The sequence below is a fragment of the Callospermophilus lateralis genome (assembly GCF_048772815.1).
Source record: "Callospermophilus lateralis isolate mCalLat2 chromosome 17 unlocalized genomic scaffold, mCalLat2.hap1 SUPER_17_unloc_3, whole genome shotgun sequence".
NCBI lineage: Eukaryota > Metazoa > Chordata > Mammalia > Rodentia > Sciuridae > Callospermophilus > Callospermophilus lateralis.
In genome coordinates, this window is record NW_027510161.1 from 1,540,648 (window position 1) to 1,608,271 (window position 67,624).

At 34.1% G+C, this 67,624-nt stretch overlaps 2 protein-coding genes and 1 pseudogene across 2 annotated transcripts; 1 reads left to right on the forward strand and 2 right to left on the reverse strand.

Annotated features, from left to right (window-relative positions):
* The first annotated feature begins 13,338 nt into the window (after positions 1-13,338).
* LOC143386088 (C-type lectin domain family 4 member D-like) lies at positions 13,339-21,818 on the forward strand. Its single transcript, XM_076841422.1, has 6 exons — positions 13,339-13,366; positions 15,076-15,168; positions 18,140-18,250; positions 18,955-19,106; positions 20,557-20,672; positions 21,671-21,818. Exons 1-6 carry the CDS (start codon positions 13,339-13,341, stop codon positions 21,816-21,818), a joined length of 648 nt encoding a protein of 215 aa, XP_076697537.1.
* Positions 21,819-28,283: 6,465 nt separating this feature from the next.
* On the reverse strand, positions 28,284-33,062 carry LOC143386089 (C-type lectin domain family 4 member E-like). Its single transcript, XM_076841423.1, has 6 exons — positions 33,018-33,062; positions 32,039-32,131; positions 31,317-31,406; positions 30,208-30,359; positions 29,466-29,581; positions 28,284-28,440 (listed from the first exon to the last, which is right to left on the reverse strand). Exons 1-6 carry the CDS (start codon positions 33,052-33,054, stop codon positions 28,284-28,286), a joined length of 645 nt encoding a protein of 214 aa, XP_076697538.1. The 5' UTR covers positions 33,055-33,062.
* Positions 33,063-58,614: 25,552 nt separating this feature from the next.
* Positions 58,615-60,340, reverse strand: LOC143386073 (V-type proton ATPase 116 kDa subunit a 2 pseudogene; annotated as a pseudogene).
* Between the last annotated feature and the right edge of the window lie 7,284 nt (positions 60,341-67,624).

A 67,624-nucleotide genomic window follows, 5' to 3' on the forward strand; every position in this document is an offset into this window, starting at 1 on the left:
ATGGAAATTAAAGAAGGACAATATAAAAATGGGAAAAAATATTGTGTAAAGAAATAATGACTAAAAACTTCTACAATCTGGAGAAGGAAATGAACATCCATATTCATGAAGCCCAGGGGATCTGAAATAAGTTGAACATAAGAGGTCTATACCAAGGCACATAATTATACTGGCAAAAGTACAAGAACGAGCATTATAAAAGCAGAAAGTGACATTGTACAAAAAATCTTTAATTGACTATTAAGTTTTGTTTTGGGTAGAAAATTTGCAAATCAGAAAAGAGTTGGATGATATTTCAAATGTGAAGAGGAACCTGCCAACCATGAGCACTATATCCTCCAAATTATCCTATCAGAATTAAGGAGAGATAAAAACTTTCTTAAGCAAACAAAAACTGAAGATCATTTCCATTAGACTTACTTCAAAAAAGTGCTAATGGGTGTTCTTCAAGTTGAAATGGAAGGACAGTGATCATCCATCATGAAAGATTATAAAAACATAAGTCTTACTGGGAAAGGTAAATGTATAGAGAAATACAGAATGAAGTAATTCCCTAGGAGTGGTATATAATATGCTACTAAAAATAATAGCAGTGTTAAAAGACAAAATCAGAATAATACTAATCACAAAAATTGGCTAATGGGTGAAGAAAATAAAAATAGACTTTAACATCAGTAAAGTGTGTGTTTTTTGGGGTTGAAATAAAGGCATAAAAAGTTTTTGTACACACTTGAAATTAAATTTTTAACTCAAACAATTTTTATTATAAATAACTATAAGAATTTTTAGATATGCCCGTGGAAACGCAAACAAAGAAACAAATACACAACCACAACCATAAGAAATCAGCCAACCAAACAAACTAAAGTAACAACCCCAAAAAGAAACAGGGAAAAGACGTATTTCACTACCAAAAATTTTTCAATCACCAAGGAAGATAACAAGGGAGGCAGAGAAAACAAACAAACAAACAAACAAACATATAGGAATCATTGAACAACATAGTGATAATAAGTCCTTATCTAATGTTATGGTTTGGATAGGAGCTCTCCCCCCTAGGCTTCTGTTAGTACAGGAATATTCAGAGGTAAAGGATTGCATTTTAAGAGCTATATCTTATTCATTCCATGCTACTTTGAACGGATTGATAGGGTGGTAACTATAGGCAGATGGGGCATTGCTAGAGGATGTGGGTTCTTGGGGGAGTGCCCTGGAAGGGTGAATTGTCCTCCCCTCTTCTTCCTCTCTCTCTCTTCTTCCATAAGCTGAGCAGCTTTCTTCTGGTGGGCCCTTCCTCAACAATATGCTCCCTTATCTTGGGCCCAGAGTAACAAAGTTGGCCATTAATAGACTGAGATCTCTAAAACCACGAGCTTCAGATAAACATTTTCTCCTTTAATTTGTTCTTGTCAGGTGTTTGGTCACAATGACACAAAAGTTTATTAAAATAGATATAAATAATTGGGTTAAATGTAAATGAATTAAAAAATATATTCTTCAAAATATATAGATAACTAGATGAAAACAAGATTCAGATATATTCTGTCTGTAGTAGATTGCACATTAAAATTAAGGATACAGAAACTAAAATTGAAGAAATGGAATATATATTGCATGTAACTTGTGACCAAAAGAGAGCAGTTTTGTCTACACTTACATCAGAAAAAGTAGACATTAAGTAAAAAACTACCATAGGAAACACAGAACATTACTATATTAATGATAAAAAATCAACAGGAAGATAATAGCAATTACAAATATGTATGTACTCAACACAAAGTGTTGGAATATAACACAATTAAAGATCTGTAAGGAGAAGGAATTATAAGCAAGAGACTTTAATACCCTATTTGTATTTGTCTTTCCATTAGAAAATTAGATAATAGCAGTCTTGAACACTACATCAAGTGGATCTAAAAGACATGTAGAGAACTTGATACCGAAGAATAGTAGAATAATCATTTTTTTCAAATTCACAAAAAACATTCTCTCAGATAAATTTCAAACTAGTTTACAAAACAATTTGTAGCAACCTGAAGGATATTAAAATCATTCCAAATACTTTTTCCATATGGTAATTAAACTCAAGATGCTTTACCACTGAGCTACATCCCCCTCATATTTTATTTTTTTTTATTTTGAGACAGGGCTGCATGGAGTTGCCTAGGGTCTCACTAAGTTGCTGAGGCTTACCTTAAATATATGAAGCTTCTGTCTCAGCCACCCAAGTGCTGGGATCATAGGCATGCACCACTGCACTCAGCTCCAAGTAACTTCTTGGAGCATTAGAAAGAAACTACAAATCACTAATCTTATAAAAAATTAAAATACATTGAAAATGAGGTCCCCCTTCACCACTTATTTTACTCTACCTTCTATATATGTACTGAAAACATCAGAACTTTGACCTTTTGAGTTTGGCTTATTTCACTTAGAATTATGTTCTTAAGTTCCATCCATTTATCAGCAAATGCCATCATTTTGTTCTTCTTTATGGCTGAAACTCCATTGTGTATATATGCCGTATTTTCTTTATCCATTCATTGATTGATGGGCACACGACTGGTTCCATAACTTAACTATTGTGAATAAATATTGATGGGCTTGTATCACTATAATATGTGCTTTTAGTTCTTTTTGATAAATTACAAGGAGTAGACAGCTGGGTTATATGGTGGTTCCATTCCTAGTTTTATGAGGTAAGTTTACCTTTTCATTAGCAATATTTAGCCAGCTTATTTCTTTTATCTGTGAATAAAAAGATAACATAATACATAGGCTATCTTGATAACTAGAAGTTAAAGAAAGAAAAACAAAGAAGGATTTGAATGGAATAAAAAATGATAGTGGTTTGGGGCAACTGTTGTAACCTTGAAAGGAGAGCTAAGCATGCCGTGGCCAAAAAAGAAATATAGATATAAATATCTAATTTCTGTTTCCTAAGGGTTTTGTCTTCCATATAAAGAGACAGTCAGTAGCCTTAACATATGGATACAGGCTCACTACTTTAAGAAAGTAATATGATTTATGTCCTTTATTATAGCCTGGCATGTAGGATGTATTAACACACTTTGGAAAAGAAAAGTAAATCTTTACTACTAGACATATTCACTTGCAAACATTTTTAGTTTATTCTGGCCTCTGATCTCCGGGAAGCTTATTGTCCCAGAACAGTGCTTTTTTTTAACTTCTCTCCCCAAGAGGAAGCTGTGGGTTATCACTGAATCACTGAGTCATTGTTATGGATTCGATTCTGTTGCTGCAAGTTTCACCATTATAGTAGCCGGTATATTTGTGTTCCTTTCTCTGCCTCCTTGTATCACTGGACCAGTGGGTCTTTTAACTCATGCAGGATAGAAATAAAACATAGCTAACAGAACATTAGAAAGAATTATTTATTATACTGATTTGCATAGCAAGGTGGTTACCCCACAGATAGAGGAGTCAGGCAGCAAACTGGACCAACCCATAGACAGATTGGCCAAGAAGAAAAGGGGTGAACAACATATGCATGAGATTGTTTGGGGGATAGAAATTAAAATATTTATAGGCTTCAAGGAATCCTCTTACTGTGCTTGAATCAATTTTTGAAGTGTCCAAAATATGCTCCCCAGTCATATCTTTTAACATGTAAATGTATTTAAATGAGGGTCTCAGTTACTTTTGGTTCAATAGTTGTGGGATCTGTTTTCACCAGTTGATGCTTTCTTGTTGTCTGTCTTCAACAATGAATATAATTGGAACAAAATTTATGACATTTATCTTAAGTATAAAGCAGTAAGTTTTAAAAACTGTCTCCAACTTAAACTTTCACCTTATACTCCTGTTCTTGCCATTTATCTTAAGCATGGTGAATGCAGTGCTTTGTTTTCAAAGCTGTCACCATCTTAAACTTGAACCCCATACTCATAGTCTATGCCTCATTTGTACAGACTCCTTTCTAGTTAGTCTGGCCATGATTTATAATATTTGAGCACTAGATGTTTTTCATTCCCTGTTACTCTATGTTTTCAATTTATCTGTCAGTGATGTTTAATTTGATAAAAGATTGTTTTCTCACAGGACTATAGTGATTGGCAATGTGGGTTTGAATCCTATGTTATCTAAATCTGAATTTCAGTTCTAGCATACTCTGGCAGTGTTCAGGAACTTGGGCAAGTTTTTAACCTCTGAAAGCCTTAAGTATGCTATTTGTAAAAGAGGAATAATAATAGCACTTCATTTGGTGCAGATTAAAAATGTTAATCTCCATTCAGCGTTTAGCACAGTACCTGCACATCAACATTAGTTAATTTGTTGCTTTAGCATTTTCCATAATGATCAATGGCTGTAACTGACATCAGCTAATACTCCATATTCTTAAGGTATATTACTTAGTATTATTTAAGTTTTTCGACCAAGGGATTTCTTTTTTATTCTTCACAATTTCTTTGTGGAAATCCTCCATATTTATTTATTTATTTTTCCTTACTAGATGCTGAACCTGCTGGCATCTAGTTCTTCCAAGCTTACATAACTATAAAATTTTTTTCCCCTCAAAATTATTTTTTAGTATAATTTTACAAAATAATTTTTCACTGTGACATTTCCAATATGTGTATATCATACATCAGTCATGTTCATCTTTCCTTCTATTCTTTACTCCTCTCCCGTCTCTCTGCTCTGCCCTCTCCTTTCCCAGTTCCTAAAAGTTCCTCTTCTATTTTTAGGTCATTTTTAATTTTAATTTTTTTTTAGTTTTCATATATGAGAGAAAACATTTGATACTTGTCTGCCTGTGTCAGATTTTTCTCATTCAGTATGTATGATCCCCTCCAGTTCCATCCATTTTCCTGTAAAATGATAGGATGTCATTCCTCTTTATAAAACCTTGATATTTATTTATTTTTCAGCATATTTTTATTGATGAATTATAATTATATACAATAGTAGAATTTATTATGCCATATTTGAACAAGCATATATTATAAATTTTCAATTATAGCACATAGCATATTCCCTTCCTGTCACCTCTTCTTTCACATGACCTACTTGCTCTACTTTACTGATCTCCATTTATCATCATCATTATTATTATATTATGTAATTGTTATAATTACATGCCACACCAAGATGTATGGTATAATTATACATGGACATAGAATAATTTGAGAGATTTTATTACCTACTATTTTACCTCACCCTGTCCTCTCTCCACCTCAGTCCTCTTTATCTACTCTATTGGTTTCCTTCTATCTTCATGAGATACCCCCCCACCTTCTTAATTCTTTATTCCCATCTCTGTTTATCTTCCACATATGAAAGAGAACACTGACCCTTAACTTTATGGGTCTGAATTCTTTAACTTAGCATGATGTTCTTCAGTTTTATCCATTTACCAGCAAATTGTGCATATATACATTTTATTTATCCTTTTAGTTATTGAAAGTCACCTAGGTTGGCTCCATATCTTGGCTGTTTTGAAATGTGCTGCTATAAACATTGGTATGCATACATAATATACTGATTTTAGTTATTTGGGATAAATGGCAAGGACTGGGATAGTTGGATTACATGGTAGACTCATTTCTAGTCTTTTGAGGAATTTCTATACTACTTTATAAAGTAATTGTACTAATTTGCAGTCCCACCAGCTATATAAGTGAAGCTTTTTACCCATATTTTTAGCGGTAGGTTTTTTTTATTTGTGTTCTTGAGGATTACCATTCTAAGTGAAGTGAGTTAAAATCTCAGTGCAGATTTGGTTGGCATTTCTCTGACTGCTAAGGATGTTGAACATTATTTTCATAATTTTTGAACACATTTATTCCTTTGAGAAATGTCTATTTATGTCCTTTGCCTTTTTATAAACTGTTTGTTTGATTTTTTGATAGGACTGAAATTATTTTTTCTCCTTATAATCCTAAAATTTGCAGTGTGAGGCACTTATATTTTCTGTAAATTTTGAAATTCCTTTCCCCATTCTCATATCACATCTTCCCAGCACATTCATTTGGCTCCCTTTAATATGATTGGATTTCTCTATCAGTTTCTTCATTACTGATTTCTTGATGAATTTTTGGACTCTGCGCTGCAAACTGCTAATCAACATCCAATTCTATCTTTTTTTTTTAATCTGTCCTTTACCTTTTCCTTGTACCTTTAATGATCTTTTGTCAATGCTTTCAGTGCTATTCCTTGTCTTATTTCAATAGTGACCTTCGTCTTGAATTGCAGCTGAGTAGGATTCACTCAGAAACTGACACTATGTTCAACCACAGCTGAGTTAGATACACTTTCTGGACATTGTGTGATAGACTTTCCATTCTTATTCCTGAGCTGTAACAATCTAGGGGGATTATGCTACCATTGCCATACTCTAATCATTGTGCTGGTTTACAATCTTACCCCTACCCCCATGTTTGGGCACAATGGAACAATAAAAAGATTGCAAACTCTGGCATCATACAGGCCTATATAAGATTAAACAAAATTAAAACCAAAATAAGATATGTACAAGATAGTACTTTAAAAATTTACAAAGTGTTGATTATGAAAAGCAATAGTCTTTTCTTATCCTACTGTGCATATACAAGTTCTTTCAGTGTTTTTTTAAGTTTTAATAATTTCTTCCACGATTCTAAATATATATATTTTTTTTTCTGAAAATTACAATTCAGTACTCCCTTAATTTCATCTAAATTCTGCTCTCCAATTTTCTATCTTTGTCTTTTCTTATTTCAAATTTTGACAATTATGTGATGATTATCACTTTTAGTGAATTTATTGGTTACTTTTATAATTCTAAAAAATATTATTGGCTGTCTATTTATTTGTTACATTTTGCTAAAATAAGAATGATTGTTCCTACAATTCCTTCATGTTTATTTACCCTTTTACTTTCTTTGGGGGGGGGCGGTGGTACTGTAGATGGAACATAGCGCCTACACTGCAGCTGAGCCCAAGCCTCAGCCCTTTACTTCTTAAGTCAGTCACACTTTTAATTTTAAATTGTTAGAGTCATTGACACATTTCTGATTCATTTAGAGGAGACAGCTTCTATTACGCAACATGAATTGACTCCATTTGCTTGAATTGAATTAATCATTTCAACATAATCTAAATTTTAATTTGATTCCTACTTAAACCCTAACTTTCTCATATGACTTATATTATTTTCTAATATTGCTTGTTACCTTACCTTAAAAAATCTGTATTTGTTATAGCCTTGTCCTTTCAATTGTTCTATTACATGGTATTTTGTTTAATCTGGTCTTCTCAGAACCCTTCTGTTTGGTCCATACCTAGTTTGTTATTCTTTAGGCTTTTCCACAGTTGTCATACATAGACTTCCTCTCCCAACTCTTGTGTTTCTGATCTACTGTTTCTTGTATACTGTGCCTTTCTCTTTATCCTATTGGATGTAACTCTTAGTCTACAAGCTTGGATATGCTAAAAGCAGTATATGTTTTAATTAAAAAGAAGCCTGATTCTAAGCCCCTATTATACCAGCCAAGTAAGAAGTTCAATCTATTACTCTGGGGCTGCTTTTCCTTAATTGCAATTGATGTGATGAGAATCCAGGACACTTATGTAATATCCAGAAAAACAAGAAAGACTTTTAATATTCAGTGCACCAGGGTCTCACTGATTGTGCCATGTTCACTTTTGGGAGCCTGGCAGGATATGTGATACAAGTTCTAAGGCTGCTGGAATGGGGCAACTTTTGTTCTTATGAAAATCTTTAGAAATCTCCCCTCTTCCTCTTTATAGGATCTTTACCCAAGCACTCCAATACCTCCATTTTCTGGAAAACAAAAGAAAAATGGTTATCATTTGTTTTAAGTAAGTTTTTCTTTTTTTGTGACTGCCTGACAAACCTTCCTTGAGGTGAAGAAACACAAGGCCTAGGGACCTGTGAATATGTAATTCATGTACTTTCAGTACTCAGTTATGTTGATAATCAAACATCAGTTTTTTAGCATGACATGATAGGGAACAGCATCATGCAGAGGTTGAGCCCCTGAAAGACTGGTGTCTGCATCCTCATCATTGAAATCACATTGTCTCCACATTAACACCCAGTGGCTTATTTGTACACAAAAGCTCCCATGTAGCTTGTCTTCATAGTTACAGGAATCAGTAGGTATGCCAACATTTTCTTTCCTAACTTGATCCACTGAAATTACTTTAAAAATTTGTATGTTTTTTGTTCTTATTAAACTCATCAGATCCTTGTAAAAGGTTTAAAAAAGTTTTTTTTTAATGTGTGTGTCTATGACAACATAAATAAATTCCCTAAAAACAGGCAATTCTTTGTGAAAAGAGAGATTCAGCTTTTAAAACTGGAATTCTGTTCTTCTACCTCCTAGTCCCATTCCTTTATTGATATTCCTTTGATTTTCAAAAGATCCCTACATCCAATTTCCTTTTCCTTTTTCCTCTATAATTTATGCATATGAGAGAAAACATAAGATCCTTGACCTGCTGAGTTTGATTTATTTCACTTACCATAATGGTCTCTAGTTCCATCTGGCAAATGACATAATTTCATTTTTCTTTATGGTTGAATTAAAACTCCATTGTGTATATACACCATATTTTCTTTAGCCACTCTTCCATGGATGGAAACCTAGGCTTATTTCCATAGTTCAGCTAATGTGAATTGTGCTGGTATAAACATGGGTATGGATGTATCACTGTAGTATGATGACTTTAATTCTTCAATATAAATATTGAGAAGTGATATAGTTGGGTCTCATGGTCCTTCCATGCCTCGCTTTTTGAGGAATCTCTATACTGATTTTCATAGTGGTTGTATTAATTTAGAATGACAACAATATTATAAAAGTTTTTCTTTGTTCCCACATCTTCTTCAGTATTTATTATTGTCTGTATTCTTGATGATTATCATTCTTGATCCTACATTTTCTTCTAGGAGTTGCATAGTTTCTGGTCTAATTCCTAGGCCTTTGATATATTTTGAATTGGTTTTTGTGCAGGGTGAGAGATAAAAGTCTAGTTTCATTGTTCTACATATAAATAACCAGTTGCCCCAGCACCATTTCTTAAAAAGGCTGTTGTTTCTTCAGTGTTTGTTTTTGTTATTTTGTCAAGGCTTGGATGATTGTAGATATGTGGGCTTGTCTCTGTGTCTTCTAGACTATACCATTGGTCTATGAGCCTGTTTTAATGTCAGTACCATGCAGTTTTTATTAATATAGCTATGTAGTATAGTTTGAAGTCTAGTGTTGTGGTGCCTTCAGCCTTGCTTCTTTGGCTTAGAATTGTTTTGGCTCTTCTAGCTGTTTCATTATTCCAAATGAATTTTAGGACTATTTTTCTAGTTCTGTGAAATATGTCACTGGTATATTTATGGAGATTGCATTGAATCTGTATATTTCTCTTGAGAGTATGGCCATTTTAACAATAGCAATCTGTCTATCATGAACATGGGATGTCTTTCCATCTTCTGAGGTCTTCTTCAATTTCTTTCTTTAATGTTTTATAGTTTTCACTGTAGAGGTATTTCACCTTTTTGGTTATATTTATTCCTAGATTATTTATTTATTTATTTTTCGAGGCTGTTGGGAATGGAATTATTTATGAAAAATGAAGGAATCTTTTCCACTGAGGTGGTTAGAATAGTTGACAAGAAGGATGGTCACTCTTTCTTTCTTTCTTTCTTTCTTCTTTAGCTAAGTATTGAGAGTGAGAGCAAGAACTAGAAATTATGAATTCCTTTCTATTTTTTTATTGCTCTCTGAACTGCCAGTTTGTATGTCTGTCCTAAGACTGAAGATGGTTGAAATAAATCTCAACTTCCCCTTTCACCAGTATGAGGTAGGATGGAATGGGAAGTACTGTCAGTTGGAGTTTTGTCTGCACAGACCAACTAGGATGGGGCTGATGAACTAATTCTCTTCTAGGTCTAATTTGGCCTCAGGTGCTTTGTTGAGTGGTGCATGTTCTGGCCTGGCAGTTGCTAATTTCTGTGGGAAGTCTGGATCTCAGGAGTATCCCAAGAATTCTTCTTGTGGGGACATGGAAGCCAAACCACACACTCTACTGCCCATAAACACAATCTTCCCAGGGTTACTCCTGAGTGTATTCACACCTGTCTGTTCAGATTCCCAACTTGCTTCAGTTGGCCCATGAGCTGCCAGACTCAGAGGAATAAAGAGTTGGACTCCCCTTTGCGTTTCTGATCCCTCTGGCTGGAATCTTCTCTGTGCTTGTTTCACTCATATTCTACTAGACCACAAGGTAGATGCTTGCTGAAATAGTGTGGCAATGTTTGCTATGAGTTCCCAGCTCCCACAGCAGTAGTTGTAGCATGGCTGCCTCAATGTGATTTCTGCTTCAGCTATCTGTAGCCAGCACCAACGGCACAGAGCAGCCTCTGCATCAGTCAAGTTCAGGCTGCTTTTCTGGTTTTCTGTACCAAATCTGTGTTTCTCTCTATGTTCTCCTGACCTCTTTGGTGAACCAGCACTGTTTCTGTGGCTGCTACCACATCTATCTTGGTTCCAATGTACTCTTTCTTCTTTGTTTAGTATACCCAAATTTCTGAATCTCTAAGATGCTCTGACTGATCCATATTGAATTTTAGTGAAGTCCCTCTTTCACCCAGCTTGCTGAGAAACAATACTACCTCTGCTTGAATCCTAATCCACAGAGCAATTAGGAATGCAGCCTTCCTGTGATGTATTCTCTTGCATCTCCTTGAGGTATTACCTGATGTACTTTTTTAAAAAATTGATCTACTGTTTGAATAAATAAATGTGAAATGGCTAAGTGTTAAAACAAACATTTGAAAAAAATTGAGGTAAAATAAAATATTACCTCACAGAATGGATATTTGGTATATCATAATAAATAAATGTGAGTTTATCAAAATTATTTCAGCTAAATTTTTAGTCATTAAGTCACAAGAGCTTGATCACATAGTATATCAATAATTTCATAAGACTCAATTTCTGGATTGCAATAAACCACTTATTTTCAAAGAGATTTCTGAAGAACCAATGTATCTTTGGGGTACTGCAGTTTCCTCTAACACTGTCTTCTTTTATCAATACAATTTAACTTTCATTATGTTTAGATTAGACAATTTATTATAAGCCTTGTGCATTTTTTCCCTCTTGAAATGTGATGGTGTGCTGTATTCTTCTTCTTCTTCTTCTTTTTTTTTTTTAACTTGGTGTGCTGTATTCTTAAAAGCTGTGAAGAACTTACAAAGTAGGAATTTTCTGTAGTGAAACATGCTTACTAAATAAAATTTATAACTATTATTATAAATTCTAGTTTACCATGGAATTCTGCAACTAATAAAATTATGATGTAGTTTAATTTCTGTCTTTCTACCTTTGCTATTTAAATCTTTTGCAAAAAGGAGGTCATCCTGCTCTACTTTTGATATTTAAAACTTTTGCAAAAAGAAGGTCATGCTGTTCTTAAATACCACACTGTCTTAATATTTATGTTTACTGGTATTTTATTTCCTTATTTAAATATTGAAAGTAAAAATTTACTATGAAGTCAACAATTCTCACAATCATTATTTCTAGGAGCCATTTATTCTGGTCAAAATCAATGTACATTTTACTTGACTCACAGAATTCAACATATAAACATACAATAGAATCTTCATTAAAATTACATTTAGAATAACTAAGAATAGTTTAAAATAAAATATTAATGTGTTAATAATAAATTTGAATGAAAAGTTGTTCTTATAGTACTAACATTGTTTTTCCTACGTGATCATATGATCATTGATCATACAAATTCAGGAATATTAGGAAGAAGTTCAAATCAACATTCAACTATTTGATGGTGTTCCATAAACTGGAGTAAAACAGCAGATATTAAAAACATTCCTAAGTAGAAACTGAACTTTTCAGTGCATTCATAGTGGAAGCTATAATGCATATTTTCATATCTTACTATATTTTAGTCATATTATTTTATTCCTGATGTTTGGCCTCACCTTGGGTCTAGACTATGGTGACTATATTCATCTATAGACTGAAACCTCTGAAACCGTGAGCTCAAACAAACTTTTCTTCCTCTATGTTTTCCTTATCAGGTCTTTTGGTCACAGTAAAGCAAGAACTTACTAAAAAACAGGGCTATATTCTGGAAACTGGACTTTAAGAAAGCTCTCTAAAGTGCTAGGCACTTGCATTAGTCACCGTGAGCCACTAAAATAAAGTATCAGAGATTGGATGTGGAGCAAACACTCAACCTCACAGTTATGAAGGTGGAAGTATGAGATCAGGGTGCCAATGTAGGCAGGTTCGGGTGAGGGCCCTCTTCAGGTTTTCAGATGGTTGGTTTCGTTCTGTAACCTTACATGGAGAGAATGAGGAGATGGGTAGTGGCAGGGAGAGAGAGAGATCAAGATATATCAAGTGCAAACTCTCTGAGTACTTTTTAAAAGGGCACTGATTCCAGAATCAGTGTGGAAGCCAAACCACACACTCTGCTGCCCATAAACATAATCCTCATGATTTTATCTAATCCTAATTGTTGCTCAAATGTCCTATATCTAGATATTATATGGGGGTTAGGGTTTTAACCTAACAAATAGTCACTCTCCACTGTAAGTGAAGTCAGGGGCTCTGTTGGTGTCTATCACAGAATCTTCCATTTTCTTTTTCTTTGCCTTAAAAATTCTATTTTTTTCTCACCTAAGAAGATCCTGGAATTTAATGAACAATTTTTACCACCTTTCCCTCAATTCCCAAACAAAGACTTCTGTGTTTTCACATCAACAGACATACAAAATGTACATTAAAAGCTTTTGTTCATTGCTTATTTGTCTTTTCCACCTAGAAGAGAATATCTCACTTGGTTCAAGGAAATTTATAAGGGCAGAGTTTACCCCATGCATATAACTGCCTTTGAAAAGACAATATCCAGGAAAAGAAAAAGATGAGGGGATGAGTATTTCGTTTTTATCTGGCATATTGGTTATTTCCTTTAGGGCATTAATAATGTTTTGTCTAGATGAACAAAAACAAATTGTGAAATCTTACATGACACACCAAGGATCTCATATACTTATGGAAGTGTCTACCAACTCTTTTGGGGCATTGCTTTCTCAATTTCCTTTTTCACTTTGCCCCATCTGCCTGAATGAATCAAGGGAAACCCCAATTTTTGAAAAGACTTCTTCTTTTGAGTCAACTGTTACACTGGGAAATTTCTGACCTCACCAGAAGCTAAGATTGGTGTTCAATCTCAAGTATTTATGAACATATTTCTCTATCCACAGGAATATATACCCTGAAAAAAAAAAAGGATGAGATTCCTTGTCCTCTTGACCACTGGTCAACATAGAGTAAACACACAATGAGGCTTGAAGAAACTCAGAGTAAACGTGAGTACTTTTTTCAATTTTAAAGAGGCAGAGGAAATGATAACTAAGAGTTAACAATGTGAATTGATGATAATTGCAAAGATAAAAGATAGTGATGAGAAGGAGCAGTGGGAGGAAATGAGAATAACCTTGGTGAAGAGACAGATGAGTTGGGTAGCAGAAAGTTCTTTACAAGATGTAGGTTGTACCAAGAGAGAAATAATAAAAATATAAAAGAGAAGTAAGGTGAAAAGAAAGAGAGTAATTTGGGAAGATTCTTTTAAAAATGCTTTTATTAGTGCATTGCAGTTATATACAAATGGGGTTTCATTTTGACACAAACATACACGTGTGGAAAAGCATTTGCTTCATTTTAGTCCTCAGTATTTCCTCTTTCCCTCCTCTCCTCTCTCCTTCTGTTTCTCTTTCTCTATTTTACTTGTCATTCTTCTATTTATTTATTATTTTTAATTGGTGTTGTATAGACATACATAAAGGTGAAATTCAGTGTAATTCATATTTGTAAGTAGCATAACTTGGATAACTTCATTCTGCTTGAATGGATTCTTTTAAGGAGGAGAGAGAAGGAAAGTGTAGAAATACACTGCCTCAGGATCATGGTATATCATAGGCTCTGACTCTGATTTTGTTTGACTTAAAGGACACCAAAATATTTGTATTGCAAGAATGTTAAATAATAGTTTTGAGAAATATAGAGAATCGATGAAAAATTATTTAAATTTAAAATTAAAGTTTTGCTTAATCTCATCAACCCTCCAAGGTGAACTTTAGTAGGATCACATTGTACAGTGGTCCTGAAAAATGCCTTTTCATGTAACAACATGTCTTGAGAATTTTTATGCTAATACATAATGATATGAATAATTATTTAGTTGTTACATAGAATTTCATTATATACACTGATTGTAATTTAGAATATGTGATATTGATAACACATATGTAAGTATTAGGTCCTTTTTTTCACAACTATTTGATGGTGTTCCATAAATAAAATAGCAGCTATTAAAAACTGCAATGCACATTCTTTTATTTGTAGAAAATTAATGAGTTTAAAAATGGATAAAATCTATTGAATTGATATTTCTGAAAGATTTTTTTTTTAAATTTACAGTCTCAGCAGCATTTGTTTTCTCACTGTGGGTACTTATTTCCTCACATCCTTGCCAACACTGCAATTTTTACTTTTCTTCTACAAATCGATATGAAAAATCACACTACAATATTATAGTTCATGTTTCCTGATTGAGCATACCTTGATAACCATTTATAATTTCAGCAAATTATAATTTTGGCATATTTTCTGCTCGAAGCTTTGCTCAGTTTTCTAATTGATTTTGAAATTCTTTATATAATATGGATTGTAATATTGAGACAAGACTTTTCTTTCATGTATTCCTTATTGTTTTAGGTTGTTTTTTTACATAGAAGTTTTAATTTTTATGTACTCAAATTCTCAACTTTTTATGGGTGTCAGGTTTTATGTCTTGCTTATAGAAATGTTTCCTATTCCAAAATTATAAAAATGTTCACATTTATTTATTTACCAGTAAGCTCTAAAATCAATATATTCACAAGAAATATTTAAGCTGTCCTCTAGATACTAAAATGTTTTGGATGTTCTTACATTTAGCTTGCTCCTTGGTAGAACTGCCTTTCTTACACTTTTTGGCCAAGTTATCTAACCAGTTTCTTTTTGTTTTGTTTTTTAGGACAAAGAGGCCGGCATTCCCAGCTGGTCACTTGGGTCTTTGCAATTCTTTGCATTTCTCTTCTCAGTGCCTGTTTTATTGCAAATTGTTTTGGTAAGTTATTAGCTAAGGTGGAACTCTTATTGAATTATTTCTTGAAAACTTCTTTCATAAGGTTAATCCTAGCCTTTTACTGTCTTGATTTTCCCCAACGTATAAATGTATAATACATTCAGTGCCTTTGATTTAAAATTTAGACTTACCTAGTTGCCTTTTATTGTTTGATGGTGCTATCTTGTGTCACAGAATGAAAGATTATTTTAGGTACTTGTAAAAACTGGTAAAATTAGTAAAGTTTTGAAGTGGAATTACAAGGGGCTGCATCTTATGAGTAGGGAGTAGGCAGAAAAAAAACAACTTTCTAATGTATTCACTTTGAAAGGGAGAGCAAGGTTGGATGTTCCCCTCCATTCCCTTCTCTGCCTCCTTCTTTCTTTCCCTCCCTCCTCCCCTCCCTCCCTTTCCTTCTTTTTTCCTCCCTCCCTCTCTCCCTCCCTCTCTCTCTTTCTTTCCCTCCCTCCCTCCTTCTCTCCTTTCTTTAAAAAAAAAACACATTATTGAGAAATGATTGACATATAAAAAACTGTAAATACTTAACAGACACATATGAAGTTTGAGGATAAGTATATATTTATGGGACCATAAGTATCATCACAACCATAGGAAAACTTGTTTTTTTATGATATCAAGACCCAAAATAAAATTATTAAAATAAAAGTAATATTACACAAGTACAAAAACAAACAGACTAGAGGAAATAATAGAGATCTTAATTACATATCCTGCATACATAAACTTTTTATATAAAAACAGAAGGGAATATTGCATAGTTATGAGAAGAGGATAATTTTGCTAAATTAATATTTAAACCCATTAATTTATCTATATTTAATAAATGAAACTAGGCTCATGCATCACACTAAGTACAAACATCCATCCAAATTGGATTATTGACCAAAATGTGAAGAGTGAATTAATTAAATCTTAAAAAGATAAATGGAGAATATCTTTATGATCTTGATAGGGCAATGATTTCTTAAATCAGAAAATGCACATATAAAATAAATACAGCTTTGACAAATTATAATACATTGAAATAAGAGTTTCCGTATAACAAGATAGCACAGTGGAAACAGAAAACCCTAAAAGAAAACATTTGTAGTCTATACAACTAATATATGTGATATCTACACTACAAAATCTTTTCAATTCAATAGAAAAGAATATCTACAACATAATAGCAAAATTTTAAATAGTACATTATAAGAAAAATGATAGTCAAATAAACACAGGAAAGTCAACTTCATTATTCAGGAGAAACGCAACTGCAACTCACAATGAGATACCATGCAAACATTCCAGGACGGTAATGATTAAAAAATCTGGCACTTCCCAATATTGTTGATGCTATGGAAAATTGGACCCGAACTGCTAAAGACTTGGTGCTTGTGTGAGTGTGAAGCAGACAACCTCTTTGGAAAAGTGTACCATGATTATAGTTTATAACACGTTTATGCTATCGTCATCAATTGCACTTCTAGGGATTTACCTTACAGAAATACATGCTCATGTGCTTTAGAATGGTGGTGAATATTGCTCAGAGAAGCCTATTCACAACAGCCAAACACTGTACATAATACAAATGTCTACTAGAAGTAGAATAGATAAATATGTTTTATACATTACTATAGCAAAGAAAAGGTTGAGTTATTGTGCATGCATTAGCATGGATAAATTCCAGAAACAATACTGAGCAGAAGATTAAAACCAAAGAAATACATTCCATGATTCCATATGGTCTTGGATTACATTACTAAAGTGGTAAAATTGTGAAGCAAAGCACTTTAAAAGTCATGAAATGGTTACCTTACAGGATAAGTGGAATGCATTTGGGTTCTGAAGGCCACTGGCAATATTCTATTTCTTGAGTAGGACAAAATACCTCGAGTTTAACATATTATTATTACATGTTACAATAGTTTTCTAAACTGTACATTTATGTTTTCCACTTTCTTTAAAGCATTTGGCCATATTTCAGAGAAAAATTACTAATAAATATTAATATCAAATATAATTTTCAACAATTGCTTTTTAAAAAATATTTAATTGATTTTTATTTTTAAAATACATGATAGTGGAATGCATTACAATTCTTATTACATATACAGAGCACAATTTTTCATATCTCTGTATATAAAGTATGTTCACACCAATTCATGTCTTCATACATTTACTTTGGATAATGATGTCTATCACATTCCACCATCATTCCTAACCCCCACCCCCTCCCTTCTCCTCCCACCCCTCTGCCCTATCTAGAGTTTGTCTGTTCCTCCCATGCTCCCCTCCCTACCCCATTATGGGTCAGTCACCTTATATCAGAAAACATTTGGCATTTGGGTTTTTTTTGGGGGGGGGGATTGGCTAACTTCACTTAGCATTGTTTTCTTCAATGCCAACCATTTACCTGCAAATGCCATAATTTTATTCTTTTTTATTGCTGAGTAATATTCCATTGTGTATATATGCTACATTTTTTTTAATCCATTCATCTACAGAGGGGCATCTAGGTTAGTTTCACAGTTTAGCTATTGTGAATTGTGCTGCTATAAACATTGATATGGCTGTGTCCCTATAGTATGCTGTTTTTTTTTTAATATTTATTTATTTATTTTTAGTTTTCAGCAGACACAACATCTTTGTTTGTATGTGATGCTGAGGATTGAACCCGGGCCGCACGCATGCCAGGCGGGCGCGCTACCGCTTGAGCCACATCCCCAGCCCTAGAATGCTGTTTTTAAGTCCTTTGGGTATAGACCGAGGAGGAACAGCTGGGTCAAATGGTGGTTCCATTCCTAGTTGCTTTCAACCAATTCACTTGTTGCTGGCACAAGGAAACTGCATAGGAAGAAAAGACAATGTGTAGGCTTTAACTATTAGAGTAAGAGAAAATTTAGACTGCTTTAATTTTTCTATTAAAGTTGGTTATGTAAAGAAAGGAAACTAAACTTTTCTTTCTTGACAGTGACATATAACAATTTTTTATGTAAGAGAGGAATGCAAAGGTTCAAGTTACCAGAGTATCATTTGAAGCTAACGTGCATCAGAGAAGAATCAGGACTAAAAGTTATAGATAGCAGAGAGCATAAATGAATGTCTTCTTATTTTCATTTCTATTCAAATTCATAATTTGATTTAAAGAATATAAGCAGTAAGCCAAGGAGGAGTAAAATAACATAATGAAGAATCTAGCATAGAGGTGAATATATAAGTAAACTGGGAAAAATATTTCTCCTGACTACACTCAGTGGAATAACTGGAAAAAATATAATAACACATTAATGGGCTATTTTCGACATCCAAAATATAACATGAATTTAATTCCAATTTATTATATGGACAGATTCTTCTTAGACTATATAGCTCAGCTGTGGTATCTTTTTATCTTTTATTTGCAGTCTCATTTAAGAGAATGGAGAAATGTTTGAGTTTTAACAGATTTTCTTTTGACTCCTTCTGATAAGATGTCTTGCGAAAGACTTTAAGGAAACACTTTATATTTGAAAGTAAATAGATAGATATAGGGACATTGTTTTTGAAGAGAATACTAAGCAATTTTCTCATCGACATTATGTGGTTTCAGGTACTATTATTTAGAAGATATTTAGAATTTAGTTTTTTGAAATTTTGCTAGGGGGGTGGGAAATGGGAGATAATGATTGTGGTAATCCTGGTATTACTTACACAAATGTTAAATGGATATTAAGTCATAGAATAGTTATGCAATTTGTCACAGATGAAAAAAAATTTATCTAATTTCCATTTCAATTTTCACCTGAGGAGATACCTGGAATTGCTGTCCTATTGGCTGGAAAGGCTTCCAGTCCAACTGCTATCTTCCTTTTAATGACAACAAAACATGGGCTGAGAGTGAAAGGAACTGTTCAGAGATGGGAGCCCATCTGGCGACAATCAGCACAGAAGCTGAGCAGGTTTGTCAGGAACTCTACCACAGTTTCTCTACTGCTTTTAATTTCTTTTCAGGGAAAGAATTTTTGTGCTCTTCTAGGCCTCTGGATCTTTTCTTCATCTATTCCATATGCTTGGTGGGCCTTTTCTTCTTCTCTTATTTTTTTTCTTCTCTCCTTCCCTCCCTCCTTCCTTCTTCTCCTTCTCCTTCTTTCTTCTTTTTTGGGAGTACTGGGGATTGAACTGAACTCAGGAGCACTCAACCACTGAGCCACATCCCCAGCCCTATACTGTATTTTATTTAGAGACAGGGGTCTCACTGAGTTGCTTAGCATCTTACTTTTGTTAAGGCTGGCTTTGAATTTGTGATCCTCCTGCCTCAGTCTCCTGAGCCGCTTTGGTTACAGGCATGGGCCACTACACCCAGGTAAACTGTGGTTTTAATAGTAAAGCCCACCATATGTTACAGTATACTTTACCATTTCTCTGATAATAGAAATGTTACATAGATCTGGAATTATATAGTAACATATACATCTATCTATGAAACATTTTTACATGTTAGAAAATTAGCTATTTTTCTTTATATTGTCAACTTCTCATCTTTCTGGGTTTTATTCAAGCATTATCTCTTCTAGAAAATGACACTGATGACCTTCCCTACTCCACAATCCTGATTCTAAGTTGTAGGTACAATTGTAAATCATTTGCAAGTGAGGTCGTAGCATTTACTCTAGTGTACTAAAATGTCTGTTTGCTACACCATCTCTTCCATTGACTCCCACTTGGGAGAGGGCTGGAGCCTTAATATACTCATCTTTGCATTTCTAGTGTTCTGTGCAGAGCCAGGTAGGCACACTGGATAAGACTTATTAAATGTTTGGTGAGTATGTGGGTAAACGAGTGATTAATCAGGATTGATTATAGCTTCTCAAGATAAATTACAGACAAAAAAATTGAGATGTATAGTTCTAATTCCAAATAAAGAAATATTTGGGTAAGTTCAGTTTTTCAAAGATGAAACTTATTTCCTCATATATTTATGACTCAGATTCTATTTTTTTCTTAATCAATAGTTTCCTTGAGTATTCTATCTCTAAGCCTTTTCCATCTATAGGATTGCTGCTGTTCAAATAAATGCAATTTAAAGAAACAATTTTAAAAGGCAATTTTAGAAACAAAAGCCTCTACAAATAAAATGCTATTAAGCAGGTATTAAGAGGGCTTCAAGTATAGCTCATTTAATCTACACAGTAACTCTATGAAGTAGTAAGTTGTTCTTTTTGGAGATAAGAAAACTGGGGATTAAGTAAGACAAAAGTATTTACTAAAATCATTAGAAGCAGGATTTGAAAACAGACCTGATATCAAATCTTTGTACTAAACCAGTAATCTATTTGACTTCTCTTTCTCAACAAAACAGCTATGGCTTAAGTTCAAATATATCTATAAAAATCTATATTTTGTGTGCAGAACTTTATGACTAAATTTATGGATAGACGATTTTCATATTTCCTGGGACTTACAGACGAGGATATGGAAGGTCAATGGCATTGGGTGGACCAGACACCATTTAATCCACACATGGCGTGAGTATATTTGTTGGGGCTAAGGGCATTTATAGGCAATGTGAGAAGATGTAGCAATAAGAATTAATTGTAGAGTGGAATACACCAATGTAAAATATTTACTCAGAATAGAGCAGTGTGGATCAAGTAGCCTCTGTAGTCCACACCCAGTTGCAGAATAATCCTGACTTTAGCAAAATTTTTGGTATTTTTATTTATTCATTATTGATGGAAGAATGGATAGCTTAACAGTTATTTGAGAAAATAGTCCTTAAACTTGACATTTGTATAAACAACATAATGTGATATATATGTCTTCACTATCAGCTAAGAGTTTACTACTGTATATGTATGTATGTGTGTGTGTGATTCAATTCCAGTATGGGGATTGAATCCAAGTACATTATACTACTGAGATATACTCCCAGTCCTTTATTTTTCATATTGAGACAGGGTATTATTAAGTTTCCAAGGCTGACCTTGAACATAATTGTGATCTTCTTGAGTCTTTGACATTACATGTGTGCCACTATGTCCTGCTGATAAAAATTATTATTGAGAATTATAACCTGTTTTTCTTCTGTGAAACCAATATTGTCTAATATAAACAAAATCACAAAGTATATAATTACAATGTTTTAGCAATCACAAGAATAAAGCAAAAAGAAATAGTAAAATTTATTTTAATAATGCTTTAATTATCATGAATAATATATTTAACTCAATAATCCAAATCTTGTTTCAATGTGTGATTAATAGAAAACTATTAGTAAGATGTTTAAACCCTTTCTTTCTGTACTGTTTTCAAAGTAAGGTGTGCACATAACAAACATCTCATATGGAGAGATCACATTTCAAGTGCTCAATAGGTTTTCAAGAGTCACATCAAATAGCGACTCTTGCATTGCGCAGTGCAGCTCTGAAATGTTCAATAGGGACATTTTCTCTGACATGGTCCCCTGATAACTATATCTGTAATCCATATCGTCTATCTCTCTCTCTGTTTCTTCTTCTTTCAGATTCTGGCATGAGGATGAACCTAACAACTTTCAGGAAGAAGACTGTGTTGTCATTGTTAATGTCCAAGATAAATGGGCCTGGAATGATTTTCCTTGTAACTTTGAGACAAGTAGAATTTGTAAGATACCTGGAACAGGATTCAACTAGAAACCTACAAAGTGATGCTTGTGATGAAAAAGAACAACCAAGTCAAGCAGGGCAGAATGTAAAGCATCATTCAAACAGAGAAAACATGGAGTCATAGAGCATTTTTCAGTCAGAATGCCCTTATTTATTTTTGTTCAATTCATGCAAGATTGTGTGTGTGTGTGTGTGTGTGTGTGTGTACAAGATAATGTGATTTTGTGTGGTGTTTTCATGGAAAGAATCATCTATTCCATGAGAACCAATTTCATTATCTTTGCTTTCTTGATATTATCTCAAGGTAATTACTTTTGTTTGGTATGCATTGAATAAATATCTAACAGAATCACTTGAATAATGCAATCTTTTTTGTCATTTTTCTTTTTTTTTAATTCTTATCTCTTAGAATTCTTAACTGGTAGTGGTGAATCATTTTTTTTACCCAAGTATCACAGACTTTGAAGTATTTATGTCATATTTTTTATTGTTTGATGTTTCATTTTCAGACTTTGAAGTAATGTCATTAAACTGACATTTGTGAGTGAAAATTTTCCAGAACCATAGTATAAAACAGTTCTAAATTATGGTACTGCACAGGTAGAAAAACAATGAATAACCTTCTTACTCCACTCTAAATAATTTTGAAAGCAGAATGTATCAAACTGACAATATCATTTTTAGTGGAAAATCCCATTATTGGCCACTTGAACCAAACACCTTCAATTCTATAGGATTGAAGAAAAAAGATCCTTGGGAAGATAAAAAACTCACCTTTGTATTGCTTGCTCCTGATAATCATTACTAAGGCTTAGATCTATCCTTTAGTAGAGATGAAATGTATTCCCTTTGGAATTATAGGAAAGTTACTGGGGATAATTTGGCTCTTAGCTAACAGTTAAAATTTATTTATTTATTTATTTATTTTATTGTTGGTTGTTCAAAACATTACATAGTTCTTGATATATCATATTTCACACTTTGATTCAAGTGGGTTATGAACTCCCATTCTTACCCTGAATGCAGATTGCAGAATCACATCAGTTACACTTCCATTGATTTATATATTGCCATAATAGTGTCTGTTGTATTCTGCTGCCTTTCCTATCCTTTACTATGCCCCCTCCCCTCTCCTCCCCTCTTCTCTCTCTACCCCCTCTACTGTAATTCATTAATTATTTGGAGTTCCACTATATTGGTAACTTCATTTTCACATGAAGGAAAGAGTCACATTTTAACCCATTAATTTATATTGTTAAAATATTTTCAAGCTATAAAGCTATAGTTCAAACTAGAAAGGAAGTCATTGTTTTAACCTCTTAAAATTGTTATGTATGTAGTACCACTTATGAGGCAGTCCCATTCAACTTTAATAAAATACAGTGCTTTCTTAAAAATTTTAATCAGCTAATGTTTCCTGGCTCTCACCTGAAAAATTTTAAGTAATAATTTTTTAAATGATTTTCTATGCCACTCTTTTAAAAACAGTATTTATTTTGTAAACTGTTATTGATTTTTCTGATTTTGGAGTGTTGGTGTATGATTATATGTGGGGATTGGGTGCATTGTGTGTGTGTGTGTGAGAGTATGTGTGTGTGTGGTGTGTGTGTGTTATGTGTCTACATCTCAAACTGATGCTTTTAATTGGAATGATACAAAATAGTTTTAATCCTATCTACCATATACACTAAATTACATAGCACAAAGCCTGTTATAATAATTTTATGTAGATGCTACTAGGCTTTGTTCAGTTAATTCTTCAATTATTAATTCATGTAAACCTGTATATAGGTAGAGATTCAGGTGTCAATAAAATGTGATAATTTATTCAGTTATGTCTATCTCTGTATAATGTGTTTCTCCAAATGTCAATCATCTTTCATCACCTCCAATGCCATCACTACACCCTAAGCCTCATGGCCTTTGAATCTATCTCTCTGTTACCAACCTTAGCCATTTTCAGTCTGTTTTCAATTCTCATAGCACATCTCCTATTCACAATTTTTTGAAACATAACTGACAGTAATTTAATAAAAATAAACTCTAAATTTTAGTACTTCATAATATTCTAGAAGCTTGAAACACTCAAAAGATTTTAAGCAGTGTTTTCATTTTTATTTTTTTAAATATACAAGTGTATTAAAGAGGAAAAACAAGAAACACATAAATAAAAGTATGAAATAAATCTTCAGTCCCCCAATGCCCCTTCAGAGGAAATATGATTATTGGTTTCTTATATATATATTTCCATATGTTTACATAATATATAACTATATATTCTACAAATGAAGGGTTAAATATGTATACTGTATAAGCTAGCTATGTACTATATGAAATATAGACATATGCATACTATATGAACATATTAATATGTAGTCCACAATATTTTATACTGATATAATCAATATTTACATATTCCTAAACATCTTTTTTAAACATAATAATGGTTTGGAAATTGTTTTTACCTTGTTTTTTATAAGTGAATAGTATTTCATTGTATGGTTGTATCATAATTGGAAGTAATCTTAAAATTATAAATTATTTCCTTTATATAATAAAAAATCAACAAGATGATACCTCTAAAACAAACCACAAAGCAGTCCCAGTTCAGAGCTGGAAATGGGGAAAATATTTCATGGATTTTCCACCTACAAATATATGGGGCTTACAGAACAAATTTGAATGCATTGAGAGGTGATGTGCAGTTCTGGAGAGTTAAGAGATGGATTATATGTGTACATAGAAAACTAAATAAATATGAAAAATAATGACAATACTAACCACAGTGAAAATCAGAATGCTTTAAGAGTACATGATAATATTAGATGTATATAATACATACTAGTACATGATTCAGCTGTGAATAATATTTTCAAATTCACAACAATGTAAATGTTGAATACTTAACATTTAAGTACAAACTTAAAAATAAGTGATCACATAGTGATAAAAGAATAGACATTGTACATATGTGAAACAGAAAGAGAAGGGAGATAGTCTTGTTCACTAGTGTGCAGTTAATAGAAACTAATCAAAAATTTAAAAAGAAACCAAAGAGTTGTAATACAAACTATATTTAGAAGCTATTGAGAGTAGAAACCTGGAACTCATTAGATAAAGAAACATCTAAAGAGTTGAATGTAGTTGCTCCTCTGATTTAGGAATCAGAAGTTAGAAGAAGACAGCTACTTTTAATTACAACCCTTGCAGAAGAATTTGTTTTTTAAAACACATGTGTGGTGTTTTCATGGAAAGAATCATCTATTTCATGAGAACCAGTTTCATTATCTTTGCATTATCTAGTGTGCAGTTAATAGAAATTAATAAAAAATATTTATGTGGATAATTTGAAAATCTGATAATGTAATTAGTCACATCAGTATTTATTATTTATTTTGTGGTTCTTGAGATTAACCCCACAGCTTTATGCATGCTAGGCAAACGCTGTTCCATAGCTCCACCTCCAGTCCTTGCAACTATTTTGGAAAAGAGGTGCTTGAGCATTGTCATAGTCCATTTTCGGTTGCTCTACCAAAATACAAGAGGCTTGGAAATGTATAAAGAAAAGAGGTTAATTCCGCTCATAGTTTGGATGCTGATGAGTCAGCTAACCCTATCAGTTTACTTTTTGGTGGAAGCATTCAGGCTAAATCACAATACAGAGGGTGGCATCATGGTGGGAGGGCATGTGAGAGGGAAACAGCAGTCACATCAAGAGACAGGAAGCAAGAAGGATACAGGGGCTATTCCCACCCTTTCTATAACAACCTACTCTCAGAGGAGCTCACTTGGGTTTCATGAAAACTACATTAGTCCCTTCCAAGGGCAGTGCTCTCAACTGGCCTAATTACTTTCCCTCAGGCCCCACTTATTAAAGGTTCCACCACTTCTTACATGCCACTCTGGAGGCAAGTTTGCAGCACATGCAACTTCAGAGGACATGGTCAAGCCATATTTAAAAGATAGCAAGTATCATCTAATAAAATCAATAAACCACTTAGTTCCAACTTTTTAACAAATGAGGAATAAAAGGAATATTCTAAAGGGTGCCTACACTAAATCTGTAGCAAATGTTCTACTCAATGTTAACCATTAGAAGCTTTCTTTGTAAAATATAATAAATATTATTATATTTAAAATATATAAAATATTAATATATTATATCAGAGAAAACAAGAGCAAAGTAAAGTGCTCACAATAGCAGCTTTTATGCAATAAAGTGTTCGTTATCTTAGCTAGCTTAATATAAAAATAAAACTCTAGGCAAAAAGTAAAATTCTCATTATTACTATACCAAAACTGTCTATTATGAATTGTTATTATGAATTGTGCTGCTGTAAACATTCATGTGGTTGTGTCCCTGTAGTATGCTTCTTTTAGGTCCTTTGGGTATAGTCTGAGAAGAGGAATAGCTGGGTCAAATGGTGGTTCCATTCCCAGATTTCCAAGGAATCTCCATACTGCTTTCCAAATTGGCTGAACCAATTTGCAGTCCCACCAGCAGTGTATGACTGTACCTTTTTCCCCACATCCTTGCCAACACTTGTTGTTGTCTTCATAATAGCTCCCATTCTGACTGGAGTGAGATGGTATCTTAGAGTACTTTTCATTTTCATTTCTCTGACTGTTAGAGATGATGAGCATTTTTTCATATATTGGTTGATTGATTGTATATCCTCTTCTGAGAAGTGTCTGTTTAGGTCCTTGGCCCATTTATTGATTGGATTATTTGTTTTTATTTTATTTTGGTGCTTAGCTTGTTGAGTTATTTATATACCCTAGAGATTAGAGCTCTATCTGATGTGTGAGGGGTAAAAATCTGCTTTCAGGATGTAGGCTCTCTGTTCACCTCACAGATTGTTTCTTTTCCTGAGGAAAAACTTTTTAGTTTAAATCCATCCCATTTATTGATTCTTGGTTTTAATTCTTATGCTATAGGTATCTTATTAAGGAAGTTGGGGCCTAGCCCATGTGCTAAAGATTAGGGTCTACTTTTTCTTCTAGTAGATGCAGAGTCTCTGGTTTAATTCCTAGATCCTCAATCCATTTTGCATTAACTTTTGTGCATGGTGAGAGATAGGGATTTAATCTCATTTTGTTGCATATGGATTTCTAGTTTTCCCAGCACCATTTCTTGAAGACGCTAACTTTTCTCCAGTTCACGCTTTTGGCACCTTTGTTTAATATAAGATAGTTGTAATTTTGTGGGTTAGCCTCTGTATCCTCTATTCTATACCATTGCTCTACCAGTCTGTTTTAGTGCCAATACCATGCTGTTTTTGTTACGATTGCTCTGTAGTATAGTTTAAGGTCTGGTATAGATATACCACATGTTTCACTCTTCCTGCTTAGAATTGCTTTATTCTGGGTCTCTTATTTTTCCAGATGAATTTCATGATTGTGGAGAAAATTTTAAACTTGATTGCAAGACTTGTACTCATAAATACATATATAAAAAATCTTGCTCCACGTATTGAATGATTATCAGACTGCATCATCAAGAAAGGGAAAGGGACTGGAAAGAGGAAATACAAGAGTAAGAACACTTTACATGATTCTTTATAATTTTTCTTTACTTCGGAGCAACTTATTTTTATAAGTTGCCACCCAGGCCTTGTACATGCTAGGCAAGAGCTCTTCTTCTGAGCTGCACCCCTAGTCCAGACTGAGCAACATTTTAGGAAAAAGTTTTATATGGTAATCTATAAAACACACAATTTTTGAAGTTCTAAAACCTTTAGATTTTTAATTTTTCACTTAATAAAAATAAAATTAAATTTAATACTGAAAAAGTATTATGTTGTATGATTTCTTTGTATAGGAGCAAAATGAATACTTTTCCCCTTATGAATCACAACATTCATGGCTGATGTCCTAATTCAGAAGATAAATTAATAAAATGAAACCATATAGATTTATTTAATAAAAGTTTTACAAGACATAGGAGTCATCAGAAATGTTTAGTCAGAGGAACATAGAAATCAACATATATTTTATCTCATGACTTGAAGATGCATCTTCGTTATTATACAGGAAAACATAGAGAAGATGTATGTTTGAACAGGAGATGAAAAACAACATGAGAAAAGACAGGCTTTTTAGGAGCTAGAAAGGGACAACCAGGCAATCATTCAAAGGAATTTCCAAAATCTTCTATGTTTTACTCTGTACTTGCTCTATGTTCCTGTACTTTCATATAAATACCAATGAGGTGAGTGTATCAAAAGGAGAGTTCCTTGCTTCTCATGACTAGTGGATTGCTTTGAAAATTCTGAGAGGAGGAACTAACATGGAGGAGAATGTACTTCAGTCAGCATCATAAATTATAACATTGAAAAACACTTGTTTTATTTATATCTGAGTAATGAATACTTATGAAGTCCTAATGGTTTGCAATGAATATTTTCTCTTGTTGGGCTATGGATATGTTCATGTTCTTGTTCCTTATCATTTATATATTTAAGTCATGCAAATAGTTCTTAAAGATTTGTCTTAGTTTGCAGCATTTATTTCTGGCATTTCACAAATCCGAAACATGTTGTAGAAACAGGGTATATCATTCCGATTTTGCCTTGCATTTGAAGAGTCCCTGATGGTGGCACAGTCCTCCAGTGTAATTAAATTGTTAGGCTCTCCTGCATCCCAGAAGCTGAAAAAGACCAACATGGGAGATTTTAAATCCCAGCAAGAGGAAATAAAGTTACCTAATACATAAGGCAAACCACATTTGTGTTATTTACAATAATTTTGTGATGTAGAAATTATTATCTTTATTTTGTCAGGGAAGAAAAGGAATCTCAGAAAAGCAAGACCATTTGTCCAATTTGTGGGTTTTAAAACTGAACTGGATTCTTTAGACTTTCTATTCTGTCATGCCTCTTCATGGTTTTAGACCCCTAAGGAGAAGTTATGTGGAGGTTTGATTATCTAATGGATTTATTTCCTTTGCATTCTTACCTTATGTTAAAGTTGGTTCTCTTTATTCTACTCAGAGTATGTGTTAACTTAGGTACACCCTTAAATATTACAGTGCTGTAATGAAGCAACTTCTCTAGAGAATCCGAGCCTCTGGGTTGTATTCTTAAAACTGCAGTTTATTAGCTGAGTAAGACATTTAATCCTTTGACATTTAGCTTCCCCAAATTCTAGATGAAGACTAAGTACATTGATGTCTCTCAGAAAGGGGTAATTTAGGTAAAATGAAATAACAAATGAGAGAAAAACTTGAGTGCTGTGTTCTATAATTCAATACAGAAAAGGGACATTTTCAAAGGGTTCCCACTTTCACATTATAAGTGGGAAACCATTTTTAAAAAGTTTTACATGCTTTCTCAAAACACTATTTTTTTTTCATTTATCTAGTTTGGGGGCATAAAACTGTATTCTATTCTTTCTTTTGCAACTTCAATGAGCACATATTTCATTCTAATCTTCTTCATATTTTCATTGATCATTTCTCCTTGATTCTTGAGACAGTACCAGGAAATGGGAGAAGTAAGAGATTGTGCCTCTTTTCTCTCTTCTAAACGAGTTTTTCCTCTTTCAGAATCTAATACAACCTGAATGTTCTTCATGTATCAACAATAACAAAAAAGTTTTGAGAATGACCCTCAACAGTGGTCTAACTTTAGGACTGTGGGTAATGTGGTTATTTTCCTACAGGAAGGTACTTACCTCAGTGACTCTGTGAAAGGTGTGCCATCCACCCATTGCCACTCACCCTCAACCGCTTGGTCTGTCAGTCCAATAAAAAACTCTCTCTTTTTAGGTTTTGCATGGTAAGGGAATTCCTATGGAAGATATAAAATCAAAAAAGAGAAAATAAGCTATTTCACTTCAGAAGAGATGTTGCAAGTAATTGCAATTGAAAGAGGTAAAGTAGGGTCAAGACAAGAAATGATAGATCAATGAATCTGAAATAATAATGTCATCAAGGATTACCTTCTAATTTTTTATTGTAGTAAAATACACATTAAAATGAAACTTAAAAGGTAATAATCAACAGGAGAATTTCAATGATTAATTCAAAGTTTATCTACTTTTATAGATAGTCAAATCTCTTGTCTATCTATAGCACAAAACATTTGTAATCATAATTTAAAAATAATGGACAGTAGTTGCCTTTCTTCTCTCATATGATATGTTCATAAACAAAAGGGTTATTCTAAAATTAATTCCCAATTTTCTTTCCCCTAAATAATAGTGTAACTCCACAAGGAAATCACCTTTTTGTTAGGTTAATCTAGTAATGAAGATAAATTAAAACAAATATTAGAAGTATTAGAAGCAGCATGCATTGAATTATGTTTATTTAATAAATTGTAGTTTGGGTCAAACACTGGCCCATGTATGGGAAAAGGGATGGATTATGTAGAGAATACTACATCAACACTGGAGGAGCCTGTACTATAATTACCTGTTCCTCCTGTGTGTTGATAACCACCAGGTGAGCTCCCATGCCTGAGCAGTTCCTTGAACTTGATAACCAGGACATGGTGTTTGTAGAAAAGAAATAGCAGCTAGATTGAAAATGTTTCCAGTTCAATGGACAGCAATTCTTAACTGATCCTAGGAGAAGAGAAATTTCAGTTAGTGCCTCAAATGAACTGAGTAAGAAAACATAACATTTCTTCTGATCCTATGAAGTCCAGCATTGATAATAGAAGCCTCAGAAATCCTTGTTAATTCCCCACATCTTACTAAGACTTTAGACAGTTCCAATATTAGTAAATATTTAAACAACATTTTTCTTGTCTTTTGAACATATCTTCATTTTCTAAATGTCAGTGCTAGTAAATACAAGAATACATGCCATCTATTTAAGTTATACAATTGATACAGAACTCTTTCGTTTGTTCTTAGATTATTAAGGGCAGAAAATGCAAGCTATGTATTTTTTTTTCTGGGTGACTCCTAAGCAAGTGTCTCTTTTGCTACCTAAAAATGTATTCTCAACCAAGGCATAAAGACGGGCAAAATTTCTAAGAATAATACAATTTTAGCCTTTGAAGTTTCTTTAAAAAATCCCCACCAAAATCTCTCAATTTAATGGTGAGAAAATTATAACTCAAAGAAGAAAGTCCATTTCCCAGTATCATGTAGCATTTTTCTAAGACTTGTAGCAAGACAAGATATACAGGCGTTTGCAATTTATTTCTGAGGTACTACCAAATTCTCTACTCTGTACTCTTTTTTTTTCTTTTACCTTATTTTGGATACAGGTGAAAGAAAAAGAAAATGTTATATACTTTCTGTTTACAGATTTACTGTTCAGACACATCCTCTAATTTATTCTAAACTTTTCTCAAATGTCCCTGAAATTTTCTGCCTCAATGCTAATTACATTTCCAAAGTTTTTATCCCGACCATTTCCTGAACATTCTTTTATAGTGAAGACAGGATTTCACATTTTGTTTTAAAAAACAGGATCTTATCCAAAGATAATTTTCTTATTCCAAAATCAGTCTAGAAGCCATAAAGTGTAGATTTATAAATTTTGATATTCAACAGTGGGGCCTGTTATACCTGAACCATCATTATTGCAGGAGAGCTCCCGTAAATTCTCATGTGGTCGGGACTTTTTCTCATCACTAACTTGAAAGCTGTGATATGTCACTGTAAGAAAAAGGGCCCAGTTAATGTTCATTTTTTTTTTTTGTTATTTATAATTTTTCTCAGTTTAGTGTTCATAACAAAAGTGGCATTAATTATTATGATGTTTATATCCTATTTACTTTTCATTCCATCTACAGAGGCAAGGGGATTCACTTCCTAAAAAGGAGAAGACAGTTTCATATTTCATAGTTTTCCTGACTTTTGAAGATGAGTACACTTTATTTCAGACCCAAAGATCTAGAAAAACCAAACATGTTTGCATTTCCTCTTATTCCAAGTTTAACTTCTCAACCCTTTCTTACAAAAAAGTAATTTGTTTTTACATCTGTTCCTGACCAGTGAATCCAAGTTCCAGGTTATTGTCTCACAGAGAAGAGTACATTAATGATAAGGGTACAATGGGAAGGGCTCTAGCAACAGGGAGGTGAAAACTGTGCCAGAGATCACTGAAATCTGGTAATGGTCCTCTAGTAGTTTGGGGTTTCTGGCTTGAAGTATAGCCCGGAGATTAAGAGGGAAAAAAACAAAATAGAATACATGTTTCAGGAGAAGAAAAGCCAGAGACAGCAAGGAAGAGTTTACTCTTAATATTATTGTGGAGAATTGGATTAAACTTGACCTTCAGAACCCACCGATACATCTGGTGATAAAACAGGCACTGAGAAGCAGGATGGAGGCACTGGCCACAGTCCATAAGAATGCCTGGGAAGAGAAGAATCTTCTCTCTGTAGAAAGACAGACTCAAACACAGTCAATCTTCCTGGGACAAGATAACAACAGAGATTTAAGAGAGTCTTATTTTTTCTTGTTTCTTTCCACTCGCATTGTTTGTATTGTGTAATTCTCAAGTGTCAGCATGCAGCAAAATCACCTGCTGGGCTTGCTGAAACAGATAGCTGAACCTTACCCCCAGAGTTAGCAATTTGGAGGAGCTCATTTGGAACCAACAAGTTTTCAGGGGTTGCAGATGCTGCTGGTATGAGGACCCCACTTTAAGAGTAATCCATCACAAATATTAAGACTTTGACTCATGAACTCAGTTATACAATTTTTTTTCCTTCTAGTTCTTCCAGTTAAAAAAGTATTTTCATATTTATAAGGCTCTTTTTGTTTCTCTTCCTTTTATCCCTTCTGCTTTTCTTGTCTCTCCTTTCTCTTCAGTGTCTCATTTATCAAGTTTGCTGTAAGTTAATCAGATAAAGCATTGACAATCCTGTATTAGCTTCCCCCCTCTTCCTAATATACATTTTAAGGACAAGGAAAGTGAGTTCCACAGAAGTGAAGTGACTCAAGGCATCAAAGAAAAGGAGAAATAGCAGTCTGGTAGCTCTCCTTGCATTCAAGTCAACAAGCTTCCAGTATGACATATAGTCTTCTAATCAGTCTCAATCTCAATCTCTCTCTCTCTCTCTCTCTCTCTCTCTCTCTCTCACTCTCTCTCTCTCTCTCTTCTCTCTCTCTGTCTGTCTTATTAAACCTCCTTTTTTCCTCTTCTCATTCCTATTTTTTCTTAATAGGAATGAGTACTTTTCTATTGTCCTTCCCCTCACCATATTTATCTCCTTTTCCAATAAAATATCTAAGGAAGAAATGAAAGAGTTACAGGTTTACCTGTGCATTGTAGTGCAGATGATTTGGATGAATTCATTCTCTTTCTTTCTCTCTCCCTTCTCAGTTTGTGTATCCAGGAGTGTTCGGTTTGTAAGATTCCAGGGAAAATGAATCATGAATGATCAACACTTTATTTCCTTTTAGATAGTTCAGCACTAGTAGATATAGATTAGCTTGTTTGGTGACTGTGCATTTAACTCAGGATTTCCCTTCTTGCATAAGGTTAAGGGAGTTTACTGTACAACTCCTCTATTTTCCTCACTCCAGGAAATAACAAGATGAGGAAATGACAAAGCACTAAGCCGCAACACATGTAGGCTGACTGACATAAAATGCAAAAAACCTAAAAAAGTTTTTTCTTTAGGTGGAAAAAGTCTCATTTTTTCAACACCTAACTCATTCCCAATTTTCTCTTGACACTGTGGTGTCCATCTTTGCATTCAAAATTTCAATTTTCATCTGTATCACCCATACATTTGATAACTGAAAAAGAAGGCTTGGACTCCAAATCTCACAGATTTAGCAGAGAGCTGGGCATATAGTGGGTGTATTTATCACTTAGCAACAAGAATATTTTTCCATCTTTTATCATTTTACTTCCTTCCTCTTGAGATGGTAGTGCTGAGTATTTGCATCCCTTTTATCCAATGTCAACAATGGTTTATTTCACAGACCCACCTTAGCTGATCAACCTCATGCAACATGGACATGATTCCTTTGAAATTCAGCTCAATTTGTTACAATATGAAACAAAACCTGAGTCCTCAGAGAGAGCAAGTATTTTAATTCTATTGCTCTGATACACTTGGAAATTTTATTTACTTATTGTAACCTACATTATGAGAGATAGATTTACATGTCTGAAGAAGCAATTTTATTGGATGTTAGAATGTAATGCTTCGCCAGAATGTTAGTTTGATAGGTTCCATTTCCTTTCTTAAAGATAGGAGAATAAGAACATGAGCACATTGGTCTCCATTGTCTTAAAATTTCCCAAGTGCAAAGAAGCAGAAGTATGATACACATGAGTTGGTAATCCCCACATTTGATGATGCAGATGTTCCATGTATTAGAAAATGACTTTTGTCCCACAGGGACTTTGTATTATTTCAATAGTTTAGAAAATTTGCTGTATATTCTTCCTTTTATAGTATGTATATATATATATATATATATATATATATATATATATATCCTAAAGGGAATAGTGGCACATCTTGGAATAATATGTCATTCTCACCTGAGATCCAAACCATGTATGTGGCTGTACAATGTTGAACTTGAACCTGCAGAACCATGCCCAAATAACCCTGTCTTTACTTGATGAGTGATGTGTATCAGGCATTTTGTTATAGTGATGTAAAGGTAATATATATATGTGTGTGTGTATTATCTATATATATATATACATACATATATATATATAATATATATGTATATATATATGTATATATATATAGATAATACACACACACATATACACATACATATTTAACTAACATATATATACATATTTATGTTATACTATATAACTAACCTACATAGTTTGATACACACACACACACACACACACACACATATGTATATATAAAATGTTTAACATCATATGGGTATTAAATATGTTTATATTTTATTATATATGGTAAAGAAAATATATCTACCATATGTATATACTATATGTCTTCTTTCAGAATTTTTCTTTACCTTTGATTTTCTGTGGTTAGAATATGTTATGCTTATGTGTACAAGTGTGTATGAGTGTGTGTGCACATCTATTTTCATTGGTCTGCTTGCTTGGTTTTCCCTGAATGTCCTGGGTCTGTACTTTGGTGTGTCTGACATTAATTTGGGGGAATTTCTCAGTCATTATTATTTCAAATATTTATTGTCTCTCTTTCTATAATAGTTATTCAACTCTTGTAGTTGACTCACAGACTAGAATATTATCTTTTTTCTTTTCTTTTCTTTCTGTTTGTTTTTCAGTTTTGAAGTTTTATATTGAGATATTCTTAAGCTCAGGGTTTCTTTCTTCAAAAATGTGAAGGTTACTAATAAGCCCATCAAAGGCATTATGACTTTTCTTATAGAGATTTTTATCTCTAGCATTTTTGGGGGGGTTCCTAATAAGAAAGTTCATAATTCTACTTAAATTGTCCATTTGTTCTTGCATGCTGCCTGTTCATTAGGTCCCCTAGTATATTAATCATAGTTGTCTTAAGTTTTCTGTCTGAGGTCCCCTAGCATATTAATCATAGATATTTTAAGTTCCCTATCTGATTAGCCAACATCCCTGCTATATCTGACTGGTTCTGATGCTGTTCTGTCTCTTAAATCCATGTTTTCTGCCTTTTTCTGTTTTATAATTTTTTTGATAGCTAGACATGATGTATGATGTAAAAGAAGGTTCTAAACATATGTGTCTCTAGTAATGTAGTGGTAAGATGTGGGGAAGATGAAAAATTCTACAGGTGTGTGATTGGATCTGTCTTTGGTGATCCTGTGCATCTGGACTGGACCATTGCTGCTACATTTCCATTTTCTTCCTCTTGGTGGGAAACTGAGGCTAGAAGAAGTTTCTGCTAGAAGAAGATATAATTCTCTGTATTTGTCTGTAGGTCTCTGAAATATTGTGAACAAGGGTTTGCCCTCTGACTTGCTTCTCCATTGGATTTAAGAAGCTTGCTGATTTCTCTGTTCAGTTTAAACCTGTTAAGACAAAGTAATAATTTCAAATTTCCTTACATGCCAAAGCACAAATGAAAAGTTATTTTACTGAAAAACAACTTCTAATGTTACTGAAAAGCTGGATATTTAGAAAATAATTAGGTGTTTCAGTGTGATGTAAAATAATATTTCACTAAATAAATGTATCACTCCACACATAAAGTGGAAACTGAAATAATAGAGCTACAAAGTAAAGAGGAATGAGATAAAGTATTCCAAATAAGAGTGGAATGCACACCCAACTAGACATATGAATAATATGTCTCTGTTGTTAAAAAAATTAACAACAATTTAATTTTTTGAAAAATTGTCAACAATTTGTAGAAAAATTCTTTTAAGTTGAAAGAGTAAGTCTGCAGATCATGCTGAGTTCCAATCCTAGACAGACAGCTTTTTTGAGTTACCGAAGGTGCAAGTGTCACCATCAGAAAAAAACCTGTTCGTCTCTTCTGGACTATAATCCTCTTGAACATCGATGTCTTACTTAATTCTAAATAAAACAATAAAATAATAACTTTTTGATGATTTTGCAAAGAAGTATTGTGATCCAATGAATTTATTTTTCTTTTGATTAAACTAAAAAGGAAAAAAACCTCTTTGATGTGGAAGTATTTTAAACATGATGACTACATTTGACCAAAGCTATTAAAAATTAAAATCTGAAGAAAATTAAGAACTAAATTGTTCACAACATGTAATTAATTATTAGTTACAAAAGCAATAGCATCAGGCTTGGGATATAGCTCAGTTGGTAGAGTGCTTACCTCACATGCACAAGGTCCTAGATTCAATCCCTAGCACCACCACCAACAAAAAGCATCAATCAGAAATGGTAAGATCTTTAAGTTTTATTTATTCTGTGATTTTTTAATTGTTCTTCTTTACTCACAAGTGAAGAGTGAAGCAAGGCCATACATAATTCAAAAAAAGCTTAGTTGTTTTTTATATATGTTGACAAAGATAATGAGTGATGTGATTTGGAATAAAAATTCAAAACCACTTCTAAAATTTATCCAGTGAAGATCACAAAAATTTTTGTTTTTCTACAGTAAATTGCAAAGTAATTACCCTATTTATTTGCTTCTGAAACATTTAAAATAAAATTTAGTCATGAAAAGAGTAAAATGATATAATGGTATAATCAGCAATAGCAATTGTATTTACTCTTGATATAAATTTGCAAGATCTATAAGAAATCCTCATATACATTATAAATTGTATAATCTATCTTTTAGGGGTTGACACATGCCCAATGAAAGCAAAATAAAAACACAGACATAGAATAGAGAAATGAACATGGTTCTGGAAGATCATTTGAACTGTCTTTGTGAGTGAACTTAATGAAAATATGGGTAAATTTCAGAATTTCTAAGAGAATTTGCAAAGCAGGATTTGCATTTATATTATTACCAGGTGCTGTCAATAATTTATGTGGGCTAATGCTAGGATAAGAAAGATGATCTAGCAGCAGAATTAGAGGTATATATTTGAAGTATTAGAAGGACTATTAGATAATCAAGCAATTTAGAAATTATTTCAATAACATCTAGTAAATTAAAATTTTCACAACTCGTAATTTTATCCACTAGATTTACACACATGACTACATGTATTTCATGAGCCAGAAGATACAAAATTTCTGAGAATTATTCAGAATATGGATATATATAACTTGGTGTACCATCATTCTATACATTGATAAAATGCTGTATGGTCATAATTTATGAATACCTTATCAATGTACCCCTGGCAAAACTTGGAAAAGCAGGACTTTTAGTACTGGGAATGGCAGCATTGGCAGATTCCTTTACTCAAACTTGGTTCAAAATCTGCAGCACTGTCCTTCAGAGAACACCTATCACCTGAATGAGATGGTGATCAGAAGAAGTCAAGATGGAATATGGATAAAGGCAGGTTTTTCTTAATTTTCCAAGCAATGAAATGTGTGTGTAATTTTAGAGAGGATATTACCCTCTTTTTGATAGTAAACAAAATGGGTTGGATAGGACTTGATAATATAGATCACTTTGATTGGAAGAAAATAAAAATAATATCTGATATACATTTTAGTTTGTAGTTATGAATACATGTTATTAGATCAAAGGCTATAAACAGATTCTCACACATAATAGATCTTAGCTGTAAATATTCCCTTGATTTCTTCTCTGTGGAGTAAATCAATTTGAAATAATTATGCTGCTAGGGAAAAGACTATATGAAAATTGAAAAGTTAATCATTCCATGATGCATACATATATCAAAATATTCCAAGCTGGGAACAGTGGAGCATGCCTATAAATCAGCATCTTGGGAGACTGAGGGAGGAGGTTTTCAAGTTCAAGACCAGCCTGGACATTTTAGGAAGACCCTCTCCCAAAATAAAATAATGAAAATGTCTGTGGATGTGGTTTGGTGGCAGAGGACCCTTGAGTTTTATCTAGTACCATGAACAAACATACAAAAAAATCCTGTTATACCCCATAAGTATATACAATTGAACATTTTAGACATATATAACTAAATAACTGGCTCTGTGAAATGATCAGAAATGATTTTTTCTAATGAAAATATTTTGGCTTATTTTTGTAGAGATATACATTGGGTAATTCCTTTTTTGTCCAACATTATACAAGGGTCCAATGTTATACAGTAGTCTAATGAAGCATCTGTACTTGACTGTACCCTTTCATACCCTTCTTTTTGATCTCTGTGACTTCCTACTTTGTTAATTGTTTGATAACCATAAGAGCATTATTTATATGAAGCTTCTTGACTCATGGCAACATAATTTCAGCATATAGTCTATTGTACTTACGTTGGACTTTCTAGAATCTACTGAGAATATAAAATTACTAGAAGTTTTCTGTTATTTAAAATTTGTTTTTAATTAAATGTTTTTCTTATGAGAATATGGATACCAGGTGCAAAGTTAGAAACTTTTGATCCCTTAGAGACATATAGTAACTCTAAATGGGACAAGAGATGTAGGCTGAACAAGTGAAAGATGGAATTAATCCCACAAACCAAAGGATGTTTACATATTAGCATATGAACATCAGGCTAAATCAAATCCTTTATAACCTTGCCCCACACTGATTGGAGAGGCATATGTTTTGTGCACTATTTAAGCACTCTAAGCATTGATTAGTTTTTGACAAGATTCTCAACAAAGTATATTTTTGAGGTTTATAATTCTATTAATATTTATCAATGTTAATATAAAATTACCTGTTGCTTTTTCTCTGCTGGTTGTTTTCCTCTTTGTATCTCAGGACAAAAATTCTATTGTTTCATTATTTAATGAAACCTGCTTCTCCTGGCTACTATCAAAATGGGGATTTCATTACTGGTGGACTTTTTTTTTCCTAAGAGTGACTGATGGTGACACCAGAAGCCAATTTGGCTTTGAAGATAAATTTTATATGCCAGATTATGTTCTTGTGTAAGTATTTGACTTCCATGAAGTGCATAAGAAGGTTTAAAAAGCAATCTAGAGCTGAGAATTATTTTACCTTGTTTAAAGTTATAGGACATGGTGATGAGAATTTTTTTTGACTTATATCCATTTAAATTGGTTTATTGAAAACTACTTTTGTGTATTGCCATGGGTAATTTAGTAAAATATATTTTCCAGAAATATATCACATAATCCAAGGCAGGAAAATGTGAATTCTAAATTTAATTCCATTTACTTCATCTCTGACCTTACTTGCTCTGCCTCAAGCTGCACATAAAAAAGCCCAAACTGTAAATCTGACTGTAAATCATCAGACTGTCAGGTTAATATCTTTTAGGCAGCCAATTTCTCAACATTTTCTCCAGCAAATATTTTAGTTATTTCTTAGATTGTCATGTGTTTTTTTGAATTATCTACTTTAGAAATAAAAGGAAGACTATCTCTGCATCTTTGCCTTCTAAGGATCTTACTAAGCATTATCAGCACCTGCTGGCCATGGCTTTTGCTGTAGAAAAAATCAACAAGGACCTGAATATATTGTGCAATTTGTCTCTGGAATTTCACCTCTTCAATATGGATTTCTGACTTTATTGAGATAAAGGCCATGGAGAGTTCCATGTCTTTGCTTTCAGGAGAGAGTCCTCCAGTTCCTAATTATGACTGTAGGTATGAGAAGAGAAACAAGCTGGTGGCTGTGTTAGGAGGCATTTCAACAGGAATAACAGCTCATAGATCCCAGGTACTAAGCCTCTACAATGTCCCCCAGTAAATGAAGAATTTTGTGTTTTCAATATTTAACGTAGTAATATAGTATCACAAGTCAAAATTTAATTTATACTTATGAAAAGATATGGGACTTCTTAAAAATGTACTGTTTAACTTTTATTCTCTAAAAGATATTTATTCATAGTACAAAATTTTATAATAAAGTTTCCTTTGAAAACTTAAAATGGAGAAAAGCAAATAGATAACATAATGATGAACTACCTATAATCTCACAGGCTAGAGAAAATATCCTTTTCTCTTTATTGGTGTTATCATTTACATTTTTTCTATGAAATTATGGAGCATCATATATATTTGGGAATATGGCAATTCTATTCACAGGCTTCTTTTTACTCTTTTGTAACATGCAGTACTGTGAATGTTTTTCATTTATTGTCAATTGTTTATTTGCAATATCAGTTTAAGTTACAATATAATATTTCTACAAAAGTTATTTAGTCAATTTATTATGAGCAGACATTGGATTGTTTTCAATTTTCCTTTATTATACAGTTTTTCAATTTTCCTTTATTATACAGTTTTAAAAGTTATTTTATTGATTAGTTTAATTTTTCTAGTAGAAGAATTTTGGTGTAAAATATATTCGTTTTTGCAAAGTTTATGGTAAAATTAAAAATTGTTATCTAGAATATTAGTTTGCCACAAATATTGCTGAGATTCTGTTTACTTTCCTCTTAACATATTGCTGGATTCATTTTTAAAATATTTGTCAAGTGGAAGAAGTTATTAGTGATTTTTTTCTGTTACGATTTTTATTTACTTGTGTTTAAGAGTTAATTTAATTCCTTTTTAAAATGTATTCTTAATTTAATCTTTTGGTTATGAAATGGTAGGGTCAGGATTTTATTATTTTCTTATTGGTTAAAAAACTTCCTTCTGGGCTGGGGTTGTGGCTCAGTGGCAGAGCACTTGCCTCACGTGTATGAGGCACTGAGTTAGATCCTCAGCACCACATAAAATGAGTAAAGGAGTAAATAAAGCGATCGTGTCCATCTACAACTAAAAAAAAAAATTTAAAAATATTCCTTCTTCTCATTTCCCTACTAAAAAATGCAATCTTTCAAATTATAGAAGAAAGTAACTTTTTAAAAAATGATTTCAAATACATATTCTTAAAAGTTGTTCAATAATGCTTTGGGGAGAATTTTTAAACAAAACTGAAACTAGAGACTAGTTTATTAAGCTTCTCCTCATCATCGAGCTTCAACAAATAAAAAAATTTGGTTTATTTTGTGCTTTTATTAAATATTGATTTTTTTCTTATGTTTTCTTCTTTCTTCTTAAAAACAGATGTTCATCTTTATTTTATGCTTTCATATTTTCTTTCTCTCTCTCTCTCTCTCTCTCTCTCTCTCTCTCTCTCTCTTTAATGTTTAAAGCATCCATTCATTCATCCAGCTATATGACAAGCATTTAATAGCCATTTATGTCCAAAGATCATTATTTTATTGCTGGGAGCCATCAGCCAAGTAGGTATGACAAATTCCTTGCCAGCTTACTCCCATGCTGTCTAGTGGAAGGACTTCTGAAAGGTGACCTTGCTCAAGGACCAGGGCAGGATCCGTGTTTAGGGTGTTCCCCCTTTAGAATAGGGCAGTTTAGCATAATAGGAGAGTAGGGTGTTTCCCCTTTAGAATAGGGCGTATTCTGCTGCTGAGTTCCTCTTGAGTGCTTAGGGTCAGACAGTATATTTTGGGAGACAGAAGCCCATGCGGTGTGGATTTGGGCAGAGAACGTGGATTCCCCCAGAACGTGTTTGTAGACGGCTGGTGTGAGTTCGGGAATAAAGAATTGCTGTTTGAATCTACAAGCTGGTGGAGACTCGTGATTTGTGCCCAGCCGAGAGACTGCGGCATTTGGTGGCTCGTACGCGGAACGCCTGAAGCTTGGGGGTAAGTGAAATTACTTGCCCCTGAAGGAGAGCGAAAGAATGGGTGAGCATTTCAAAAAACAATGTGTTCTTGTTCTAATTTGTTTTGTTTTTATTTCAAGTTGCCTGTTCCTAGAACTTTCTCAGGCAAACTGGGGAAAATGGTTGACTCAAGGTTTGAAGTTGTTCACCAGCAAGGAAGAGAAATTGTTAGAGAAAAAAGGCACCCCAGTAAGACCAAGAACAGCTAGGGCGTATGTTGATACAATACAAAAATGCAGCCCATGGCTTTTAAACGAGAAGTTGTTAAATATATCAATGGGACCATCATGGTATCCTGTAGAAGGATTTTTCTTCAACAAGAAAGAGATGGCTAGTTCTGTTTACTACACTTGTCTAAGATCTTGGTTTTTACAGATATCTGATTAATTTACAAAGCTAAAGTGTTAAAATATCAACCACTAAATATAAAATCAAGTACTCTTTACTTATTAAGTTCCATAAGGTAATATATTTAATCATTATGTGTATTTTCATAAATTAACCACTAAATATGAAATCAAGTACTCTTTACTTATTAAGTTCCATAAGGTAATATATTTAAACATTATGTGTGTTTTCATAAATTGATAAATGAAAAAAAAATGTTTAATATTGCTTTGGTCTATGTCTTTGCTGAAACAAGGTTACTAAGTGTTAAGATTCTATCATGTGTAATTTACATACAAAGAGTATAAGAAGTTTCAGTTGAGTTTCAATTACAGTATTATAGTACCATAAAAAAACATGAAAGTATTTCATCTTATTTAAGTGGAGTAATTTGTCTAGATCAGAAATTTTATAAGGGTTATTTCAGAATGTAAATTTATAAAAAGGGTTAACGGCTTAAAAAGAGATATAAAAAGATTCAAGATGTGAAAATATATTTTAATATGGAAGGTTAAAAGAAAAAGAAATGTTTCTAGATGAGATAATCTCTGTGTGGTAAAGTAAAAAGTTGTAAAATGCCATTTAAAAAGATTTTGAGGAAACCAGACTTACTTCAAAAGCTTGAGAAAGAAAGAAAGAAAGAAGAAAAAAGTATTTGTACATGGCAGATTGAGACAAAGCTTCTTAATGGAGTAAAAAAGGCCTTTGGTTGAAGGGCAGCCATGTAAACTAATATTAAGCGATTTAAACAGAGTCTAAGCCTCGTTTAAAACAGTGAAGCTGTAAGTGGTGAAAAAGTACATTTAAAAGTACAGTATAGATGATAATTGTAAGACTTTAAAAGGTTAATTTGAAGGTGGTTAAGATGCCTTCATGACGGAGGAAAGATTGCGTCATTCGAAGCCTAGTTAATCTTATAAATTGGAAAGGGGTATATATCCCCCAAAGATAAACTTAAAATAACCCTTTTTACTCTAAACTTTTTAAATTTGGATTCATCAGGACTTAGTGCTACAGAAAGACATATGTATCCAAAAAATGTGCATAAGACTAAAGTACTTTGGAAAGATATTCTAACAGGACAATGGAAAGGTCCAGACACAGTGATTGTCTGGAGTCGGGGCTCTGTTTGCGTGTTTCCACAGGGAGAACACCAGCCAATTTGGATTCCAGAAAGAGTAACCAAAACAATTTCTACAGATCAAAAAGAAGATAATTTGACTCAAATCCATAACAGCTGATATCCAGAACTCCAGCTTGGCCATTCTTACATCTGCGACTGTGATTAACCAGGATGCTTTTTTCAATATCTATTTTATTATTGCATTTTTCCACATCATAAGGTTCTATTTTTATTTTTTGAGCTCATACAAACCTAGGTTAATGTTTTTCTGATCAGTTTTATTTTTTTGACTGTGGAGTTTTTAAACATTGCAATGGAGATTTCACCTAGGTAAAGCTACAAGGCCTTTATTATTATCTTATGTGTTGTACGTTTGTTTGCACATTTGTGTTTTGTGTTATATGTCTGTGTGTGCGTATGTCCATATTTCATATATGAGGAGCGCTCATGAGAAAATGGATCCGAATTATTTACTTTTTATTCACATGATTTAAATGGCTTAATTTAAATTAAGTAAACAGCTGTTAAGGATTCTTTTTAAAGGTGGTTAACAGATCTGCTTGTTTACTAATTTAAATCAGGTAAACAGCTGTTAAGGATTGTTTTTTTAAGTAGGTTAACAGATCTGTTTGTTTACTTTCACCTTTCCTTTTCATTATATTTAATAATTCTTTTCAGGATAATGTCTTTTTAGCATCATTGCCAGAATTCCTATCTTCATCCCAATGAATATAACTCAACAAGTATGCTCAATCAAGGAGCCAACTTACTTTGGGAGGCAACGGACTTTGGGAGGAGATGGACAGATTGATAGATTCCTCCACTTTGAACCGCTTGCAGAACTTGCCTGGACTATGTAACTACATTTAGTGCAGCTATTGTGGTAATGCTGGCATATATTTGCTGATGGTGTCACCAGTGATCTTTGCTGATGGTGTCACCAATGATGCAATTTTTCCAAAGGAACTGTCAATTGGCTTGGTGTCGTGGCATTTCTGTATCCTCCTCCCTTCTGCTAGTGATGGTCTAAATTTGGGGGCCAATGGCTATATGCTGGACCGGCAGTCAGTGACGGGTATGATCCAATTGCAATGGTATCAACCTAAGACAGGAGGCTGATGCCTAAAGGTCAGTTACCTAAAGGTCAGTTTTCCGATGACGGGTAAGAACCATATGTTGAATTGGACAACCTACCAGGCGCGGTCCTTAAGCCACATTAACCTCACTCCCCCACTGGCACCAAGGCCAAATTTGGGGGCCAACAGAGGTGAGGCAAAGAACCTCACCCCCCCACTGGTGCATAGACCTATCCACAAGTATGGCTGTATGCTGGACCGGTAGTCAGTGATGGGTATGATCCAGTTGCAATGGTATCAACCTAAGACAGGAGGCTGACACCTAAAGGTCAGTTACCTAAAGGTCAGTTTTCCGATGACGGGTAAGAGCCATATGTTGAACTGGACAACCTACCAGGCATGGTCCTTAAGCCACATTACTTGTTGTTTAATTAATCAGAAGGGGGGAGATGCTGGGAGCCATCAGCCAAGTAGGTATGACAAATTCCTTGCCAGCTTACTCCCATGCTGTCTAGTGGAAGGACTTCTGAAAGGTGACCTTGCTCAAGGACCAGGGCAGGATCCGTGTTTAGGGTGTTCCCCCTTTAGAATAGGGCAGTTTAGCATAATAGGAGAGTAGGGTGTTTCCCTTTAGAATAGGGCGGTTTAGCATAATAGGAGATTAGGGTGTTCCTCCTTTAGAATAGGGCGTATTCTGCTGCTGAGTTCCTCTTGAGTGCTTAGGGTCAGACAGTATATTTTGGGAGACAGAAGCCCATGCAGTGTGGATTTGGGCAGAGAACGTGGATTCCCCCAGAACGTGTTTGTAGACGGCCGGTGTGAGTTCGGGAATAAAGAATTGCTGTTTGAATCTACAAGCTGGTGGAGACTCGTGATTTGTGCCCAGCCAGAGACAGAAGCCCATGCGGAGTGGATTTGGGCAGAGAACGTGGATTCCCCCAGAACGTGTTTGTAGACGGCCGGTGTGAGTTCGGGAATAAAGAATTGCTGTTTGAATCTACAAGCGGTGTGGAGACTCGTGATTTGTGCCCAGCCGAGAGACTGCGGCATTTTATATTTTTATTTTTTTGGTACCTAGGATTAAACCTAAGGTTTCTTTATCTGAGTTACATCCCCATCCCTTTTGGGTTTTTATTTTGAGGCAAATTCTGACTAAATTGCTTAAGGACTCACAACTTTTAATTCTGCTGCCTCAACCTCCCAAATTTATGGGATTACAGGCATGAGCCATCATGTAGAGCATATCATGGTTTTAGAAGTGATGTGTGAGATCTCTGTTAAACATTCAAGCATAGATGCTTTGTCAGTAGTGAAATATATGTACCTATAGTTTGGATAAAATTCTATGGTAGACATATAAATTTGGGATAAATTTAGGGAATGTATGTTTGTGGAAAATGGAAAACATCCCAGTCTGAGCCATGGAGTCTTCTGATATTATCAATTTGAAGAGATGTGGAAGATTCAGTAAGGTAGATTGATAATATGTTTTAAGGTCACTCTGGAAACTGGCAAAGGAACATGTTTCAAGGAAAAAATTCTTATCTACTGTTTTACACCAATAGCAGATTCAGTAAAATGAGTTCTGTTAATTGGCAATTTGATTTAGCAAATTAGATAATTAATGACTTGGTTTTTAAAGGATGAATTGTAGTGGGGATACCCCATAGAGCAATTCTGAGAGAAAAGTCAAGCAACATATAGGATTAGAAGTCTGGACAATTCATTTGCAGAGTTTTTTAAAGAAGAAGAATAATTACGTGGGGTGAGGATAAAGAGAGATTTTATATGTAGTGATGGAAAAATAATTAGACTTTTCTCCTTCATTTTGGCATATTTGTGGTTATATACAGGTATAACAGCAAAGTATAAGGGCTCCTAGACTTCTTTCTCTAGTGAATTTTAAAATGCTTAATGCATTCTCTTTTCTCATTTAATTTGATTATGTGCTATGGCTTCAAGAAGAAAATCTTGTATTAAATTTTATTTGGTTGATAATCCAGAAAAGCCCAGTATGGAAAGATTTTTTAAATTTTTTTTGGCAGGGAGAAGGATGGGTGGGTACAGAGATTGAACTCAGGGGAACTCCACCACTGAGCCACATCCCCAGCCCTATTTTTAAATTTTATTTAGAGTCAGTCTCACTGAGTAATTTGCCTTGATTTTGCTGAGGCTGGCTTTGAATTTACAATCCTCCTGCCTCAGCCTTCTGAGCTGTTGGGCTTACAGGTGTGCACCATCATGCCCAACTGAAAATTTTTTTTATTGGTACATTATAGCTATACATAATAGTGCAATCAATATTGACAATCACATATGCAAGGAATATAATTTGTTCCATTTCGGTTCTTAGTAACTTCTCCTTCAGCTTCTTCTCCCATCCCTCTACTTCACTGGCCTTTCCTGACCTGATTTTTTATATAAATTGATACTTAAAAATAAACAGTGAAATTCACTATAGTATATTCACACAGATATACAGCATGATTTGGTCGACCTCATTCTGCTATTCCTCCCCTTTTCCATCCCTTCCCAATCACTCAACCTCCTTCCTCAATTCCATTTTCTTCCCCAATTTTCATGGTGTTGCAACTCTTGTACTTTGCCCCCATTATTTTGCTCTAGCTTCTGCATATGAGAGACAACACTCAACTCTGGACTTTCTGAGTCTGGCTTATTTCATAAGTTTCATCTATGCACTGGAAAATACCATAATTTTATTCTTTATAGCTGAGGAAAACTCCATCATGCATATATACACCACATTCTCTTTATGCGTTCACCTGAGCATCTGAACTGGTTGCATTATTCGGCTATTGTAAATTATGCTGCTATAGTTATTAATGTGCCTATATCACTACCATATCCTGATTTTATTTCTTTTGGATAAATACCAAGAGATGGTACATTAAGCATTTATATTTATATTAAAAAACAAATACTCTAATGTTATACCTCAAGGCCCTAAAACAAATAGAAGTGTGGAAATAATTAAGATGAGAGCTTAAATTAATGAAGACAAGAAAAATACAAAGAATCAATTGAGGGTTGGTTCATTGAAAAAAATGACATACCCTTAGCCAAACTAACCAAAAAAGACAGAAGACCCAAGTCAACAATATTGGAGTTGAAAAGGGAGATACAATAGACACTTCTGAAATCCAGGAATATTAGAAATTATTTTGAAAATTTATTCTCCAATAAACAAAAAAATCTAGAAGATATGACAAATTTCTAGACTCATATTACTGAAACAAATTGAACCATGGGCTAAAGAAACCTAAACAGATTAATACCAAGCAAAGGGATAGAAGTAGTAATTAAATGCCTATAAACAAGGAAAAGCCAAGGACCAGAAGGATTGTCAGCCAAGTTCTACCAAACTTATAAAACAAGAACTAATACCAATCTTCCTCAGTATGGAAAATTATTGATTTGCAAATAATCTTCACAAATTTATGTTACTCTAAGAGCAGAAAAGGAAAACTTCTGTGACTCTATGTATATATTTTTAAAAGAATAAAGAAAAATATGCACACACACATATATGTATACAAATAAATATGTGTGTATGTGTGTTTGCATGCACTTTTAGTCACAAATATAAATACACACACACACTACCTATAACTTAATTCCCACTTTATATGTATATATATACACATTCCACTATATATACTATTTCCATATATAACTAATTTCTCTATATATTCTAATATATACATACTCATAATTATGTGTATATATACATAATTATGTATGTATTATACATGTATATACACACATATATTTATATATATACACATAATTATGTGAATATATTTATGTGTGTGTATATATATATATATAGTGGAAATTAAGTTATAGGTGGTATATAGAAAATTGATACTTCTTTTTTCTTCTTCTTCTTTTTTATTATTAGTTGTTCAAAACATTACATAGCTCTTGACATATCATATTTCATATATTTGATTCAAGTGGGTTATGAACTCCCATTTTTACCCCATATACAGATTGGAGAATCACATCGGTTACACATCCACATTTTTACATACTGCCATACTAGTGTCTGTTGTATTCTGCTGCCTTTCCTATCCTCTACTATCCCCCCTTCCCCCTCCCCTCCCATCTTCTCTCTCTACCCCATCTACTGTAGTTCATTTCTCTCCCTTGTTTTTTCCCTTTACCCTCACATCCTCTTATATGTAATTTTGTATAATGATGGGAGTCTCCTCCCATTTCCATGAAATTTCCCTTCTCTCTCCCTTTCCCTCCCACCTCTCATCCCTGTTTAATGTTAATCTTCTTCTCATGCTCTTCCTCCCTGCTCTGTTTTTAGTTGCTCTCCTTATTTCAAAGAAGACATTTGGCATTTGTTTTTTAGGAATTGGCTAGCTTCACTTAGCATAATCTGCTCTAGAGCCCTCTATTTCTCTGTAAATGCCATGATTTTGTAAATTTTTAGTGCTGAGTAATACTCCATCATATAATAATGCCACATTTTTTAATCCATTTATCTATTGAAGGCCATCTAGGTTGGTTCCACAATCTAGCTATTGTGAATTGTGCTGCTATGAACATTGATGTAGCAGTATCCCTGTAGTACGCTCTTTTGATGTCTTTAGGGAATAGTCCAAGAAGGGGGATAGCTTGGTCAAATGGTGGTTCCAATCCCAGCTTTCCCAGGAATCTCCATTCTGCTTTCCAAATTGGCTGCACCAATTTGCAGTCCCACCAGCAATGTACAAGAGTACCCTTTTCCCCACATCCTCACCAGCACTTGTTGTTGTTTGACTTCATAATGGCCGACAATCTTACTGGAGTGAGATGGTATCTTAGTGTGGTTTTGATTTGCATTTCTGTGACTGCTAGAGATGGTGAGCATTTTTTCATGTACTTGTTGATTGATTGTATGTCCTCCTCTGAGAAGTGTCTCTTCAGGTCCTTGGCCCATTTGTTGATTGGGTTATTTGTTTTCTTATTGTTTAATTTTTTGAGTTCTTTGTATACTCTGGATATTAGGGCTCTATCTGAAGTGTGAGGAGTAAATATTTGTTCCCAGGATGTAGGCTCCCTATTTACCTCTCTTATTGTTTCTTTTGCTGAGAAAAAACTTTTTAGTTTGAGTAAGTCCCATTTGTTGATTCTAGTTATTAATTCTTGTGCTATGGGTGTCCTATTGAGGAATTTGGAGCCCGACCCACAGTATGTAGATCATAGCCAACTTTTTCATGTATCAGATGCCGTGTCTCTGATTTGATAGCAAGCTCCTTGATTCATTTTGAGTTAACTTTTGTGCATGGCGAAAGAAAGGGATTCAGTTTCATTTTGTTGCATATGGATTTCCAGTTTTCCCAGCACCATTTGTTGAAGATGCTATCCTTCCTCCATTTCTTGCTTTTAGCCCCTTTATCAGATATAAGATAGTTGTAGTTTTGTGGATTGGTCCACTATTCTGTACCATTGGTCCACCCGCCTGTTTTGGTGCCAGTACCATGCTGTTTTTATTACTATTGCTCTGTAGTATCGTTTGAGGTCTGGTATCACTATACCACCTGATTCACACTTCCTGCTTAGAGTTGTATTTGCTATTCTGGGTCTTTTATTTTTCCATATGAATTTCATGATTGCTTTATCTATTTCTACAAGAAATGCCATTGGGATTTTGATTGGCATTGCATTAAACCTATAGAGAACTTTTGGTAGTATCGCCATTTTGATGATGTTAGTTCTGCCTATACATGAACAGGGTATATTTTTTCATCTTCTAAGATCTTCTTCTATTTCTCTCTTTAGGATTCTGTAGTTTTCATTGTATAAGTCTTTCACCTCTTTTGTTAGGTTGATTCCCAAGTTTTTTTTGTTTTTTTTTTTTGAGGATATTGTGAATGAAGTGGTTGTCCTCATTTCCATTTCAGAGGATTTGTTGCTGATATACAGGGATGCCTTTGATTTATGCGTGTTGATTTTATATCCTGCCACTTTGCTGAATTCATTTATTAGCTCTAATAGTTTCTTTGTAGACCCTTTTGGGTCTGCTAGGTATAGAATCATGTCATCTGCAAATAGATATAATTTAAGCTCTTCTTTTCCTATTTTTATGCCTTTAATTTCTTTCGTCTGTCGAATTGCTCTGGCCAGTGTTTCAAGAACTATGCTGAACAGAAGTGGTGAGAGAGGGCATCCCTGTCTTGTTCCAGATTTTAGAGGAAATGCCTTCAAATTTTCTCCATTCAGAATGATGCTAGCCTGAGGCTTAGCATAGATTGCTTTTACAATATTGAAGTATGTTTCTGTTATTCCTGGTTTTTCTGGTGTTTTGAACGTAAAGGGATGCTGTACTTTGTCAAATGCTTTTTCTGCATCTATCGAGATGATCACGTGGTTCTTATCTTTAAGTCTATTGATGTGGTGAATAACATTTATTGATTTTCGTATATTGGACCAGCCTTGCATCCCAGGGATGAATCCTACTTGATCATGGTGCACAATTTTTTTGATATGTTTTTGTATGCGATTCACCAGAATTTTATTGAGGATTTTTGCATCTAGGTTCATTAGAAATATTGGTCTGTAGTTTTCTTTCTTTGAAGTGTCTTTGTCTGGTTTAGGAATCAGGGTGATGTTGGTCTCGTAGAATGAATTTGGAAGTTCTCCCTCTTTTTCTATTTCCTGAAATAGCTTGGAAAGTATTGGTATTAGTTCCTCTTTAAAGGTTTTGTAAAACTCTGCTGTATACCCATCCAGTCCTGGGCTTTTCTTAGTTGATAGTCTTTTGATGTTTTCTTATATTTCCTCAATTGATATTGGTCTGTTTAGGTTTTCTATATCCTCCTGACTCAATCTGGGCAGATCATATGACTTAAGAATTTATTGATGCCTTCAATATCTTCTATTTTATTGGAGTATAAGGATTCAAAATAATTTCTAATTATCTTCTGTATTTCTGAAGTGTCTGTTGTGATATTGCCCTTTTCATCCTGTATGCTAGTAATTTGAGTTCTCTCTCTTCTTCTCTTCATTAACATGGCTAAGGGTCTGTCGATCTTATTTATTTTTTCAAAGAACCAACTTTAGTTTTGTCAATTTTCTCAATTGATTCTTTGTTTCAATTTCATTAATTTCAGCTCTGATTTTAATTATTTCCTGCCTTCTATTTCTTTTGCTGTTGTTTTTCTCTTCTTTTTCTAGGATTTTGAGATGAAGTATGAGGTCATTTATTTGTTGATTTTTACTTTTTTTAAGGAATGAACTCCAAGCAATGAATTTTCGTCTTAGAACTGCTTTCAATGTGTCCCATAGATTCCGATATGTTATGTCTGTGTTTTCATTTATCTCTAAGAATTTTTAAATTTCCTCCTTGATGTCTTCTATAACCCATTGATCATTCAGTAACCTATTGTTCATTCTCCAAGTGATGCATGATTTTTCCTTCCTTCTTTTTTCGTTGATTTTCCGTTTCATTCCATTATGATCAGATAAGATGCATGGTATTATCTCTACTCCTTTATACTCTCTAAAAGTTGCCCTGTGTCATAATATATGATCTATTTTTGAGAAGGATCCATGTCATGCTGAGAAAAAAGTGTAACTGCTTGATGTTGGGTGGTATATTCTATATATGTCAATTAAGTCTAGGTTATTAATTGTGTTATTGAGTTCTATAGTTTCTTTATTCAATTTTTGTTTGGAAGATCTGTCCAGTGGTGAGAGAGGTGTGTTGAAGTCTCCCATAATTATTGTATGATGGTCTATTAGACTCTTGAACTTGAGAAGAGTTTGTTTGATGAACATAGCTGCACCATTGTTTGGGGCATATATATTTATGATTGTTATGTCTTGTTGGTGTATGGTTCCCTTGAGCAGTATGTAGTATCCCTCTTTATCCCTTTTGATTAACTTTGGCTTGAAATCTATTTTATTTGATATGAGTATTGACACTCCTGTTTGTTTCTGAAGTCCATATGAGTGATATGATTTTTCTCAACCTTTTGCCTTCAGTCTATGTATGTCTTTTCCTATCAAATGTGTCTCCTGTAGGCAGCATATTGTTGGGTATTTTTTTTGTGATCCATTCTACTAGCCTGTGTCTCTTAATTGGTGAGTTTAAGCCATTAACAGTTAGGGTTATTATTGAGATAGGGATTGTTCTTCCAGCCATATTTGTTTATTTATGTTACTTAACATGGTTTGTTTTTCCTCTTTTATTATTTTCCCCCCTTTACTGTACTACCTCCCACTGTTGGTTTTCATTGTTATTTTCCATTTCCTCTTCCTGTAATGTTTTGCCGAGGATGTTTTGAAGAGATGGTTTTCTAACTGCAAATTCTTTTAACTTTTGTTTATTGTGGAAGGTTTTAATTTCATCTTCCATTCTGAAGCTTAATTTCACTGGATACAGAATTCTTGGCTGGAACCCATTTTCTTTTAGCGTTTGAAATATGTTCTTCCAGGATCTTCTAGCTTTCAGAGTCTGTGTTGAGAGATCAGCTGTTATCCTGATTGGTTTACCCCTAAATGTAATCTGCTTCCTTTCTCTTGTAGCTTTTAAAATTCTCTCCTTATTCTATATGTTGGGCATATTCATTATAATGTGTCTAGGTGTGGATCTCTTATGGTTTTGCACATTCGGCATCCTGTAGGCTTCTAGGATTTGGGATTCTGTCTCATTCTTCAAGTCTGGGAAGTTTTCTTGTATTATTTCATTGAAGAGATTGCTCATTCCTTTAGTTTGGACCTCTATACCTTCCTGTATCCCAATGATTCTTAAGTTTGGTCTGTTTATGTTATCCCATATTTCTTGGATGTTCTGCTCAAGGCTTCTTAACAGTCTTGCTGAGCTGTCTATGTTCTTTTCAAGTTGAAATACTTTGTCTTCATTGTCTGATGTTCTATCTTCTAAGTGTTCTACTCTGCTGGTAGTATTCTCAATTGAGTTTTTAAGTTGGTTTATTGCTTCCTGCATTTCTAGGATTTCTGTTTGTTTGTTTTTTATATAACCTCTATCTCCCTGTATAGTTGATCTTTTGCTTTTTGGATTTCTTTATGTAATTCATTGTCGAAGTTATCTTTCATTGTCTGATTTTGCTGTCTAATGTCTTCCTTGAGACTCCAGATCATCTGAAGCATGTATATCCTGAATTCTCTATCTGACATTCCATCTGCTGCAGATATTACCTCTTCTGACATTGAGTTGACCTGAATTGCTTGTGGTCCTTTCTTTCCTTGTCTTTTCATACTGCTCGCGTTTCTTTCTGCTTGGTGAAACTGTTGTTATTGAAATTTTCCCCCTATATATTTATATTGCTCTTGTATAGTTGCAAAGTCTCCCTCACAGGCATGGGCGGCGGCTCTGCCCCTCCTCCAATTGGGGCAATGTGCCTACCACTCTGGCAGGCTGCTGGGCCTGTTCTTCCAGTCGGTAGCAGGTCCGCCTACCTTACAGGCGCGGGCATCGGCTTTGCACCTCCCCCAACCCGGGCAATGTGTCTACCATGCTGGCGGGCCACTGCTCCTGTTCTGCTGGTGCATCATAGGTCCGCCTACCTTACAGGCACAGGCCGATTTTTATGTTATTGAAAAGTCTTTGCTTACATCAAACTAGTGAAGATTACTTTTTAGTTTTCCTCTATTTTATTGCTTTATAATTTACATTTAGATGATAATACATTTGAAATTTATTTCTATATATGATGTGAGTTAGCGAATCACAAATTTTTTTCTACTGCAAAAATTCAAGTAATCCAGCACAATTTATTGAAAAAGATCTACTTTTTCAAGTGCTCTGTATTATCATCTCTAAATTAGGTATTTGGATGTATATAATTCTATTTATGGAGTCATTATTCAATATTTTTATATTTATGTATATCTTGTAGCTTATAATTTGTAGGTTTTTACAGTTTTATATGTATATAATCATTATTTGAAAACAAGAACATTTATTAGTTTCTACTTTTATGGTTATATTTCTTTTTTGTGTTATTAAATTATCTAGACTCTCTGGTAAAAGTTGTAATGAAGTGGCAATAATTGGCACACATACTATCCTTGAAAAAGAAATATTCTTTTAATTTAATTTTTATTAATGCAAGAAATTGTACTGATTGACTTATTTAAAAACATTAATCTATGGGTGATTCCTAGAATTGACATTTAATTATGTCATTAACTTTTTTCATGTTGGATTTTTTTAAAATAATATTTTTTAATGGTAGATGCACACAATACCATTATTTATCTTTATGTGGTGCTGAGGATTGAACCCAGTGTCTCACATGTGCTAGGTGAGTTCTCTACCACTGAGCCATAACCCCATCCCAAATTGGATTTAATTTTCATATAGTTACTGAGAAAAATTGATCTACAATTTTCTTTTTCCTGGTTTTATTGATATATATTTGACTAATTAAAATTGTACAAATTCAAAGGTGTACAACATGATATTTTAATATATAGATGCATTTGAAATGATTACCACAACTAAGCTAATTAACACATCCATCACTTCACATAATTATGTATCTGAGTGTTTGCATGTGTGCTTAGCATACTTAAAATTCATTCTGTTAGCAAATTACAAGTATACAATATGTAATTATCAAGTACAATCAGCTTGCTATACAGTAGGGCATCTCTATTTATTCATCATGGAATTGAAAATTTGGTTCCTTTGATCAATACCTCCCCATTTCTATAACTACACAATTTCTACCACTACATAATCTTTGATAAACACACTTCTACTATTTATTTTTTTATTTCATCCATATTATCACAAATAGCAGCATTCTCTCTTGTTAAGGGTGAATAATACTCCTTTGTATATAAACATACCATGTTTTCTTTATTTATTCCTTTGTTAGCTGATACTTAGATTGTTTACATATCTTGGTGGTTGTGATTAATGCTTCAGTGAAAATGGGAGTGATTTTGTTTCCTCTGGATATATACACAGAAGTGGGGTTGCTAAATCATAATGTAGTTCTGTTTTTAATTTCTATGAACCCTCTGTACTGTTTTCCATACTGGTTATAACTATTTGCATTTCCACCCACAATGTGTAAGGATAAACCTTTCTCCACATCCTCACCAAGATCTACTATCTTTTGAATTTTTGATGATAGCCATCCTCGAATGTATGAGGTGACATCTCATTGTGGTTTTTCGAATGTATGAGGTGACATCTCATTGTGGTTTTTATTTGTGTTTCCCTGGTGACTAAGTGATGTTGAGCACATTTTCATAGCCATTTTTCTGCCTTTCTTGGGAACACATCTCTTTTTGATGTATTTTTCATTACAATACTTTGGTTTTTGCTAATAAGTTGTGCAAATTACTACTACATTTTGGATACGAACAACTTTTTGGATATATAGTTTGCAATTATCTTTTCCCTTCCCATAGATTTCCCTTTCACTCTGTTGATTGTTTCTCTGAATAAGCTTTTTAGCTTGATGCCCTTCCACTTGTTAATTTTGCTTCCATTGTCTGTGTTTTTTATATCATATGCAATAATCTCATTACCAAGACCAATGGCATGGGATTTTCTTCTATATTGTCTTCTAGGAGTTTTATAGTTTAAAGTTGTTAATCCATTTTGAGCTTATTTTTGTATATGGTGTAAGATAAAAATCCAATTTCACTTCCTTTTACATGTAGAAAGCAGTTTTCCCCAAACACTTTTATTAAATTGATTATTTTTTGCAGTGTGTTTTTTTGGTGCCTTTGTCAAATCTAGTTGACCTCATATGTGCAGGTTTGTACTGGCCTTTCAATTTGGTTCCATTGGTCTATGTATCTATTTTTATGCCAGTTTCCATGCTGGTCTTTTTTAACTTTATTTTTTGTGGGGTTCTTTTTTACATATTTATAGGTGTATGGAGTACAATTTGCCCCATTTAAATCCTCTTTTCTCTTCTTCTCTTCCCATTTCTCTAGTTTACTGGTCATCTCTCTACTTATTGTTTTTATTTATTTATTTAAAGATATACATAAAGGTGAAGTATATTCATATATGTATGTATAATTTGACCAAATTTATTCTGCAATTCCTTCCTTTCCCCTTCTATACTTTCTGCCCCTCAGTTGCATTTTCCTACTCCACTGAGATCTCCCCATTTTTATAATTGAATCTCTCCTCCCCATTTTTTAACTTATTTTGCTCTAGCTTCTGCATGTGAGAGAAAACATTCAATCTTTGACTTTCAGAGTATGACTTATTTCGCTTAGCATGATGTTCCCTAGTTCCATCATCTATAAGAAAATGCTATAATTTCATTTTTCTCTATAGTTGAGTAAAACTCCATTGTGTGTATATACCACATCTTCTTTATCCATTCATCTACTGATAGGTATCTGGTCTGCTTAAACATCTTGGTTATTATGAATAATGTTGCTATAAACATTGGTATGCATGTATCATTAGAATATGTGACTTTAATTTATTTTGATAAATACCAAGGAAACTGGGAAAATTGGGTTGTATTGTGGTTGCTTCCTAGTTTTTTGAGGAATCTTTATTGTGATTTCCGAAGTGCTTATATTAATTTTTAGTCCACTAACAACATATGAGTGTCCTCCACATTCTTAACAGCATTTATAATTACTCATATTCTTTGCATTTGACATTTTACCTAGAGTGAGATGAAATCTGAATGTAGTTGTGATTTACTTTTCCTTGATTGGTAAAAACGTTGAACATTTTTTTGTGTGTGTATTTTTGGCCATTTGTATTTCTTCTTTTGAGAAATGTCTGTTTAGTTCTTTTGCCCATTTATTGATTGTGGGATTTCTCTTCATGTTCTTAATTGTTTTCTCTGCTGTGCAGAAGCTTTACCAATTTGACGGAATACCAACTATTGATTCTTGGTTTTATTTTTTGAGATTTTGGGAGGGGTCTTGTTAAGGAATTTGGAAGCTGAACCAATATGTTTTAGTATTGAACCTATGTTTTCTTTTAGCATTTGCAGGGATTCTGGTCTATTTCCTGGATTTTTTATTCATCTTTTTGTGCAGGGTGAGAGAGAGGGATCTAACTTCATTTATTTACATATGAATATCCAGTTTTCTTAACAACATTTGTTAAAAAGCCTATCTTCAATGTTACTTTTTGACACCTTTGTTGAATATTAGATGACTGTATCTATGTGAGTTTGTCTATGTGTATTCTATACTATTCCATTGGAATTCATGCCTATTTTGATGATTATACACACACACACACACACACACACACACACACACACACATTTAACTATCGCTCTGTAGTATAATTGATGGTGGCTTGGGACTGTGAATTGTAAAGTAACAACTTTCCTCTGCAGGGGCTTATGTGTAGTGGCTGTATCTAAGGAATTGTTGGCTATTTGCAATTGTAGGGCCTGTGAATGCAGAATCCTATATTCTGATCTATAGTACAGAAGTGTCCACCCTGGCTGGTGCATTTCCTCACAATTCTACCCATTCTCATGACTGAGATAGCAAGTCAGTGGCTTGTTTTCACCTAATCTCCTCCTGATACTATAGGGAGTACTGGTTTAGAGTTAGCAATTACCAGGAGTGATTTGCTCTTGGGTAAGCTCCACCCCACTCTCCTTTACTGTGATGATGGGGTAGGTATTGGGTAACCTTCAGCTAAAAGTAATTCTTCTATAGTTTCATTCTAGTTGAATTATTGAGACCACCTGTTTAAAAGTTATTCCTTATGGTTTCATTTTTTACTATCTGAAGGTGGAAAGAAACTATATATATTTATTTATTTATTGACATAATAAACTCTGTATCTTTTAAAATAAGGTTTAAAAGGAATAAAGTATCTAGAACCATTTTCAATTAGCCTTCCAAAATTGGCTTCTTTCCCCCAATCCTGTATTTAGAAACAAATAACTTTAGTATAATATTTGGCATGACCTTACACTTGCTTGTAATAAAAACCAAAAAATTATGTATCTGAAATTGATAAGTGTTACAAAATATTTAACATATGAAGATGAGGTATATCTTACAGAATTATTTGGCTACATCATAAGGTAATCAATGAAGACAGAACTTTTCCTATCATAAATTTGACATATGTGAAATTCTACATGATATTCTCCATAATTCTGAAAGCATTGGTTACAGCAATATGATCATGCCATGTTGTCACTGTCACTCAACTTCCATGAAATTAGACTGAATGAGAAAGGAACAAATTTGGTGCCTGCACCAACGTAGAATTTGTTCTGAAATTCTACCCAGTGGAGACATATGGTATGAAGAAATGCAGAAATCCCTTCCATGATCAAGAGGATGAAAATAGTGTCAAAACTGCAAAGAGAGCAATCACTGGGAGCAGTGCAAGACACGGTAGATGGTGTACACTTGTAGGCCCACTCGCATCAGCATGGCCCACAGGACATCAGAGAGCAGTGCATGAGTACTGAGTGCCCAGAGCCACAGGTAGGGTGCAGTGTTGGACATGAAGCTAAGAGAGTACTCAATGGAGTGAATTACTTGTGTTAATAGTATTTCTCCAAAATGAAACTCTTTGCATGGCATTTCTCTGCATCCATCTTCCATTTGGTTATTTCTCTCTTCTATATCCTGGTTTCTCAGCAGAGAAACAACTTCCTCACTATTTTTCCTTACAAGTGTGTAACCAACTCTGCACATTGTGTAGCCACAACAAGAAAACTGGTTTTCCCAAGAAGACAGTACTGTGACAAGCAGCAGAACTTTCTGGACCTGCTCCTGCCCTGGGTAAAGGCCACTTGATCCACTTGCTGGGAATATGAACAAGTTGATGAACTCAATCAGAATGCTGGGAGCTTCCTTGTAAGTTACTGCCAGAAACATGAGCCACTTATAGACAGTCATAAAGATGAGGTATCACAGACATTTTCATTTTGAAAGAATTTAGGAAAGTGAGGTGATTGTTTACTATGTTCCAAATTGGGTCAATCCCCAAAGGATAAGAGTGTCAGAAAACTCCAGGAATGGCTCAGTCCAACTGCAGCACCCTATTGTGCCTCAGGACACCATCGTTCCAGAGAGCCATCTTCTCAGGCTCCTGCTGAGTGTTACTGGATCTGCACATGGCAGACACATTCCACTGAGAGCCAAAGATGTTCAGTGACTTGGAGAAGCAGTCATTGTAGATGAGGCCTGTGTACACTGAGAACAGTCCCATGAGCAGAAAGATGTATCGGCCATTGAGAAACATCCTCAAGATGTCCTGCAACTGGTTCAGTCCAGGATGATTTTCATTTATTACCAATAAGAGGGCAAATAAGAACATCACAAAGCTGAGGCCAAGGTCTCCGAACACCACTGCAAACAAAACTGGGAATGTGATGTTGGAAAAGAGCTGGATTCACTTCCCTGTAGCTCCCAAGGCCATAAGCATCCATGATGCTCTGAAATCCCTGGATGAATCTGTTGGTCCATATTAGGGTTGAGGGTGTTTCTTTTGTGGGGATTGTTTTCATAAATGAGGAGATGGTAGCCCTGCTCTCTCCCAAGCCCTCCTCTAGCACCCTGCGCAGGTCAAGCAGATCACCCTCAGGACAACAGACCTCGGGGATGAGGCACTTGTCAGTCCAAGCTGGACATGTTCAGCATGTGGTAAATGGCTTTCATTTTCTTCACCTGGATTATGTGGCTGTTCACTGGCTCAGCAGCTTTACACAGCACTTGCCTTAAATAATCTTCAGTTTTGTGAAGCACAGTGTAGAGATCCTGGATCCCAGTATTCAACCCCTTCTGAATCTCCTTTCACTTCTCAACAGTGTTTGAATAGGAGTAGATATGGCAGTAGTAATAGTCACATACCTTCCTGACCTTGTGGCCAATCTGCTATCCCCAAAAGGATATCAAAAAGATGGAAGGTCAGAGGGAGGCAGCAGTCTGTGTTGCTCCGTGATCCAGATCTCACCTAGTCAGAATACTGCATCTCTGAGAGTGTTAGAAGACCCCTACACAGCTGATTTCCACAGAAATCACCAGCAGCTGTGACTCTGCACAGGGCTAGGCCTCAGCTTTCAAGTAGAACTCCTGACTCCTGCCTCCCCAAACCCAAAGCCTGAAGTTCTATCCCATTTAGGGCTGGTTAGCACCTTAGCAGAATCACCTATCAGCACCTTTGCAGAACTCTTAGACTTTGCTCACCTCCCATGGAGGTCACTCAGCTACTACCTACCCACAGAACAATGTCATCACCCGCTCCCCCCACCTTACCAGACACCCCAGCCGGTGCTGGAAGCAGACTGCCTCCACCTTGGCTCAACATTCTCACCATATTAGGTGGGGGCAGCTCCCAGATCAGATCTCCAGCAGCCAGGTACCAGGTTTGCAACCTCCCCCTTTCCCCAGCGGTGGTAACCCAACACAGTAGCTGCTCAACACAGGTGTGCAGTGTGACCAGGGAGCCACCCCCGAAGCCCCGGTGTGAGAAGTTCCCCAATTGGGAACTGCTAAGGGAGAGGGAGATGTGGCTAATGTTTGGAGCCTAACAGAGAGACCAGGACCTGGGAAATCTCCAGGCAAGATAGGGAGATAGTACTGGGCACCCCAGACATGTCAGTGGTCCCAGAAAGAGACCCGTGAGGTGCAGTCTCCCTGCAGGGTCTGACAGGTGGCACTCCCTGTTTTCAGGTGCCCTACACCAGGACAAATCTTCCCACCCTGGTTACCTACAACACCCTGAGGGCAGAGAAACCAGTTTACAATAGACAACACCACCTATTGGATGAGAAGAGAAGTATGAAAGATACACATCTCTAAAACTAGCAAGAACTCTGGTTTCTTTCTTGGAATATTTGTTTCTCTTTCTCTTCTACTCCTCTATCCTCTGGCCCTCACATTCCCAATATATGTGAAACCAAGAACTTTGCATGAAATAGGATTTTGAAGACTGAGTCACCTGAATAATATAATATAGAAGTGTTGTATATGCCCTTTTTTCTTCTTTCATTTTTTCTTTTCCCCTCCAAATTTTACTATTTTAACATCCTGTATTTTTCTAAATACATATGTGTGTTTGTTTTATGTACTCTGTCTTCCCATGTACTTGTCTACCCTAAATTACTTCCTTTCTATTCTCTTGCTACTAACCCTCTTCATTAGATTTCTTTCACACTTCCTAAGATATATTAACTTTATATCATCTGATCCTATTTCCTCAGCATATCATCCTACACCCCACCCTCAGTTCAATGTCCACCTTCAGAAACTGTAAATCTTTTTACAGAATTACTGATTATATTTTAGATAATAATTGAATACAACATTTCTGTACATTGAGACTAAACTATAAATGTCTTAACAACAACAAATTGTTCATAAGTGGTATATTGTTGAAATTAGGATCTGTTAACATTGTCTCTCCCTACAAAGGTGACATCTTAGAACCCTATAAGAGCACTACAAACCTGATAATAAACAGCAATAATACTCCAGACTCACAGAGCTGGAAAGGAACACACACAAGCAACATGAAAAGACAAGGGAAGAAAGGGTCCTAAACAAATCAAGACACCACACATGATTAGAATAATTGGCAGCCATAGAAGAAGGAATTACAGAGAAGGAGTTCAGGATGTACATGTTTAAAATGTTTTGTGAACTCCAGGAAGATAAAATAGAGAAAATACAGGCAGTAAAAGAACATTTTGACAATGAGCTACATAAACAAATCCAAGAAGCAAAAGATCACCTCAACAGGGAGATAGAGAATATATCTATCTATCTACTTATCTATCTATCTATATCTATCTATATCTATATCTATATATATCTATATATCTATGTATCTATATATATATATATATATATATATATATATATATATATATATTGCAGAATCACATTGGTCATGCAGATATATATATATATATATATATATATATATATACACACACACACATAGTAATAATAATGTCTAAAAGCTGAGAAAGAAAGAAACCAGATTACAAATAGGGGGAAACCAATTAGGGTAACAGCAGATTTTTCAACACAGACTCTGAAAGTTAGAAGATCCTGGAACAACATATGTCAAGCTCTGAAAGATAATGGGTGCCAACCAAGAATTTTGTATCCAGCAAAATTAAGCTTTAGATTTGAAGATGAAATAAAAACCTCCCATGATAAACAAAAGTTAAAATGATTTTATAGCTAGAAAACGGACACTACAAAACATCCTTGGAAAATATCCCACGAAGAACAACAAAAAACAACAGTAAAAATCAGCAGAGGGAGGAAGTACCCTAAAGGAAAAACTAATCAAAGAGGAAAACCAAGTCAAGTTAAATAACAAAAATAAACAAATATGGCTGGAAATACAAACCATGTCTCAATAGTAACCCTGAATATTAATGGCTTAAACTCACCAATAAAGAGACATAGGCTAGCAGATTGGATTTTTTAAAAAAGACCCCAAAATATGCTTTCTCTAGGAGACTCATCTGATAGGAACAGATATACATACACTGAAGGTGAAAGGTTGGGAAAAATTATATCACTCATATGGACTGCAGAAGCAAGCAGGGGGTTCCATACTCACATCAAATAAAGCAGACTTCAAGCCAAAGTTAATCAAAAAGGATGAAGATAGACATTACATACTGCTCAAGAGAACTATACACCTACAAGACATAACAATCATAAATACTTATGCCCCAAACAATGGTGCAGCTATGTTCATCATACAAGCTCTTCTCAAGTGCAAGAGTCAAATTGACCACAACACAATAATCTTGGATGACTTTAACACATCGCTCTCACCACTGGAGAGATCTTCCAAACAAAAGTCAAATAAAGAAACTACAGAGCTCAATAACACAATTAATAACTTAGACTTAACTGACATATATAAAATATATCAACTAGCATCAAGCAGATACACTTTCTTCTCAGCAGCATGGATCCTTCTCAAAAATAGACCATATACTATGCCATAGGGAAACTCTTAGCAAATACAAAAAAGTAGGGATATTACCATGCATTTTATCAGATCATAATGGAAAAAAATTGTAAATCAATGACAAAATAAAGAATAAAAATTTCTGCAACACATGGAGACTGAACAATATGCTACTGAATAAACAATGGGTTACATAAGACATTAAGGAGGAGATTAAAAATTCTTAGAGGTAAATGAGAACACAGACACAATATATCAAAATCTCTGCAACACTATGAAAGCAGTACTAAGAGGAAAGCTCATTGCATGGAGTTCATTCCTTTAAAGAAGAAAAAAATTAACAATTAAATGAACTCAGGCTACATCTCAAAGCCCTAAAGAAAGAAGAATAAACCAGCAGCAAAAGCAGTAGAAGTCAAGAAATATTTAAAATTACAGTTGAAATCAATTATATCAAAACAAAAGAAAAAAACTGAAAAAAATTGACAAAACAAAAAGTTGATTCTTTGAAAAAATAAATAAAATTGACAGACCCTTAGCCACCCTAATGAAGAGGAGAGAGAACTCAAATTACCAGCATACATGATGAAAGACGTAATATCACAACAGACACTACAGAAATACTGAAGATAATTAGAATTTTGAAACTTTATACTCCAATAAAATTGAAGACATTGAAGGCATCAATAAATTCCTTAAGATTTATGATCTGTCCAGATTGAATCAGGAAGATATTCACAACTTAAACAGACCAATATCAAGTGAGGAAGTAGAAGAAACCATAGAATTCTAAAAACAAAAACAAAAAAAAAAAAAACTCAGGCCCGGATGGATACACAGCTGAGTTCTACATGACCTGCAAAGAAGAACTAATACCAATACACTTCAATTTATTTAAGGAAATAGAAAAACAGGCAGTACTTCCAAACTCATTCTATGAAGCCAGTATCACCCTGATTCCAAAACCATGAAAGACACACGAAAGAAAGAAAACTTCAGACCAACATCCCTAATGAACATAGATACAAAAGTTCTCAATAAAATTCTGGAAAATCGAAGACAAAAGCATATCAAAAATATTGTGTAACATGATCAAGTGGAATTCAAATCAAGGATGTAAGGTTGGTTCAACATACAGATACCAATAAATGTAATTCATCACATCAATAGACTTAAGATAAGAATCATATGATCATCTGATAGATGCTTAAAAAGCATTTGACAAAATACAGCACCCATTTATGTTCAAAACACTAGAAAAAACAGGGATAACAGGAACATATCTCAACATTGAATAGGCTATCTACACTAAGCCTCAGGCCAACGTCATTCTAAACAGAGAAAAACTGAAGGCATTCCTTGTAAAATCTGGAACAAGACAAGGATGTCCTCTTTCACCACTTCTATTCAACATAGTTCTTGAAACACTGGCTAGAACAATTAGACAGATTAAAGAAATTAAAGGGATATGTACAGGGAAAGAAGAAATTAAATTAAATTAGCTCTGACAATATGATTCTATACCTAGAAGACCTCCCCCCCCGACACACACACACACACACAAAAAAAAAAAAAAAAAAAAAAAACTCCACCAGAATACTTATAGAACTAGAAAATGAATTCAGCAAAGTATCAGGACCCATAAATCAAAAGCATTTCTGTATATCAGTGACAAAGCCTCTTAGAAGGAAATGAGAAAAACTACCCCAATACACAATAACCTCAAAAAAATAAGATATTTGGGAACCAACTTAACAAAATAGGTGAAAGATCTATACGATGAAAACTACAGAACCCTAAAGAAAGAAATCAAAGAAGACCTTAGAAGATGGAAGGATTTGCCTTGATCTTGAATAGGCAGAATTAATATTATCAAAATGAACATGCTTCCAAAAGCACTATACCTATTTAATGTAATTCCAATCACAATCCCAATGACATTCCCCATAGAAATAGAAAAAATAATCATAAAAATTATCTGGAAAAATAAGAGACCCAGAATAGCTAAAGCAATCATAAACAGGAAGAGTGAAACAGGTGGTATCACTATAACAGAACTTAAACTATACTACAGAGCAATAGTAACAACAACAGCATGATATTCACACCAAAACAGCCAATCCTAAAAAAACCAATGCTGAATGTTTTCTCTGATATAAGGAGGCTGACTCATAGTGGGGTAGGGAGAAAGAGCATGGGAGAAATAGATAAATTCAAGATAGGGCAGAGGAGTTGAGAGGGAAAAGAAGGGGATAGGGAATTAGCAAGGATGGTGGAGTGTGATGGACATCATAGTAATCAAAGTACATGTATGAAGACTCAAATTGAGTGTCAACATATTTTATATACAAACAGAGATACAAAAATTGTGGTATATATGTGTATTAAGAATTATAATGCAAAATAACAACAACAAAGTACATGTATAAAGGCATAAATTGGCATCAACATACTTTATATACAGAGATATGAAAAATTGTGCCTTATATGTGTAGTAAGAATTGTAATGCTTTCCATGCCATTGTGTAATTTAAAAAGAGAAAAAGAAAAAAAAATATTGTCATTAGATTTCCTAAGAGAATATGTAGATCTTCGACTTTTCATTGCAGTTTTAAGCTCTTACAAGTCCTATTAATGTATGTCTACCAGAAGTGATAGAAAGTACTCTGATAGCATTTTTAAAAGCATATTAAAATTTAAATTAAGAGAAATAAATTAACAAATTATTTAAATTAAAATTAGGATAAACAAAAGGCCTGATGCAACATTTCTGATTTTTTTGACAATATTCAAAAATCGTTATTTGACAGATAACTTCTGAATTAATATAAAGAAATGACAATAATTTGTATATGTATTCATTGAAAACATTTTCATTAAGCACCAAGTAGAACAGTTTCTGATTTTTTAACTGAAAACACTTTTATCATTGAAAGACTGCCTCAACTTAATTTATTTGGGGTGGGGTGCAAGTGGGGCATATCAGGGATTGAATTCAGGGGCATTCAACCACTGAGCCACATCTCCAGCCCTATTTTGTATTTTATTTAGAGAAAGGATCTCACTGAGTTGCTTAGCACCTGGCTTTTGCTGAGGCTGGCTTTGAATATGTTATCTTCCTGCCTTGACCTCCTGAGCCACTGGGATTATAGGTGTGTGCCATCATGCTGGGTGTTTATTTAGGTTTTTAATCAAGAAACCTAAAGCTGCCAATCAGAGCTTCTAACTAGCATGAGGTGACCTGGCTAAAACCCTTATGAGTAAAAAATAACTGTTTTGACCTATATATTCCAACCAAGGGGAAATATGCTGGCTTCAGGCTGGTTATCAGAGGTCATAGGTCCACAAACCAAGTATCAACCTCACAGCTCACAAACTAAATGAGTAATATGTGTATACAAAGTGAGTACAAAGTATCATATAATATACATGTTCCTGTATATTCAAAGGAAGTAATGCCTATTTCCCATGAGAATATAATGTAGCAAGGAGCATAGAAACAGATACAGCTCACTAATTCACAAGAAAGTAAAAGGAATGAAAGTCCTGTGCCCTGGAATGGAGTGAAGGCTTTGTGGACCAGGTGGCATCCAGGCCACACCAGGAACATGAGTGGGGATACTGAGGCGCATTGGGAGAAATCTTCAATGTTGGAATGGACAAAATGAACCAAGACACAGCCACAGACATACTGACTATTCAGAAGTCAGAGGAGTGTTTGTCCTGGCTGAAGTGATATAATCTGTGAGATGCATGAAACAGAGAAAAAAAACCTCTGCTAACAAGAGGGCAAAACACCTTCCCACAGAGGATCCACATGCTCTGTTTGGAGGTGAAGTAGCTCCTAATACAGCTTGCTTAAAACAGCAAACATCACAGAACACATAACAAAGGCAGCATCAACTTAAGGGTCTACTGTAATATTACTATGCTAACCTAGCCTATCTTAACCCTTTTTCTGACAGATTTACAAAATATCTGCACTCTGTACTGCTATGGAAGCATTATAAATGTTGCATTAGATTCCGCTTCTTGAGGTAGTTCAAAGTCTTGAAACAGCAAATTTACATATTTTTCTCTAAGGCCTAAAACCAAATTCCTTCTCCCATAATTCTAGGAGTATTTAAATATCCCCCCTCAGATCACAACAAACTAACAACTGGATAAAAGCTATATAAAATTTTAAAAACAAGAAAAAAATTTTTGCATCAAACTAATAATCTAAACATTGCTGTGGACAA

Bases quoted from the DNA above. Each gene is read 5' to 3' on its own strand.
- LOC143386089 (XM_076841423.1), bottom strand. From the start codon at position 33,054: ATGAATTCATCCAAATCATCTGCACTACAATGCACAG. The intron at 29,582-30,207 runs GTAATTATAGTA...TATCTTCCATAG, and splicing joins TCAACACACAGGAGGAACAG to GAATTCCCTTACCATGCAAA. The intron at 28,441-29,465 runs GTAAGTACCTTC...GGTCTTTTTCAG, and splicing joins CCTTTCACAGAGTCACTGAG to CTTCTGGGATGCAGGAGAGC.
- LOC143386088 (XM_076841422.1), top strand. From the start codon at position 13,339: ATGAGGCTTGAAGAAACTCAGAGTAAAC. The intron at 15,169-18,139 runs GTAAGTTATTAG...CTTTCTTGACAG, and splicing joins TTTTATTGCAAATTGTTTTG to TGACATATAACAATTTTTTA. The intron at 18,251-18,954 runs GCAGAGAGCATA...TTTTCACCTGAG, and splicing joins AGGACTAAAAGTTATAGATA to GAGATACCTGGAATTGCTGT.